Source organism: Schistocerca cancellata, chromosome 9 (genome assembly GCF_023864275.1).
Source record: "Schistocerca cancellata isolate TAMUIC-IGC-003103 chromosome 9, iqSchCanc2.1, whole genome shotgun sequence".
In the NCBI taxonomy this organism is placed as follows: Eukaryota; Metazoa; Arthropoda; class Insecta; order Orthoptera; family Acrididae; genus Schistocerca; species Schistocerca cancellata.
In genome coordinates, this window is record NC_064634.1 from 255,386,941 (window position 1) to 255,459,029 (window position 72,089).

General features: G+C 41.4%; 1 protein-coding gene across 1 annotated transcript; it reads right to left on the minus strand.

Moving 5' to 3' along the window:
* Nucleotides 1-3,616: 3,616 nt before the first annotated feature.
* LOC126100792 (odorant receptor 43a-like) lies at nucleotides 3,617-58,643 on the minus strand. The gene is made up of 5 exons (XM_049911414.1): nucleotides 57,698-58,643; nucleotides 37,920-38,019; nucleotides 23,742-23,843; nucleotides 4,724-4,879; nucleotides 3,617-3,808 (listed from the first exon to the last, which is right to left on the minus strand). The coding sequence occupies exons 1-5, from the start codon at nucleotides 58,486-58,488 to the stop codon at nucleotides 3,752-3,754; spliced, it is 1,206 nt and encodes a 401-aa protein (XP_049767371.1). The 5' UTR covers nucleotides 58,489-58,643; the 3' UTR covers nucleotides 3,617-3,751.
* Nucleotides 58,644-72,089: the final 13,446 nt, after the last annotated feature.

Here is a 72,089-nt window from a genome sequence, read left to right on the forward strand (position 1 = left end):
TATAGAGGCAGACAGCGACTCGAATACATTCAGCAAATAACTAAGGACGTAGGTTGCAAGTGCCGGGATGAAGAGGTTGGCATATGAGAGGAATTTGTTGCGGGTTGTATCATAACAGTCAGAAGACAGATGACTCAAAAAAAATTTAGAAATCGAGGTTTTCTACTATTTAGGCCGTTTCGTCGACTGGAATTGTGAGATACATGTTCTCTACATCAAATGAGATTAACACAGGAGTATGTGAAATACATGTGTTCTCTATTTCATTTATTTATTTCGTCTGTGACTTTCACTGTTCAGTTTTTCTTTCTTTTGTACTGTAATGTGAGTGTGTTTAGCATTTTTGGATGCTTATCTGTATTTTATGACTGTTCTCACTGGTATGTTTAATTTAATGAATTTGTTTTTGGTTACAGAGTTTTGGAGAACTGCGTTTCATACGTACAACCTGAGCTTTTCGCTTGTCTTGGATACGTGTTCAAAATGTTTTAGTACTGTTTCATTTCTGAATGGACCCTACTGGTTGGCTTCCACTTTATTTTTGTGATTTTCTTCTGTATAATATGTTCTTACCTTTTCTCATGTACTGCTTTTATCTGTGAGAACCATTGCATTACCCTTGTCTGCCTTGGTTATGATTAATTTTTCTCTGTCTTCATTTTTCTCTAAGTATTTTCAGAGTTCTACATTCAGTGATTATTTCTGTTGTTTTATTGTGTTCATATTTTGTATCTCTGACCGTCTTAATTTCTTTGCCTATTAGTTCCCTACCTCCTTCATGTTCGTCGCCTTTCTCTGTTATTGAGACATTATGTATTCATATCTTATGATAAAATGTTTCATGTTCATTCACCTGGGAGCTTTAAACCTTTCTGAGACAGCTATGTTTCTTCATCAGTAAATTTGCTGTCGGTGAGATTTATGAGATGTGAGTAGAACTGAATGGGGCCTTTCTGCTTGTTTCTACTTTTTGAGTGCATTTGTTGCTCTTTGGTGTTTTTTACTTTATTTCGCTGTCTGTTTTAACTCTTATATGATAGAACAGATGTTCTATTCACCTTTGTCTAGTATATGAGACAAAGACGCCGTTTTCTATGGTGTAAGCTAATCGCAGGCATTTGTCATACGAATAACGTTCCAGTTCGTATTTTTGGTGTGAAATATTATACCTGCACTTGGAGGTCAGCTTCTTGAACTAATGACTTTACTTTCTGTGCAGCATGGGTGATAAAATTGCTGCTTCAGGTGAAAATCTTCAGGAGATGCTTGGCTCAGCTCTATCTACAAATTGTATTTTAGCTGTTAGTTGTCTATTCAAGTGTCATACTTTTAGAAGCAAAATAGGACATTTGCTAATTTTACAGAGGAATACCAGACGCTGTTACAGCCACAAAAACAAAAGACAATTCCGTTTGCAGCATCAAATCACACTATACACAAACGAATCTATACAAGACGAAAACTTAAACGTGTCTATTGAAGGAAAGAGATGTGATTTGCTACTTGAACGATTATTTAAGAATTTATTCGTATTGTACTTTGATATTTTGAACTACTTACGTCTTGTTGGGTCATCTGAAGATGTTTTTCAGAAGCCTGAAACGATCACATTAGTGTGTACGTAGCATTACTGTGATGCTGTAACACACCCACAACTTTTCGAGTTGTAGAACAGCCAACTCTTTATCTACAGTATTTAATATCGCAATGAAATGAAATGAAATGATTGTGTAGCATTGATGACTGGGAGACCTCAACCTTGGACGTCCGGCAGGGGAGTTGCAAGTCTTATATAAGTTTACGCCACATTAGGTGACTTGTATGTCGGTGATGATGAGAGCATGATAAGAACAACATCCAATCCACGAGCAGAGAAAGCCTCCAACATGGGAGGGAATCGATCCCAGGCCCACTGCATGGTAGAAAACACGCTACCACTCAGCTAAGCAGGCGGACATTATTACAATGTTGCGGAAGCACGCCTATGTCATCGACCAAACGTTTGCAGTTTTTGCAACATACACTGTTTTTGTCTTATAGCGAAGGAAACCTAAATTAAAGGATAAGAATGAACATCTAGAACGGAGAATTTATTGAAATCTTCACTATAGCCATTGGACACTAGGTTAAAAACACACATTGCGGAGGTGCGGGTATTTTGCGTTTTTTCTGTGTGCAGGCTGCAAATTACATATTCACCTACCTCAGAACGGCCTCTGTTCAATATCCCTCCACTCGGCAATGTAGATACTTACAAGATGATGTAAAAGCAGCGTTGATAAGAAACGCCATCTAATATCTACAATTACTGAGGCCGGCAACTCTAGTAACGAAATAAAGGTCCGTAGAAAAAGTGTCATTGAAAAATTTATCGGGCCGTAAGATAGGGGATTGGCTTCCGAAATATAACGTCCAAAATTTCCACACCAAAATGTTTATTTGTTCTTATAGCCAAAGAAACGGTACTATTTAGTCCACATTTAAGCTATTGGTCATTTTCGTCAAGTTCACAATTCATATACTCACATCGCACTCAAAGCAGCCAGAAACCTGTCCAAATCCGATCCAAATGAAACTACGTTTTCACAGTCATTAATTTTACCTCTAATTTGTGTTAATACATTGGGTAATTCTTATGGATTCCTGAAAAAAGAACACTGCTCGCCATAAATGCTTAGTGGCTGAATGCTGAAATATGCCACGTGGATACTATAAAGGCCAAATTTTCACATCCATCAGAACAGTTCTAGAACTTCCAAATTTCACAAAACTGTCTGTAACTACATCAGCGTCAGTCAGTTTTCTATCTTTTAATACTAAAGACTGCGCTATTTACCATTATGTTAATCCAATAGTCCTATACTTGCAACATCTTAGTGTAGAAAGCTTCACCTTGCTGTTGACACCTATTTTCAGATGTCATGAAACAAAAAGTCTTTGTATGTTGTTAGCTAAACTTTTTAATTCGCTGATAAATTATCTGCACTTATTAAGAAACCAATTTACCTTATGAACAAAGCTCTTATTCTCAATTAGCAACACCAGTGTGCAAAATAATGTCCACACTCTACTACGAAACCATCTTATTTGAGGACTTCATGACTACAAGTTTCAGCAGTCAATTTCGTGTTATTTAAGACTACAGCTTCTGTTTACCTTAACAAAAATTATCACTGCACATGGGAAAGAAATAACCTTACTTAATTCATAGTATGGATTTTCAGTAACACTTCTAAAATAACTACGTTTTGTATTCTATTTCACTTTTTGCGTTATTTCAGTAAGTGCACTGTGGAGCAATAAGTTACTACATTAAAGAAATACCGAGAATTATGAATAAAATGAATTTTTGGTTGAAACGTTTTAGGTATTTTTGACCTGCCATACCTTGCACTTTCGTTTTTCTGTGACAGCTGCAGAGCATGTAGTGTTATTTGTAATTCATTAGGGACATAGAACTGCATTTCAGATTTAGTCAGATGTAATAAAGGTCACCAGTAATTTGAATTTCGAGCAACATAACTGATGATTTGGCATTTGAAGCAGCATTTACTGTTTACTAATATGATTACAAAATCATGTAAGATTTTTTAATATAATGCCACAGAAATTAATTCAAATAAGCTAGTGTCGGCTGTGAATCAGTGAATGTAGGTGATGAAGAAAAGATTAGAAGATTTTAAGGTATGGTTTAGACCAAATCACTCTTCTTCCATTACATCACAGGCGCTGGCTGTTGTGGTTGGTAGCTCTAGCGACTGTTCATTTGACTCAGCAGTGCATAGTATGAGTAAGAAGCGTTTACCAACTGAAACAGAGAGTTCGACACTGTTATTATTCATAAACAATGGGACAAATAAATGATTTATGTTATCTAATCTTATTCCAATACATACCAGCTAGAAATTTAATACACACAATTATTTGAAATGCTCTATGAATTTCAGTTTTAGATAAATGACTTGTCTAAGCTAACCGTTATTTCATGATTTCAGTGGTTCGGCTATTGCACTTCTGATTGATACCCGTAATGTCAAAGATAACATTCCAGATGTGAAAAGTAAGCATAAAGAAATAATTTTCGATGGACCACCGACATTTCCAATGAATTAGGAAACACCTTCACTCAGATTCACAACTATTAATGAATGAACGTTTACGTGTTGTTGAAACACAGGATAAATCGATGTTACCAGCAGTAATTACCATATTACGCCTTAACAGTCTTCTCACTTGTATTCATCGTTCCTAGATAGACGAAATATGTAAAATGTGGTCAAGTAAATGTCTACAGTTTCGAAAGTCTGCGGTTCGATCTCCAGCTACCTCTACTACTTTATCTACCATTTATTGCTTCTTTCACCTCTGACAATGTCTACTACCGTGCAGACTGAAGAACTCTACAGTTCGAAAAGTCCACGTTGAACTATATCCCTCTATATGTGAATAGATAAGTCAGTTCCATCGTTGGATGAAGCCAGTGGGGCACCAAGTCAGATAAGACTGTGCCTAGTAAAGCAATGCGCTGTTAAGACGAGCTCCCTGGTTGACAGCTGCTTGCTGTTTAGTTGGAAGATTCAAATAAACACGTTGGTCGTTATACAAAGATGAATTAGTTGCTTGCAGCACTCACGATGTTTACACAGTAAATTTTCGCTTGACAACTTCGACTATGTTAAGTTTTTCATTTTTATTGACTCAGGGAACAAGTATGTAGACTAACCGTGAGGAATGCTTCCCTGTTGATGGGGTAGAGGTGTCCAGCTGTGAGAACTAGCGGCTTCTGGGAACGGCTGACGATGATCCTCAGAGCACGTTTGAAGCGCTCACTCGAGTCCACCCAAGAGCTGTTGTATGCTGCTACCGAGACCGCCTCTGCCTGTAATAAACAAGACACGCTACAGTGTACATGTTATAACATTTTAATTTTTTTATGCACATCTTGACAATGAATTGAAGTACCCAGTAGACGTGGTCGGATGTCAATTGAACTTTTACAGACGTACATGCCGTCGGTGGTTATGTTAATGATTAGAGTTCCAGTGTCTGAAACAGGGAGAATGGCCACCAGAGTCCATTAGTGTCACTCAAGTTCAGTGTTGCTACCAGGCCTGGTAGGGTGTATGTGAAGGGCCGAACACTGCCAGATGTTGGATGATCACGGTGATGGACGCAGTGATGCTGTGAACTTGTGTGAGACAGTGTTACCTGCACCTCACAGACATTGAAATAGGCCTTGTTGTGAATTTGCTCCTGCCGCTGTGGCCGAGCGGTTCTAGGCGTTTCAGTCCGGAACCGCGAATCTGCTACGGTCGCATGTTCGAATCCTGCCGTGGGCATGGATGTGTGTGATGTCCTTAGTTAGTTAGGTTTAAGTAGTTCTAAGTTCTAGGGGACTGATGACTTCAGATGTTAAGTCCCATAGTGCTCAGAGCCATTTGAACCATTTTGTGGATCTGCATTTGGCTCTCTGATGGACTCATGCTATATCCAAATTTGTACGCTTTGGTATGCGACAGTAGGTTGAACTGCCTGGTAACATGATGGCAGGGTACTGGTTCGCATGGATCTGTTCGACAACATCTGACAACCACATGGAAGCATCGCAGTAGAGTTGTGGCGATTCGTGAATGAGTCGTTCATTTGAACGACTGTAAATAAAGAATCATAAGAATCGAATCATGATACTGACGAATCGTCGTTCAAAAGAATCGTAAGAACGATTGTGTGATTCCGAGTCGTGACGATTCCAAGTTCCAACGATTCATCGATTCTTAGTACGCTATGCTTCGAAGGCAACTTCCGAATCATGCCGAGTCGTGCCGAATGATTACGGCCGCCAGATGGCAGTCAAGTGGAGGACGCATGTCAACAAAGGAAGCTCGAAAGGAACAAACGAAGTTCGTGGGCCGTAATATCACGCGTGAAAACCAAGGTGACACTTGGCAGTGTTATCTTCTCATGTAAATAGTTGTGCCAGTGGCAAGTTCTCAGACAAATTAAAAGCAAAATACCTATGCTTCGTATTTAGACGAAATGAAAGTTAAGCTAAATTTGCCTTGTGGAAGGGCTGTCAGCTGCGTTATGAATTGCAAGAGTGATGTGGACTTGGAAAGACATCTTAGCACAGAAAAACATAGGATGATATGAGCCAAATCACGTCCGCCTCACTGCTAGATTTTGTTACTATAAAACAGACGTCCGTAGTTAGATACGTTCAAGCCACAAGACCAAACTGGCATACCACGTAATTTTGCACCACCTTTCGCACAAATCGACTCCTCTTTCCTGGCATACTGAAATAAAACAATAGATGCAATCAAATCAAACGTGACGTATAAATCGAGAATCACACTTGTAACGTCATTTGCAAGTTTACTCATAAATAAACTATTTATGGCATATATTATCATGACACAGTTCGATTCTATCCCCATCGACAATTTCAGACATGTCCTGCCATCTGTGAGTAAGATGTAGAACTTTTTGCATTCCGTAAGAATCGTGCCATCGCAGACTAGAATGAATCGTGAACGAATCGTAGGAATCGATTCGCAATGTGAGATTGAATCGTAGGAATCGAATCGGGAAAAGAATCGTGTTGCCCAACTCTACATCGCAGTATCGCGCACCAAGATCACTGAAACACTCTCACATCTGCATCTCCCATCAGACAAGAAGTAATGGATTCCCAGAAAATATCTGTGGAATGACACACTAGTGTTCAGGGACTACCAGCAGTCGGACTAGGGCATTACAATCCCATGTGTACGCTTCCACTAACACCACAACAGATGCTGTCGTTTTTCAAGTGGTGCTATGAGCACGAATCGTGGACTGGGGATGAAAGGCGTCATATTGTTCTCAGTGATGAACTACCTCCGATGGCCACTGTCAGCAAGTATGCCATCGATGTGGAGAGAGATCCCATTTTTCCAATGCTTCAGAGAGGAACAGCGGTGTTATTCGTGGTGTCATAGTGTGGGCAGATATCAGATATAGCTCAGATGAAGACTGGTAACAAACTTGGAAACTCTAACGGCGCAGCTGTACTTGACAGACACTGACGTCCTCCTGTGTCACCTCTCATATGAGAGTATTGTGGTGCCATTTTTGAACAGGACAGTTCCCGACTACCTGAACGGTCTAAATGATGTTGCGGTACTCTCGTGCGCACCAAGGTGTCCAAATCGCTCCCCAATAAAAAATTTGTGGGACCAGTTAGGACGTTGACTCTGTCCCAGTGACTATATCCAGGATGTAATGGACCAGTTACAACAATTGTGAACCAACTTGGCTCAGAAGAGGTGCGGGTCCAGGGCAGAAAGTGTGGGAGCGGGCTCACATCGCCGAGTTCTTTGTAACTTTGACTTTGTTTTGTAATCTCTACAATAACGTCAAATACCCTCTCAAGACATGAAATTTCATTTTTTTTTCGTGATCCCCTACTGTCTGCATCATTTTTTGACTATATTGATTGGAAAAACGCTAAGAAAATGGAAGTAGTCGGTTTTTGTGCGTAACTTTCCCTCTTCACAGCTTGGGTGACATAATAGGAATTAAACCTAAGAAAATAATCAAAGTATGGCCGAATTTCCACACATCACCTACTCCTAGTGGTAACTATGTAAACATGTAGTGTCAGTGATACACTGTCATTCAGACTGTCAAGAAGAAAAATAAGCACGAAAACGGACTAATCAATACGTAAAAATGAGATGTAAAAGTACGTTTACAACGAATGTCCAAGTAACATTTATACGAACTCCAACAAAGACAGTATATGCCAAAATCACTACTGTACTTAAATTAATAACGCCAATCGAATGTAATCACAGTCTGTAATAAAAAGACAATCTCCTATTAATGTATTTACAGAACATCAGATGGTGGAAGTATGTCGCACTCAATTCGAACACTTCGCATGATATCCTCGACGCCATGAATAGAGGAAATTAGGTTTCGTCAATGTTTCTGGGCTTTCGGGAGGCTTCTCCTTAAGTACTACATCTACGCTTTACAAATAAAATGCTATCCTATGGGATGACTAGGGAGGTTTACGGTAGTTCAAGGTATCCTGACAGGCCCTATACAGGACTCAGTTCTGGATGGAGAGTCATCTAGAGGCACTACTGTGCCCCAGGGGAGTGTAACAGGACAGCTGCCATTCATGTTCCACATTAATAACTTGTTGTTTATGGCTCCACTTCCTCAGTTTTGTTGCAAGCTCACTGAAAGTGAATCCTGCTGATTATTGCACATCTTTCTATACAGCGATTAAGGAAGTGTTATCTAGTACGTGCAGATTCGTCTAGTATTCACTGAATGAATGCGACAGTTTCGTCTGAATAAGTCAATAATGTTAAAAACAAATCCCAAGTTTGGAAAAATATGTACAAAGACGGCTGAGTTAGGGTTTTGAAATACCACAGCAATGATCTATAACTAGTTGGCGAACCAGATCAGTCTGACTCCCTCTTCTCGGCTAAAGATATTCTCGGTGCGCCCTCAAACTATTAAACCATATGGGGTAATAGAGTGAAAGTAAGCAAAGTAATTCAATTTTAGGGTTTCAATATCAAACACACCGCCGTCCCGTGTGGCCGAGCGGTTCTAGGCGCTTCAGTCTGTTACCGCGCGACCGCTACGGTCGCAGGTTCGAATCCTGCCTCGGGCATGGATGTGTGTGATGTCCTTAGGTTAGTAAGGTTTATGTAGCTCCAAGTTCTAGGGGACTGATGACCTCAGATGTTAAGTCCCTCACTGCTCACAGCCATTTGAACCCTCAAACACACCGAACATTCAGCGGTTCGTCGACTTGTCTGGGGTCGCGCTAGATTACAGCGAAACTAAATCTGAAGTCTTAAATTACGCATTTAAGAAATTACTCATGCAGGACGATCGTACAGACATATTTCCGTTTGACCGTCGCACAGATTCCCGTATGTAGGACATAGACATTCCCGGCGTTGAGAAGCAACTTCAAGAGTTGAAAATAAATAAGTCGCAAAGTCTGGACGGAATCCCAGTTTCATTAAGAGAGTATTCCATGGCCCTGGTCCCTTATTTACCTTGCATTTATCGTAATTTTCTCGTCCAGCTCCAAGTCCCAAGCAACGGTTAGAAATACTGGTGAAGCCTGTACATAAGAACGGTAAATGAATGGGCCCGCAAAGCTACAGACCAATATCCTTCACATCATTATGCTGCAGAATTCTTGAACCTATTCCCATTTCGAATGTAATAAATATCCTTTACATCGAAAACCTTTTGTTCACAAATCAGCAAGGATTAACTAAGCCTCGCTCGTGCGAAACTCATCTTGACCTTTTCTGACACGACATCCTGTGAACCATGGATAAAGGTGACAGGCAAATTCTGTGTTCCTAGATTTCCGTAATCAGTTCAAATGGTACCTCACTGCAGTCTATTAACGAACGTCCGAACATACAGAAGAGCTTCCCTAATACGTGTGTGAGTTGCTCGATGATTACAGAAGTGAATAGCACCCTCTACGTTGTTCTCGTCGGTGAGTGTTCGTCAGAGACAATGTTATCGTCATGAGCACCGCGGGGATGCGTTATAGGATCGGTATGGCCTTCTGTATACCTTAATGACCTGGCGGGCGGGATGACTGATCCTTTGCTGATGGCGGTACAGTATATGAGACGGTATTGCCGTTCAGAACCATCATCAGTTATTTTGCTCCCCAAATAGCAAAATTCATCTACTACTTAAAGCGTCTAATTTCCAAATCTAATTCCCTCAGCATCACCTGATTTAATTCGACTACACTCCATTCTCCTCGTTTTGCTTTTGTTGACGTTCATCTTACAGCCTCCTTTGAAAACACTATCCATTCCGTTCAACTGTTCTCCCAGGTTCTTTGCTGTTTCTGACAGGATTACAATCTCATCGGCAAACCTCAAAATTTTAATTTCTTCTCCACGGATTTTAATTCCTACTTCCAGTTTTTCCTTTGCTTCCTTTACTGATTGCTCAGTATACAGTTTGAATAAGATCAAGTACAGTCTACACCACTCTCTCACTCGCTTCTCAACTAGTGCCTCCCTTTCGTGACCATCGACTCATATTACTGCCATCTGGTTTCTGTAAAAATGTATACAGCCTTTCGCTCCCTGTATATTACCCTTGTCACCTTCAGAATCTGAAAGAGAGTATCTAGTCAACATTGTCCAAAGCTTTCTCTAAGTCTGCAAATCCTAGAAACGTAGGTGTGCCTCTCCTTAATCTATCTTGTAAGGTAAGTCGTAGATTCAGTATTGCCTTGCGTGTTCTGACATTTCTTTGGAGTCCAAACTGACCTTCGCCGAGGTCAGCTTCTACCAGTTTTTCCATTCATCTGTAAGGAATTCGTATTAATATTTTGCAGCCGTGAATTTTAAACAAATAGTTCCGTAATTTCCACGCGTGTCAACAAATGCGTTCTTTAGGATTGGAATTATTATATTCTTCTTGAAGTCTTACGATATTTTGCCTGGTTCATACATCTTGCTCACCGGGCGGAAGAGTTTTGTCATGGTTGGCTCTCGGAAGGCTATCAGTAGTTCCAGCGGAATGTTGTCTACTACAAGGGTCTTGTTTCGATTTAACTCTTTAACTGTTTTGTTAAGTTCATCACGCAGTATCATATCTCTCTTCTCATCTTCATCTACGTCCTTTTCCATTTCTATAATGTTGCCCTCAAGTACACCTCCCTTGTGTTGTTGTTGTTGTGGTCTTCAGTCCTGAGACTGGTTTGATGCAGCTCTCCATGCTACTCTATCCTGTGCAAGCTTCTTCATCTCCCAGTATCTACTGCAACCTACATCCTTCTGAATCTGCTTAGTGTATTCATCTCTTGGTCTCCCTCTACGATTTTTACCCTCCACACTGCCCTCCAATGCTAAATTTGTGATCCCTTGATGCCTCAAAACATGTCCTACCAACCGATCCCTTCTTCTAGTCAAGTTGTGCCACAAGCTTCTCTTCTCCCCAATCCTATTCAATACCTCCTCATTAGTTACGTGATCTACCCACCTTATCTTCAGCATTCTTCTGTAGCACCACATTTCGAAAGCTTCTATTCTCTTCTTGTCCAAACTAGTTATCGTCCATGTTTCACTTCCATACATGGCTACACTCCATACAAATATTTTCAGAAACGACTTCCTGACACTTAAATTTATACTCGATGTTAACAAATTCCTCTTCTTGAGAAACGCTTTCCTTGCCATTGCCAGTCTACATTTTATATCCTCTCTACTTCGACCATCATCGGTTATTTTACTCCCTAAATAGCAAAACTCCTTTACTACTTTAAGTGTCTCATTTCCTAATCTAATTCCCTCAGCATCACCCGACTTAATTTGACTACATTCCATTATCCTCGTTTTGCTTTTGTTGATGTTCATCTTATATCCTCCTTTCAAGACACTGTCCATTCCGTTCAACTGCTCTTCCAAGTCCTTTGCTGTCTCTGACAGAATTACAATGTCATCGGCGAACCTCAAAGTTTTTACTTCTTCTCCATGAATTTTAATACCTACTCCGAATTTTTCTTTTGTTTCCTTTACTGCTTGCTCAATATACAGATTGAATAACATCGGGGAGAGGCTACAACCCTGTCTTACTCCTTTCCCAACCACTGCTTCCCTTTCATGCCCCTCGACTCTTATAACTGCCATCTGGTTTCTGTACAAACTGTAAATAGCCTTTCGTTCCCTGTATTTTACCCCTGCCACCTTCAGAATTTGAAAGAGAGTATTCCAGTTAACATTGTCAAAAGCTTTCTCTGAGTCTACAAATGCTACAAACGTAGGTTTGCCTTTTCTTAATCTTTCTTCTAAGATAAGTCGTAAGGTCAGTATTGCCTCACGTGTGCCAACATTTCTACGGAATCCAAACTGATCTTCCCCGAGGTCGGCTTCTACCAGTTTTTCCATTCGTCTGTAAAGAATTCGCGTTAGTATTTTGCAGCTGTGACTTATTAAACTGATAGTTCGGTAATTTTCACATCTGTCAACACCTGCTTTCTTTGGGATTGGAATTATTATATTCTTCTTGAAGTCTGAGGGTATTTCGCCTGTCTCATACATCGTGCTCACCAGATGGTAGAGTTTTGTCATGACTGGCTCTCCCGAGGCCATCAGTAGTTCAAATGGAATGTTGTCTACTCCCGGGGCCTTGTTTCGACTCAGGTCTTTCAGTGCTCTGTCAAACTCTTCACGCAGTATCTTATCACCCATTTCGTCTTCATCTACATCCTCTTCCGTTTCCATAATATTGTCCTCAAGTACATCGCCCTTGTATAAACCCTCTATATACTCCTTCCACCTTTCTGCCTTCCCTTCTTTGCTTAGAACTGGGTTGCCATCTGAGCTCTTGATATTCATACAAGTGGTTCTCTTCTCTCCAAAGGTCTCTTTAATTTTCCTGTAGGCAGTATCTATCTTACCCCTAGTGAGACAAGCCTCTACATCCTTACATTCGTCCTCTAGCCATCCCTGCTTAGCCATTTTGCACTTCCTGTCGATATCATTTTTGAGACGTCTGTATTCCTTTTTGCCTGCTTCATTTACTGCATTTTTGTATTTTCTCCTTTCATCAATTAAATTCAATATTTCTTCTGTTACCCAAGGATTTCTATTAGCCCTCGTCTTTTTACCTACTTGATCCTCTGCTGCCTTCACTACTTCATCCCTCAGAGCTACCCATTCTTCTTCTACTGTATTTCTTTCCCCCATTCCTGTCAATTGTTCCCTTATGCTCTCCCTGAAACTCTGTACAACCTCTGGTTCTTTCAGTTTATCCAGGTCCCATCTCCTTAAATTCCCACCTTTTTGCAGTTTCTTCAGTTTCAATCTGCAGTTCAGAACCAATAGATTGTGGTCAGAATCCACATCTGCCCCAGGAAATGTCTTACAATTTAAAACCTGGTTCCTAAATCTCTGTCTTACCATTATATAATCTATCTGATACCTACTAGTATCTCCAGGATTCTTCCAGGTATACAACCTTCTTTTATGATTCTTGAACCAAGTGTTGGCTATGATTAAGTTATGCTCTGTGCAAAATTCTACAAGGCGGCTTCCTCTTTCATTCCTTCCCCCCAATCCATAGTCACCTACTATGTTTCCTTCTCTCCCTTTTCCTACTGACGAATTCCAGTCACCCATGACTATTAAATTTTCGTCTCCTTTCACTACCTGAATAATTTCTTTTATCTCGTCATACATTTCATCTATTTCTTCATCATCTGCAGAGGTAGTTGGCATATAAACTTGTACTACTGTAGTAGGCATGGGCTTTGTGTCTATCTTGGCCACAATAATGCGTTCACTATGCTGTTTGTAGTAGCTAACCCGCACTCCTATTTTTTTATTCATTATTAAACCTACTCCTGCATTACCCCTATTTGATTTTGTATTTATAACCCTGTAATCACCCGACCAAAAGTCTTGTTCCTCCTGCCACCGAACTTCACTAATTCCCACTATATCTAACTTTAACCTATCCATCTCCGTTTTTAAATTTTCTAACCTACCTGCCCGATTAAGGGATCTGACATTCCACGCTCCGAGCCGTAGAACGCCAGTTTTCTTTCTCCTGATAACGACGTCCTCCTGAGTAGTCCCCGCCCGGAGATCCGAATGGGGGACTATTTTACCTCCGGAATATTTTACCCAAGAGGACGCCATCATCATTTAATCATACAGTAGAGCTGCATGTCCTCGGGAAAAATTACGGCTGTAGTTTCCCCTTGCTTTCAGCCGTTCGCAGTACCAGCACAGCAAGGCCGTTTTGGTTAATGTTACAAGGCCAGATCAGTCAATCATCCAGACTGTTGCCCCTGCAACTACTGAAAAGGCTGCTGCCCCTCTTCAGGAACCACATGTTTGTCTGGCCTCTCAACAGGTACCCCTCCGTTGTGGTTGCACCTACGGTACGGCCATCTGTATCGCTGAGGCACGCAAGCCTCCCCACCAGCGGCAAGGTCCATGGTTCATGGGGGGGCTCCCTTGTGTAGACCCTCTATATAATTCATTCACCTTTCTGCTTTCCCTTCTTTGCTTAGGACTGGTATTCCATCTGAGCTCTTGATATTCAAACAGGTGGTTCTCTTTTCTCCAAAGGTCTCTTTAATTTTCCTGTAGGCAGCATCTATCTTGCCCCTAGTGATATATGGTATTATATTCTTAAATTTGTCCTCTAGCCATCGCTGCTTAGCCATTCTGCACTTCCTGTCAGTCAAATTTTTGAGACTTTTTTACTCCTTTTTCGCCTGCTTTATTTACTGTATTTTTATATTTTCTTTTTTCATCAATTAAATTCAACATTTCTTCTGTTACTGAAGTATTTCTACCAGCCGTCGTCTTTTTGTCTACTTCATTCTTTGCTGCCTTCACTATTTCATATCTCTTCTACTACTATATTTCTTTCCCCTGTTCTTGGCAGTCGTTTTCTAATGATCATTCTTTAACTCTCTACAACCTCTGGTTCTCTCAGTTTATCCATATCCCATCTCCTTAAATTCCCATTATTTTGCGGTTTCTTCAGTTTAAATCTACAGTTCATAACCAATAAATTTAGGTCAGAGTCCACATCTGCCTCTCGAAACGTCCTACAATTTAAAACTTGGTTTCTAGGTCTCATATCCGCAACTTGCTATAAACGTATAAAAGTGGAAGTTAATGCAGATAAGTATGGACGTAGTTTTCGAATACAGCATTAGTGATGGTCTGCTTGACAAAATTGTGTCGATTAAGTCTCTCAGGCGTAATGTTGCAAAACAAAATGAAATTGAATGAGGACTTAAAGACCGGTATGAAGGAAGACAACTGGTCGACCTCGGGTTACTGGGAGAATTTAAGGAAAGTGTAGCTGGTCTATAAAGGAGACTGCGTATGGAACTCTTGTTCTTGAATACCGTTCGAGTGTTTGGAATCACATCCACATGGGATTAAAGGGAAGCGATTAAAACGTGTGCTGCTAGATTTCTTATTGGCAGATAGCGCGCAACTTTCCGTGCCCCCTGCTTTCAGAGCGCTGTTCACGGAGACTCATTGTGATGGTGAACCGGAGTCCTCGTACTACGGGTAACCCGTGGAGAGGTTCAATGGTTCAAATGGCTCTGAGCACTATGGGACTTAACTGCTGTGGTCATCAGTCCCCTAGAACTTAGAACTACGTAAACCTAACTAACCTAAGGACATCACACACGTCCATGCCCACGGCAGGATTCGAACGTGCGACTGTTTCGAGGATATGATGATGTTTGATTTGTGGGGCGCTGAACTTCGCGGTTGTCAGCGCCCGTACAAATTCCTAATCTTTGCACAGTCCAATCTCGCCACTTCCACGAACGATGATGAAATGATGAGGACTACACAAACACCCAGACCCCGGGCTGAGAAAATCACTAAGCCGGCCGGGATTCGAACCCGGGACCCCGGTACCCAGAGAGCTGCTGACATTTCAAGGAGATGTGCAGCGGTCCGAAGACTTGGAAACTGCGGAGACAACTGTATGGAGCAAAATCTCTTCAAGGTTGGCACAGATTCTCTGTTATAAAACAGTGGTGTCTTGTGTCATTATTTTGGAAACTTCACCAAGATACAGCACTCTGCTCGCAACTAATGTAGAAATTCTGTGAGGCTAGTGCACTCCTTTCTATTCTCTTTCGATTATACAGGGTGGTCCATTGGTCTTAACTGCGCCAAATATCTCACGAAATAACCGTCAAACGAAAAAACTACAAAGAACGAAACTTGTCTAGCTTTAGAGGGGGAACCAGATGGCGCGATGGCTGGCCCGCTAGATGGCGCTGCCATAGGTCAAACGGATATCGACTGCCATTTTTGAAATAGGAACCCCCATTTTTATTACATATTCGTGTAGTACGTAAAGAAATATTAATGTTATAGTTGGACCACTTTTTCACTTTCTGATAGATGGTGCTGTAATAGTCACAAACGTATAAGTACGTGGTATCACGTAACATTCCGCCAGTGCGGACGGTATTTGCTTCGTGACACATTAGCCGTGTTAAAATGCACCGTTTACCAATTGCGGAAAAGGTCAATATTGTGTTGATGTATGGATATTGTGATCAAAATGCCCAACGGTCGTGTGCTATGTGTGATGCCCGGTATCCGGAACGACATCGTCGAAGTGTCCGGACCGTTCGCCGGATATATACGTTATTTAAGGAAACAGGAAGTGTTCAGCCACATGTGAAACGTTAACCACGACCTGCAACAAATGATGATGCCCAAGTAGGTGTTTTAGCTGTTGTCGCGTCTAATCCGCACATCAGTAGCAGACAAATTGAACGAGAATGGGGAATCTCAAAAACGTCGGTGTTAAGAATGCTACATCAACATCGATTGCACCCGTACCATATTTATATGCACCAGGAATTGCATGGCGACGACATTGGACGTCGTGTACAGTTCTGCCACTGGGAAGAAGAGAAATTACGGGACGATGACAGATTTTTTGCAAGCCTTCTGTTTAGTGACGAAGCGTCATTCACCAACAGCGGTAACGTAAGCCGCCATAATATGCACTATTGGACAACGGAAAATCCACGATGGCTGCGACAAGTGGAACATCAGCGACCTTGACGGGCTAATGTATGGTGCGGCATTATGGGAGGAAGGATAATTGGCCTCCATTTTATCGATGACAGTCTAATGGTGCAATGTATGCTGATATCATACGTAATGTTCTACCGATGTTACTACAAGATGTTTCACTGCATGACAGATTGGATATGTACTTCCAACACGGATGGATGTCCGACACATAGCTCGCGTGCGGATGAAGCGGTATTGAATAGCATATTTCATGACAGGTGGATTGGTCGTGGAAGCACCATACCATGACCCGCACGATCACCGATTCTGGCGTGTCCGGATTTCTTTCTGTGGGGAAAGAAGAAGGATATTTGCTATCGTGATCCACCGACTGCGCCTGACAACATGCATAAGCACATTGCCAATGCATGTGCGAACATTACGGAACCCGAACTACTCGCTGTTGAGAGGAATGTCGTTACACGTATTTGCAAATGCATTTTGGTTAACGGACATCATTTTGAGCATTTATGGCATTAATGTCATATTTACAGGTAATCACGCTGTAACAGCATGCATTTTCAGAAATGGTAAGTTCACAAAGGTACATGTATCACATTGGAACAACCGAAATAAAATGTAGAAACGTACCTATGTTCTGTATTTTAATTTAAAAAACCTACCTGTCACCATATGTTTGTGACTATTACAGTGCCATCTATCACAAAGCGAAAAAGGTGGTCCAACTAAAACATTCATATTTCTTTACGTACTACATGAATATGTAATAAAAACTGCGGGTTCCTACTTAAAAAAACGCAGTTGACATCCGTTTGACGTATGGCAGCGCCATCTAGCGGGCCAGCCATAGCGTCATCTGGCTTCCCCCTACAAGCTAGACAAGTATCGTACTTTGCAGTTTTTTCGTTTGACACTTATTTCGTGAGAAATTGGGCCCGGTCACGATCAATGGACCACCCTGTATACCCATTTGCAGTGGGCTCAGTTTCTTTCGTGAAAATATAGGAACCATTTAGGGCTATGATTTTCTTTCCATATATCTTCTTATACTTATCTCTGAACTAAAGTTCCTAATATAAATGTTTCACAACCCATAAGAGTCGCCCCTCCTATGTTACCATCCATAATGCCAATTCCCACACCTTCTACCCCTCTGCAGGTGTGCCCCAGGGCTCTGTCCTCTCCCCTCTCCTCTACCTCCTGTACACGGCGGATATGCCCCAACCCCCCCCCCCTCCAGTACACCTCTTGCAATATGCTGATGACACCGCATTACTCGCCCTCGCTCCTACCCTCCAACGGTCCCAACGCCTTCTCCAGAATCACCTTGACCTTTTTGCTGCATGGTGTAACCAGTGGCACCTGAAACTCAATCCTTCCAAGACCCAGGCAATCATCGTAGGTCGTACCACTCGCTCCTTCCGACTCCTGGATTTCTCCCTTACTGTCTGCGCACGTCCTGTCCGCCTCACCCCCACCCTCACCTACCTTGGCCTCACCATTGACCGTCACCTCACCTGGATCCCTCATCTCCGCTCCATCCCATCCAAAGCCCACAACCGCCTCCGACTCCTCAAACTCCTCTCTGGCCGGACGTGGGTGTTGCACCCCTCTACCATCCTCCACACCTACAAATCCTTAATCCGTCCCATCCTCTGTTATGCCAGTCCTGCCTGGATATCTGCCCCCCCCCCAAATTCTATATGTCCCTCCAGATCCTTGAGCGTCATGCACTCCGCCTCGCCTTCCGTATACGCCTCCCGTCCCCCACGCGGATCCTCTATGATCTCATTCCTTTCCCCCATCTGCTCCTATTTCTCGAACATATCCGCATCCTCTACACCTCCCGCCGTCTTGAATCCCCTCACCCCCAGGTTGCTCCTCTCCTCTCCCATCCCCGCCCCCTGCCACGTCTTCACCGTTGTGTCCCCCCTACCCTCCATCTCTACACCCTACATCTCCTTTCCCAAGGTGGCTTCCATCAGCTCCCCCTCCCGGATGATGCCCTCTCTCCCTCCATTTATCCTTCCTATCAACTCTGATCCTCACCTCCCCTCCTTTCCTCTGTCCTTTCCCTGGGCTCCCTCTTCCTCCCCCCTTCCATCCTGTGTTTTCTCCCCACCTATCATCTCCTTTCTCCCCCTCCCCTGGGTCCTGTTGTACTCCCCTCCTCTGCCTTCCCCAATCCCTGGCACGTCTGCTCAGCACCACCCACCCCTCTTATGGATCCTCCTCTTCCATTGGCTCCTCCCCCCCCTCCCCCTTCACTTTTCCTCTCCTTCCCCCCCCCCTCCCTTTTTCCCGTCACCTGACCAGTTTCCCCCCCCCCCCCCACCTGCTCTTGGGTGTGGTATGTCGCATTTGTGCCAACTTTTAGCGCAGTGTTTAAGTGAGTGTTCAGTGTTGTGCGTCCTTCCACAGTGTTGCGAACAGAAATCATGCTGTCGCTGGGTGTGCTTTTTATATCTCTTGCGAACAGAACCCAGACTGTCGCCGTGTTTTTTTTTAATTGTCTGTCTATTATTTTTCTGCTTCCTGTGTATTTTATTAGCTTCATCGACCCTGTGTTTTATGTTTTACGCTCCAGAAATTTCTGCCATTTTTACCTTTAAGTCACCGATTTTATCGCCAACTGTTATTATTTTTTATTATCTTCATCTTTTTAAAACAAATTCTGTAGGCTGAAGAGCGGCGTAATAAGCTGCTGCCAGCCCGCCCCCTTTAGGGGGAATCGAAACTCAAAAAAGGAAAGAAAAAAAAACATAAGAGTCTATTGCAGTTCGTGAAACGTCTATACTCTATTCCAGAAAGAGAGGTTTCGATTTAAACGAGGTCTGCACGAAAAAAAATTCTTTGTTGGGTACCAAGAGGTAAAAAGAGACCCATATGATGACCTAATGGAAGGTGGATCACTTACACCAGAAAACATGCAGCAGCGACGTGGATGCATGGAAGAAACTGCAGCAGGCCTTTATCAGCAGTGGATGTCTAAAGGCTAATGATGTCGACGACGATGACGATGATGACGTACTTCAACAATACATACATCGAATATGTGTCTCGTAAGTTCGATACCGTGTTATTTTGTCATAGATCTATTAGTTGCTTTTTCTAGTAGAGAGACAGTAAGTAAAAAATTCATTAACGTTGTAAATAACGATGACGATACGATATTTCCTTTGCTTGTAGTGGTACATTCTAGGTTAATAATAATAATAATAGTGGAGGCCCGGGAGAAGAATAGGCCTCCGGTATGTTCTGCCAGTCGTAAAAGGCGACGAAAAGAACAAACCACTAATAGGGCTAACCCCCCTTTTAGTGTGATTACTTGGTTCAGGACAGAACTAAAGAAGCCTCGGACAAGTGCCGTCATGGTCGGGGACGACGCTTGAACCCTATGCCCGCCCACAATGGTAACGACACTGCTAGCCAACTGGAAAAGGATTTAAATCCGAATAGAGGTGTTTTGCAGGATATGCTTCCTGCAACCACCCTAGAAGGAAAACAAAGACAGAGGATGAGATGGTCAGATGACGTTAATCGACACCTCATGTTCTGTTATTACCAAGCAACAAACCTAGGAACCAACACAACTGGATTGGTTTGGTTTGTGGGGCGCTCAACAGCGCGGATATCAGCGAACACAACTGGATACAGATCACAAGTATACACAACATTTATTACCAGATACCCGGAATTAAAATTTTTAACAGAACAACGACTAGCTGATCAGATCCGTGTAATAATCAAAAATAACAGGATACCCCAGTCAGAATTAGAAAACATCAAACAACAAGTACAACAAATACTGGAACAAAATAATGTGCAATCAGAAGAGGAAGAAAACACAGTAATGGACTCAAACATCCCAGAGCAAACAAACAAAGACCAACACGCATCAATTAAACAATCAGAGGAAAACGAAATCTTAAGACAGCCACCAGAACAAGCACAAATAGAACACGAAGAGAGACACGTGTTAGATATAGAAGAGAAATTTCAGCTGACATATATAGAATACAAAGACACAAATACAGACATTAGACCATTCTTGCATAGACCGCCAAATAACCCACAAGTCGAAACAACAATAAAAACTATCAACACAATCATACACAACAAAATAAATGAAAACACAACTATGGAAGAGTTACAACTACTGGTTTATATAGGAGCACTCACTACACTAAATATACACACTAGGCAGAGATCAGAACAAACCAACACACAGAAGAAACGCACAAAACCAGCATGGCAACACAGGTTACAGATCAGAATAGAAAAACTGAGAAAAGATATCGGACAGCTAACACAATTTATAAGAAATGAAATATCAGACAAAAAACGAAAAAGGTTAGGTAAAATCTCACAACAAGAAGCAATAGAGCAATTAGATGAAAAAAATCAGAAATTGCAAGCATTAGCCAAACGACTTAGAAGATACAAAAAAAGTGAAAATAGAAGGAAACAAAACCAAACATTCAACACAAACCAAAAGAGATTTTACCAAACAATGGATAACACACACGTTAAAATAGACAATCCACCAAACATAACAGACATGGAACACTTCTGGAGCAGCATATGGTCAAACCCGGTACAACATAACAGGCATGCACGGTGGATACAAGCAGAAACAGACACATATAAGATGATACCACAAATGCCTGAAGTGATAATTTTGCAACATGAAGTCACCCGAGCAATTAATTCTACACACAATTGGAAAGCCCCTGGAAATGATAAAATAGCAAATTACTGGCTAAAGAAGTTCACCTCAACACATTCACATCTAACTAAATTATTTAACAGTTACATTGCAGACCCATACACATTCCCTGATACACTTGCACATGGAATAACCTATCTGAAACCTAAAGATCAAGCAGACACAGCAAACCCAGCTAAATATCGCCCCATAACATGCCTACCAACAATATACAAAATATTAACTTCAGTCATCACACAGAAATTAATGACACATACAACACAGAACAAAATTATAAATGAAGAACAAAAAGGCTGCTGCAAAGGAACACGAGGATGTAAAGAGCAACTGATAATAGATACAGAGGTGACATATCAAGCTAAAACTAAACAAAGGTCCCTACACTACGCATACATTGATTACCAAAAAGCCTTTGATAGTGTACCCCACTCATGGTTACTGCAGATTTTGGAAATATACAAAGTAGATCCTAAATTGATACAGTTTCTAAACACAGTAATGAAAAACTGGAAAACCACACTTAATATCCAAACAAATTCAGATAACATCACATCACAGCCAATACAGATTAAGCGTGGAATATACCAAGGAGACTCATTAAGTCCTTTCTGGTTCTGTCTTGCTCTGAACCCACTATCCAACATGCTAAATAATACAAATTATGGATACAATATTACTGGAACATACCCACACAAAATCACACATTTGCTATACGTGGATGATCTAAAACTACTGGCAGCAACAAATCAACAACTCAACCAATTACTAAAGATAACAGAAGTATTCAGCAATGATATAAATATGGCTTTTGGAACAGACAAATGTAAGAAAAATAGCATAGTCAAGGGCAAACACACTAAACAAGAAGATTACATATTGGATAACCACAGCGACTGCATAGAAGCGATGGAAAAAACAGATGCCTATAAATACCTAGGATACAGACAAAAAATAGGAATAGATAATACAAATATTAAAGAAGAACTAAAAGAAAAATATAGAGAAAGACTAACAAAAATACTGAAAACAGAATTGACAGCAAGAAACAAGACAAAAGCTATAAATACTTATGCTATACCAGTATTGACCTACTCATTTGGAGTAGTGAAATGGAGTGACACAGACCTAGAAGCACTCAATACACTTACACGATCACAATGCCACAAATATAGAATACATCACATACATTCAGCAACAGAAAGATTCACATTAAGCAGAAAGGAAGGTGGAAGGGGATTTATAGATATAAAAAACCTACATTATGGACAGGTAGACAATTTAAGAAAATTCTTTCTAGAACGAGCAGAAACTAGCAAAATACACAAAGCAATCACTCATATAAATACATCAGCTACACCATTGCAATTTCATAAGCACTTCTACAACCCTTTAGATCACATAACATCAACAGATACAAAGAAAGTAAATTGGAAAAAGAAAACACTACACGGCAAGCACCCGTATCATCTAACACAGCCACACATAGATCAAGACGCATCCAACACATGGCTAAGAAACGGCAATATATACAGTGAGACGGAAGGATTCATGATCGCAATACAGGATCAAACAATACCACAACAGATAAATGCAGACTTTGCAAACAACAAATAGAAACAGTAGATCACATCACAAGCGGATGTACAATACTAGCAAATACAGAATACCCCAGAAGACATGACAATGTAGCAAAAATAATACATCAACAACTTGCCATAAAACATAAACTAATAAAACAACACGTTCCCACATACAAGTACACACCACAAAATGTACTGGAGAATGATGAATACAAATTATACTGGAACAGAACGATTATAACAGATAAAACAACACCACATAACAAACCTGACATCATACTCACCAATAAAAAGAAGAAATTAACACAACTAATCGAAATATCCATACCCAATACAACAAACATACAGAAGAAAACAGGAGAAAAAATTGAAAAATACACCCAACTGGCTGAGGAAGTGAAGGACATGTGGCATCAGGATAAAGTCGACATTATCCCAATTATACTATCAACTACAGGAGTCATACCTCACAATATCCACCAGTTCATCAATGCAATACAGCTACATCCAAACATATATATATACAACTACAAAAATCTGTAATTATTGATACATGTTCAATTACCCGAAAGTTCCTAAATGCAATATAACATATACCATACAGTTACAAGGAAGTCACGCTTGACCGAGGTCCGCGTCACGTTCCATTTTTAACCAGACTTAAGTCTGAGGAAAAAAAAGTCAATAATAATAATAATAATAATAACACCTTGGCTTGAGTGCCTTAGAGACTGAAATCTCAAATCAGCTTAATAACTGTGGAAGAGTTGCCGGCAAAAGCCTGGAATCAAGTACAAGTAATTCAGAGCAGGAAGTTCATCTCATGCTCACCTGCGCTGTCACGTTATTTGCTGCCCAACAATAAAGATAGACTTGGCCTCCCGGAATTGGAAGAAATGATGCGCACTTCAATACTGAACTGAATTCTTCACTCTGCGAAAAATCAAAACAAATATATAAATACCTGAAAAGATATATGGCCTGGATTATATTAACACAAACATAGCAACAGATTAAACAAAACTACCACGGTTTCGTTATAATATATAGTCTGCTTTTGTGTTCTTCCTATTCCCTTTCACGTACATCGATGTGGATATTTAACAGCTTCTCTAGTAAATCGCTATGTTCTTCGCAAAAGGCGGAAGCCCTGCATGCGAAACAGTAATACACCTCCTTTTACGCAGCATTCGACAGGTTTCCTAACGAATATTGTTCTTCTATAGCTCTCATACACTAATATGTCACTGATTGTTTCGAGAATATACCCAGACGTAGAATAATTCTGTACACATACACAGTCTCAAAACAACGTTTTAAAACAGTTTCATTTTATTTAATATTGTCGGAGATTCAAAGTGTGTGGTCGGCATTCCTGAGGGCTAAAATGACAACTCTAACGACATTCCGAAGGAGAACTCTAAGTTTTTGTTCAACCTTTTCACCAGGCATGATGCCACTTGCCACCTAAAAAAAAAAAAAAGTGTTTCAATGAATATTCCACAGGTTCAAGTGTATAGGTGAGGCACTATAGGATATTTTGCGCCTACTGTTGGACTTGTAACGAAGTAGTGGGCAGGGCGTATACCAGATGGCTTTGACCGGAACTTCACAAACAGAGTGATAGGAGTGGAAAATTACAAGAAAACATTCGTATAGTCGCAAATTTTTGTGCAATGGCAAAATGAAGTGCAATGATAATAATATTAAAATTCCTGATCCATAGGGTGTCAGCCTAGCTGAGGGGAGTCAGTTACTTATGTTTTTCTGAGATAATTCGAAAACGCTATGGTTTCTAGCGAAAATGTATCCCTGTGCAAAATTACGCTACATTAAATTATCTACAGGAAAAGGTTTTCTGCATTTTTTCTTTAAAAGCACACGATATCAAGTCGCGGGGATAGTAAAATCTTGTATTTTTAAAAATACTGTTTCTTAGTATGAAATTCGTGTTTATTGATTAATAAAGTGGGTCAAGAACAAATTCTAAAGGTGGGCAACACACGTAAGTGCAGTTGAGTGGTTTCAAGAGATAAATTGGGGTGTGACAAACTGGTCGGGCAGGGGAGGTGGGAGGGTATATATGTGAGCGAAGGTAGGTCACCGGATTGTGGTCACGTCCTTATTTCCTTTATAGGACTGCAATCTGAAGAGTAATCGGGCGATTCCCATTTCTACATACCTCACTATATCAGAAGAAGTGACTGCTTGATGTGTCACGAAGTTATACTGACCCTACTGCAGCACACTTACGAACGACTGGCAACGCAGTGTTACTCTCGAGGGGAGTTAATTTTGCACAGAGTGTATTAACACTACAGGGAATACAGATATCAGTTATCAATAGTACTAAAGCAACTAATGTATGTGGACAGAAGGTACATAAATCTTTCCACACTGCTCTATACCGCTAGAGGCGAGGTTGATTCCTGGTTATCCCATACGGCAGCTGTAGTGTTCTTCAAGCAATGGAAACCCCCTCCACCACGACTCCTGCTCGCTTTTCCGTTTGCAGACAGACTACACATTCGCCGCATTTGTTGTCCAGTTCTCTGATGTGAGTAGACAACTTAACTTCATTGGGCTCCTGTTTTATAATTCAATTACTTTTAGTCTACTAAGTGAATACTTATTTTGAGCTCTTAAGTGAGCTTTTACGGATCAAAGCTGGAGCTGTAAAGTGTCTGCCACACTACAGAGCCTGTCGCGTGTATAACATGCTGTCAATATGTACGCGGACATCTTGAAAAGAAATGCCACCAAACGTTTTATATGAATATTCTTAGAGATTTTTAAAGAATCTCTTCAGAGACCTGCCAGTGAACAAAAAACGGTGAATCGTTAGGTGCTAAGTCTGTGGTCATCTGAGCAAGGTCGCGCAACCCTGTCCAATCTCCCGCATACGGCTGAGACTCATGCAGTGTTGAAACGTGCGGAACTCTCTTTCGAGGTAATCGGCGGACCATCTGTGCTCGTCACAAGGCTGATTGTGACAATTGTTTGTCAAACATCGTCATAGGTTATGAAACAAGGGCCACCTTTCTAAACGGAAACAAAATGGCCATGTACGGAATGGCGGCACACTACCTTTTTCGTTATATAAAAAAAAAAAGTTCAAAGCAGCACCCTCAGCCGGTAAAATCATGGCGACGAGCATCTGGGACATTGAAGGGGTTATTCCGTTTGATGTCATCCCTCATGGTGCAACCATCAACTCTCAAGTGTATCATGCTAACCTCAGGAATCTGAAGAATGGACGTCAGCGTTTTCGTCGTCACAAAAATGCAAACGGACTTTTCCTTCTCCACTTCAACGCAAGGGCTCCCGCAAGTCTGCGCACCTCAGAGGAGCTCACAAAACTTCACTCATCCTCTTCCACCCTACAGCCCAGGTCTCGCACATTCCGACTTCCATCTTTTTGATCCAGTGAAGGATCTACTCCGCGAGAAGCAGCAGGAGGATGATGGGGAGGTTACTGAGACAGCAAGACGTTGGTTCCGACGTCGACCAGTAGAGTGGTACCTTTCGCGAATACAGGTCCTTCCAGTATGACGGCGTAAGGCTGTCGCATTGAACGGAGGTTAGGTTGAAAAATAGGTCTTTGTAACCAAAAGAGTAGGGAGTAGTATGGTGCATTGGAGTCCTGAATAAAACCAACCATACTTAATGAACGCACACCCAGAACATAGTTAATGCCTTAACACGGTTCTAATGCACTTAGATATGGGGCACCCTTTCATAATTGTTCTCAACCTATTTCATCTAACAATAAAAATAATTGGATGGTATTTGTGGTGTGCATACTGTAAGACCTTCAGTACACACACCATCAGATTAATTGACTTGTCGCTCTAACGAAGTAGTGTCAGCAATATGTCTCGTGGTCTTATCGCAGCGTGTTTATCTTCTGCCGTTAGGTCAGACGATAGAAATGCCACTTACACGCTTAGAGTAGCAGATTGACGGTGACCAACTTTAAACAGAACTTGATTAATTTTCACACATATTTATTAAAATAATAACAAGCATAAAAATTACTTAACTTGATTCTGGATGCTATTTACAATTGACAGTCTGAAGTTCCTTTGGTATTGCTACGTTACTCTTATTGTTACATATATCTCTGATACTTGACAAAAGTGTTTATAAATTTATCTTTATGGCTATGTACAGGAATATGGTAATCTTATTAGGCGCAGACTGAAACTTGACTATAGACTGGTACAGACAAATGTAGAACTCGTACAGACTGGTACAGACTAATGCAGGCTGGTACAAACTGGTGCAGACAAATGCAGACTGAGTAATCGGAGGTCTGTACACTCGTTATAATACCTCGCGCATTCATGTATCACTGCGTGAGTGTGATCCGCGAGGATAAAAGGTTCTACATTAGCAGCAATCTCATTGGCTGTGTTACATATTAATACGTGGATCGGCATAAGCAGAACTTGGTCCGTCTCTATGGCAGCACCATCTCGTAGTGTGGAGACGGACGAGCGCTGCGACAGCGCTGTTGTGCTTAGCGGGGCGCGCTCTAGTGGGAAAGTTCCGTAAGTGCTGACTATGCGGAACTATGTTCACAATAGTATTATAACTCTGTTTTTGAAAATACGCGAATCTTCCATCTCCTGCGACATGAAAACTGTACGTCCTAGGATATCTAATGCACTTTGATTTTCACTAGAAGTCGCTGTTTTCGAATTATTCAAGTAAAATATGAAAAATTACATTTAATTGCCCCTCTCGCAACCACCACCACTATGCTCACACCCAACTAGTCAGGAGGTTTAGTATTTTTTTTTTCATGGCGCTCCCTCTTACCATGTAAAAAAAAAAAAGAAAAAAGCCGTGTGCGACTTCACGAGTACATTCACCCAGTGAGACCCTTTACCGTTTTCGGCGACTGGGCTATGATTACAACGATAATGATGATGGCTCCGATGTGAACGACAGTCAAGAGGTAATGGAGGGGCAGTACGACAGCTGAAACCAGGAATCTCTCATAGACTGCAGGCTACAGCTGGCATATTACAGGGTTTTTCAGTACGACGAAATAGTTTGAGAAAATAGACGCTGAAAGTCAATAGTCTCTCACTAGAGTACGAAAAAGAAATGGTTGCATAACTGCCTGTAAGAACGATGTTGTATCTCAAACCACCAGCATCGTTGTTGCAGGCAGTCTGCAAAAACCAGTTCATGGGTGTTGACCACTAATGTAATCGTGTTACAGTTTGCGTCAACTCTCTCAAAGACAGTTAAGGCCTGAAGATGGTGTACTGAATCACCACAACTGGTAGCCATATAATAAATAACATCGAATGGACGGTAGTAGGTGTTCCATTTTACTACATAGTGATTAAAATATCCATTATTGTTTATAAAATGGGAGAAATTCGTCTTTACTAATATTATCATTGAATTTTCAAATGATTATTTTCAACTTTAACGTTTACTTACTTTTCTTTTTCAACTTTAAAATTTTTAGATGTGTAACATAATTTTCTGTGAGACATGTACACAGAAGTCTAACTGAATAGAAATAAAGTGAATATAAATGAATAAATAATAAAGTCATTTCACGATAGCACCTATATTAGCCATTTGTCTCCACACTAGAAATATATAATAATTACACTGATGTCCTTACTTATCGATATACATTGTTTGACAAGAAAAGTGTAACACACAGATGTAGAGGAATAAATGAAATGAACTTTGTAAGTTGAGGGGTATGTGATTACAAACCAGAGTGAAATTAACAAAGACCTTGGCAGTAAGACTCCACTTAACAGTATGGCGTTGTACCGCCTGTTTCCTGGACGCATACAGTTATTCAGTTGGCAAGAGTCTCATAAAGCAGTCGTTTCCATTTCTAAGGTAAGCTGGCCGACAACTGTTGTATCTGGACCTTGATTTTCCGGACACAAGCACTGGACGCTGTTGACGTCCGAGATGGTCCCACACATGATCTATCGCGGGTGCTTCTAGAGATCTTTCTGGCCGCGATATTGCCTCGGCTTCACATACACGGTCCATCTATGCGGGTACGAGCATTTTACCATTCAAAAAATGATACCACGAAAACTGCCAGTAACACACGAGGAATAAGCGTGTCCGTGATATACAGTTTGCCATCAGGGTTCCCTAGTCACTACCATCTGGGAACTGAAGTCATACCCTATGGCTCTCCACGCCACAGCATGACGCGTAACACCGCTTTACCTCTCCAAAACACTGGAAGACTGGGGCGAGTTCTCAGGTAGCCGCCATACTTGCTGACGACGGTCATTCATCACGGAAAACAAAGCGACGTCATTCGTCAACAGTCCATGCTTTCTGAACACCGCACCACTCGAGACGTAGTCATTATTGTTGTTGCGGCAGTGGTAGCCCACGCATAGGACGGTAATTGACTAGCCCTGTTACTGCTGGATTCCGACAGGCGGTGCGGCTGACCCGTGGCGAGCTGGCGCCAGTGTTATTTTGTCCATGTATCGTTGAGAGCGATTGTGGTTGAGGTAAGCTATCTTTGACTTTCGGGGGTCTTATCTTCCGGGTTGGCGGGCGAAGCGAGTTGGTTGGTAGCCTACGACGGGTAACCCTTAAGATCTCGCGACATTCGCTGGGAGACGAGTGTCAACGGCTGCCGTACGAGCGTGATGACCGTTCCATGTTGTGGTGTGAAATTGGTTGGGCGTTTTGGCGACTTGGGCAGCTTGGAGATACGAGTTCTGTGACTTCGCTGAGAACAAAATCTGAAGTGAAGCGGTGAAGCTGTGGCACCCGCTTCCTCGCACTGTGTACGTGATATGAAGTAAGTGGTCGTAATTGTGTTTTGTTGACCGACGCACTCAGAGCCATTTAAACTTCGTTATTCTGGGGAGACTTTCATAGTCGACCTTTAAGATGGTGTGAAAGAGTTAAGTTGGCCTAGTTAAATGGTGGCAGTTATTTGAAAGTAGTCGCAGAAATTTTCTTAGTGCTTTGTGTCTCTTGTAATCAAATGATTTTATGTTGGTGTTTTCAAAGCTTGCACTCTATTAATACAGTTGCCCATGTGTAAAATACTTAAGGTCGAAGTTGCGATTTTGTCAATATTGTAAAGTGTTCCTTTACACGCTTACCCATACATCGTGTCAAAGGTTCTGCGGAGTGTTTCTATGTTTCAGTGATATTGGAAAGTCTTTGTGATTCGGGCAGAAACTTTTGACTGTGCCAGAACCTTGGCGGGGAGTGAAATGTCGGCCGAGGTCTAGGCGTGGCAGTGCTTAAGAACCTGGTCACTATAGGGAGTTGTTCACATATCGCCTTCCAGAGTTTAGTATTTATCTTCCTTCCGCCAAGGCAGGTTAAGCTGGTAGGTATATAAATATATATTGCATGAAACCTGTTAGTATATGAACCTGTTTCCTTAAATATTACTGATCGGCAACTGGCTAAACCTTAAGTTGCATAGCATCCGCTGAGTTCCTTGGACAGCTCTTTCTAGTAAATTTTGTGTTAACAAGTTTGAGCATGTGAACAATTACTTTTAAAGATCAGTGTTTCTGCTGTAGTTTAGATCAGTGTTTCTGCTGTAGTTTTTTTTTATTTAAGTGGTTTTATCACATTATGTGATTGGCTCTTAGCTTGACACTAGTGCTCCAGTGTCATTGTCATCCTTTACTAGTAATTCCTTTTATTATATGTATTTTGAGGGAAATCCTATATGGCAGTTAGAAATTCTAAAGTTTGTCAGTAATTCTCTTTTCTTAATAAGGGACTGTTTATTTGAGTACTGAGTATGTTGGGTTTGTAACTGTATTTGAAAAGCTTTATGTAGTGGCTCGTCCATAATTTGTAATCGTCAAATTACTTAAAAGGCGTAATGTCAATAAATTGTCGTAATTATGAACTGTGACTGCCAACCATGAATCCATCTCGCTTCCTCTTTTAAGGGATTTAAGATATGGTGTTTAAGTGTGGTAGATTAAGGAATTCACGTACCAGTGGGATGACAAAAAACGCTGCATGGAGTCCATGAGTTGTTCTTTAATATCAGGGGCAGACGTGGAGGGATTACGATGTGCCTGGTGCCCTGCTGAGCGATACGTCCTTGTTATCATCAGATATGGTCGACCGGAACATTGATGACAAGTACTCGCGCCCTCATAGTTCCCTGTAGTCGCACACTGGGCCCTTGTCACTTCCAAATACCCACAAATTGGAATACTGCACGATTCGACCAGCCAGCGAAACTGATGCCAGAATGAGGTCCCATTGGCACGATAGAAGATGCTGCTAGTGCTGCCTCACGTGAGTACGTTGCATTTCTACCTCCTCACGATCTCGTAATATCTGATAATATTCACACCAGTTATACAGCCTACCAGTCCGGGTAACAACACTAAACACGAAAGACAATAATGCACTCAGGTGGCTGTTCTACTTGTCACAGAGAAATGGACCTGTAATTGTTTACATAACCAGCAATGGTATGAACAGGTACGAAGTTACAGTGACATCAGATAATATAATAGATTTATTGGAAAGAATTGTATCTTTATTGTAATATGTATTAATATGAAATTAACTTTATATTAAGTTAACTTAAATACCTAAAACTTAAATAATCTATATTGAACAAATATTAAATTATAATACTATAATTAAAATCTACTAAACACCAATAAACGGTGCTAACCTCCTCAACATGCAGACTGTTGCAGGATAGTGGCTGCTTCACTCTATTTTCAGCCACTGTATATGAAGTCCTAAAGAACGGCAATAAATGGATATCTATGTGAAAAACCTGCTTGCCAATAAGATGATGGTTAGATTTCATACGTGATAGAAATATAAGAAGGAAGCAGGGGTAATGATATGTACCGATATTGACTAGTTTCGTAACACTCGAAAGACCCTGAGAGAGTATCTGCTAATTGTGTAATCGAGTGAATCAGAAACTGAACTTTCTTTGAGGATTATCATTTTAGATACCTTCTGTTCGACTAACTCGGTTCATCCGTAATGCCCACCAAAGGAATAATTCAATAGCCCACGAAATCGAGGATGCCTTCAACGAGCTACAGGTGACTGGTCATATCGGAAAAATTTTTAGTACCGAGCGAGACAAGAAAAAAGTGATAAAATTGTATACTTCTCTGGGTTACAACTCGCATCACCTTCAGAATTGGAGACTCAAGTGATAAGAGCAAGTGATATGGGCAGGACTCATCTGATTTTGTTCTAAATAGCTTAGCAAGAAACTACACTAAGTAATTATTCAGGGAGCCGACTAGAGGGGATAAAATCTTAGATATCCTGGTTACAAAAGATCGAACGTTTTGCCTTTGTCACCGTGGACAGGGAATCTGTAACGTACACAATTTTTCTTACTATGGGTGCCAATATGAATGTATAGAAAGGTGAGAAGGAATTTGTATTTAGTTAGTGTGATATGAAATAAGTGTCTGATTACCTGAGAAGTCAGTATCAAACATTCATCTCTGGACATGACAGATTTGAGTGTAAATGGACGAACAATTTAGAGCGGTATGGGCCGAGAAAAGTTGTGAAGACGGAAACACCCGCACTGGTTCAACAGCTGGCTTAGACAGCTATCCTGTAAGCAAAAAGTGCTTCACCCCACATTTAAACGTCGCCAATACCTTGTACGTAAGCGAAATGTGAACTAGATCAGGATGAGCACAAAGACAACCTTCATACGTTCAATAACTGTAAGGTAAAATACTGCGCAATGATCTAATAAAATATCCGAAGGATTTTAAGCCATACATTACATCAATAAGCGGAGATACCTGTCCACTGACGCAGTAGTCTTATTGGCAACGAAATGGAAAATGACAGAAAGAAATTCGGGATACTAAATTCCTTTTTCCGAAACTGTTTCACTGATCGAGAATGTACTCCTGTTTCTCCTTTCGAAAACCAAAATGACAGATGTCGAAATAAATGTGTAAGGTGGCAATATTCTACCACCATGCATTTAATATTCGGTAAATTATTTTCGATTTGCATTTGTGTTAGATCACTGTGTACGGTCCACATTCAGATTATTAATCACTTCTTTGGCCGTTTCTGGTCTGTCTTTGGATGTACGACATTCTTATTACTAGAACAGCGAAACAGGAGAGTGCAACTAGTTTTATATCTGTAGTACGGCATGTGTAGCAGTTAATTAGAGTTGAGCACTGATAGAATAAGCGACATCGGTTACGGATCCTCAGAAACAGGTATCGGCTGAAAAAGAGCTTTGAAGAGAGTTCTCGTGTTTATACATTTACTGCCCTAAGGGCGCGGAAACGTCGTTTTACAACGTTGGAGGCCACAAAACGCCCGAACCACGGACAGTATGGGCAGGAGGTTGCACTTAGGTGGGACGAAAAACAACTCAGAATTGCGCATCTGGTAAAAGAGCTTTAGTGGTGGAATAACGCTAAAAGACATCATTTTGGTATGAAGGAATGTGTGGGGTCACAAACGAAGATCGCGGTATGGCCAGCGCATTTTTCCCATTGAACAGCAGAGAGGCATATTTGATTGCCAGATTGCTAAGGACGTTGAAGGAAAAATGGAATTCTCCAGGAAATCTTGTGGAAAGAGTATAAGCGGCAGGTAATTGGTTGGAAGATGGAATGACCCATTTAGTTGGAGATAATATTTCGTAAGAGCCGCTGGTATTCGTAGCCTGAGGGCAAACGTGGGCGTAGTTGATGTACGGCATAAAGAGGCACTTGCCTATGGGGATCGATTTAAGGCACTTCCCTATGGGGGATCGATCTAAAGACTACGTTGGCGAGAGCCACAGCGGTGAATCTCGCGCTAAGACTTTGAGAAGTGTTGCTTGCGACACAACGGGGACGTGAAGTCGTTTCTCTGTGAACAGAGTTGTTATTCTGATTATTCAAGTAACGATTCTTTACCTCTCTATGGAGTCTGACTCACATTGAAGTGCTTCTTTATGGTAGAATATCCGAACCGAGTTTCTGTTCCTGGCTTCTGAGAAAACAGAGATCGTATGTTTTGTGTCTTATTGACGTACATTCAGTCCTACAGGTTTGTGGGTGGCATATTACTTCGACTGTGTGGGGAGAGAAATACGGGTACGCCACGTACATCATCTGATAGGCTAGTCAGGGTGTAGGCTATTCAGTATGAGCCAACTTTTTGTCGTTCCAATAAAGGGGCAAAGTGAAACATATGTTCTGCAAGTCTCGGAATTACATTTAGAGTAGTATCCGACATTTCGTACTTCATATTTATATAATTTTTTTGCACTCTTCGTGTTCTTAGCGAATAAATCATTTATGGTATCCAATTTGTGATCCAGTCTAGTAACATTCTGACAGGAAAGACTCGTTTGATATGCTAAACTGAAGAGAGGCCAAAGCTTGATTCTTCGTGTTATGGAAATCCCTTAATGTAGTTTGTCAATGGTCGCTTTAATCGTTTGTAGGCACACGTACTCCATTGCAGAGACAATATTAGACAACTACAGATACACAAGCTACATGTTATATACACCACTGGTGTTTAGAAGTAACCACAAGATAGAAAATTATTTGCGATTGGAACAGCAAATGAAGGAAATGACATTGGTACAATAAGTACCCTCAGCCATATACCACACGGCGTTTGCAGGGTTTGAACGTAGATGTGGGTTCTGTCATGTTTCAAGTTATTACGTTTCTTTCTAATGGCACTATACATACTAATTCGTTAATTCAGTGTTTGCTAAGAGAGAGGACCGAGCGAGGTGGCGCAGTGGTTAGACACTGGACTCGCATTCGGGAGGACGACGGTTCAGTCCCGCGTCCGGCCATCCTGATTTAGGTTTTCCGTGATTTCCCTAAATCGCTCCAGGAAAATGCCGGGATGGTTCCTTTCAAAGGGCACGGCCGACTTCCTTCCCCGTCCTTCCCTAATCCGATGAGACCGATGACCTCGCTGTCTGGTCTCCTTCCCCGAAACAACCAACCTAAGAGAGAAGAATATATTTACATTCTGGTACTTAGAAATATACTTTCGCGTTTCATTTCGACTAGAGTGCTTCAGAGTCGACACATTTTTCCGGTGTTTTAGCGATGTGTGATCATGGTCTATGTATTTAAGCCAAGTGAAGTGAGAGTGAAGCAGGGTGAGCAATCGGTCATTACTGGTGCGGCAGCCCATCAGCAAAATCTCAAAGACACTGAGATCTGGATCCACGATGGTAAGAAAGAATACCGCCACCGTCGCTCCTATATTTCACGTGCACAACGTATATTCAGAATAGCCGTCTGCTTAGCCGCAGATCCACTTTACTATCTCGCTGAATTCGGTGAAATGTGTTTAATGTGCTCATTTACGTTATCCCGACTTACCGACAACGAAGGGTCATGTTAAACTGGTACGCTGCTGGAAGTAATGAAGCTCTCTTTCAACTATTCAGTTGCAATAGTTAAGCACCCAGCGTTTCCGAGCTCAGTTCATGGTGTATTATGCGTTCTCATCACAGCACTTTGAATCTGTTTCGTCCCACACTGAGCACATGTTCTAATAACACTTTTTGGAGTGTATTTATTAAGAATTTCCGGTAAGGCAAGTAGCCGAGAGCCTCTTGCATGTTAAGCTAAAAGATCCAAAATTTCTCTTAGTAACACTTGTTAGAGGCTGTGAAGGATGGTTACTAGATAAAAGTTTACATAGCAACAGGTCGCTGGAAGTACAAAACCATACCAGATATTTCACTTTCGCTTTAAGAAGGTTGAATTTTCACGCAGTTAACTGCAGTAAGATGCGACATCACGACCGCTATTTTACTCAATGGCTTTTTCCTACAGTACAAGAACATTGTAACATAGAATTCTCATGTAACACTGCAGGAACAAGTCTAACGGAGTAAACTCTGTGAGCTATGCACGTCGGCCACTTCTACCTATCCGCCTCTCGCCGAATGTTGCATCGAGATGGCAGCGGCCAGTTAACTGCAAATTCTGCTTAGGTGGCAAGAGATCATACCAGGTGACTGAATAATGTATGCACTCAATTCTAGTAACCTACCTACCTACATTAAAGAAGAAGTACGTGAGGAACAGTAATATTTGTGTGACAGAATTTATTTCCTTGTAAGTAAAAATCCCGAAACATACTTCCCAGTAGCAAAAATGGCATCTACAAATTAGATTTACGTAGTTAATGACAGTCACATTCTTGTGACAAACTGGAGGTACACAGCTAGTTCCGACTCGATGGATAAAAACATTTGGTGCACGATTAATCATCTATCGCTGACCCATAAGCCATATAACAAAGTTTGTAATCCGATCTCGTAAACAAGAGTAACTGCGAAAGTGTGGTTACAGATCTTGTATTTAGTATAAATGTTTTTGAAAACTAATATTTTCAGTTAAATACCCAAGTAACTGGGTTCAAATTTCGCCACTGAGATTGTATTAAACGATGGTGACGGATGTGACGTAACAAGGGAGAAAATAAACGATTATGTCTTTGACCTTACCTTCATGCTCGAAGATCTCCACAATGCTGATTATCTAGTTTTAAAATAAAAAAGGAACAGTTTTACCGAAATTTTCCCCAAAACTCTTGTAAGCTTACAAGTAGCCCTGGTTTTGTCACTATCTGTGGCGAGTAGTGCAAGGAGCTTTCCAAAATTCAAGTTGAGAAAGCTATCCTTAGGTCAATACTTTGCCAAGAAGGACTGGTTGCACTTTCGACTAACCACTGCAAGGGATAGCTCGAACAGATCCGGACTCTATTTTGAAAAGCACTGCTAAACGACGGTACACAATCTGAACAACTGTAGGAATTATATACGACTTTATTAAGAGAATATTTCTCTATTGTATTACACACATCTTGTATTTTCCCTTACAGTTCCATAGATAAAATTATTGCAGTTTTTTTATCGGTTATGAGGATCTTTCATGGTAAATTTATTAGCATGTAACTATTTACTGATGATTTTTCTTCAGATCTACAATCTACGCAGTGCAATGGTGTCTAATGTGTAGCACTCAATAATGAAATTAGATGTTATTTTTTGTATTTATGTCGCACATTTTCCTTTGAGAAGTGAAGTAATTTGTAAATTAGGGAATTAAAATGCTCGATTAGAAATCTAGAGAAAGAAGAGGAAATTTGTATTTTCATCTTTCTGTTTAGTTTAATAGACAGGAAATTTTTATTGATGCTTGAAGAATACACTATCTCAAGTTCTATTTGCTTTCCCTACAAGCTTTTAAGGAACTCACGAATTACGCTGAACAGATTGAATTGATTGCTCTTTTAATATTTCGCACTGGAGTAAGATTTGGATATTTATTTATGTTACAGAAGACTATATATGTGATACATATTTTAAGAGATGAAACAACCCTCATCCACGTTATTCCGTGGTATGACTTTTTTTCTTACCAGAAGTGCGTAATAACAAACTGCAACTAGCTGCACCTGGCAGCCTGCTTGAATTTGCGCGCGCGGCGACCTGAAGGGATGACTTCATTGTTACTTAAATAGGAAACGGTGCAGCATATCACATTTTTTCTTAACTATTATTTCTCTGCACAACCTACCTTGCAATACCATTGCAAGATTTCACACCATTTCTGGTTACTCACTAGTGGACTGGCTTATGGCTGAGACTTAATCTAAGCTCAGCATCATTCGAACCTAGAGTACGGATCACTGCGTGTATGAGTGTATATATATTTAGTGTACGGGAACATCTAGATACAAGAGGATATTACTTTTGTTATATTCATGTGTTCTCGTTCTATTTTAGCAACGTTATGATGGTGAGGTGAAATACTATTTATCGCAAACAGTCGAGATAATTTCTATCCGTTTTCTGTGTCGTCCTTTGATTTTTCTTTGGCATGAAGTTCGAGAGAATGTCTATTACCTCTGCACGCATGGTTGTCTCTTATGATAGTGGTTTTTCTCAACTGAAAACTATGGTCACTCTTATTATACGAATGGGACATAGTGAAGAAGAAGTCTTACAAAAGTTGCTTGAAATAACGCCATACAAGCGATGACAACGCTGAGGGCGAACTGCGTCATTGCGATGGGGCTCATGGTGTCCTGGAGGTACGCGACGAACCTGGAAGGGGAGAACGTTTTAAATAACACCATCAAATGAAATGTACTTTAACAAGTTTGATGTAGTCGGTATATATACAGGGTGTTTCAAAAATGACCGGTATATTTGAAACGGCAATAAAAACTAAACGAGCAGCGATAGAAATACACCGTTTGTTGCAATATGCTTGGGACAACAGTACATTTTCAGGCGGACAAACTTTCGAAATTACAGTAGTTACAGTTTTCAACAACAGATGGCGCTGCAAGTGATGTGAAAGATATAGAAGACAACGCAGTCTGTGGGTGCGCCATTCTGTACGTCGTCTTTCTGCTGTAAGCGTGTGCTGTTCACAACGTGCAAGTGTGCTGTAGACAACATGGTTTATTCCTTAGAACAGAGGATTCTTCTGGTGTTGGAATTCCACCGCCTAGAACACAGTGTTGTTGCAACAAGACGAAGTTTTCAACGGAGGTTTAATGTAACCAAAGGACCGAAAAGCGATACAATAAAGGATGTGTTTGAAAAATTTCAACGGACTGGGAACATGACGGATGAACGTGCTGGAAAGGTAGGGCGACCGCGTACGGCAACCACAGAGGGCAACGCGCAGCTAGTGCAGCAGGTGATCCAACAGCGGCCTCGGGTTTCCGTTCGCCGTGTTGCAGCTGCGGTCCAAATAACGCCAACGTCCACGTATCGTCTCATGCGCCAGAGTTTACACCTCTATCCATACAAAATTCAAACGCAGCAACCCCTCAGCGCCGCTACCATTGCTACACGAGAGACATTCGCTAACGATATAGTGCACAGGATTGATGACGGCGATATGCATGTGGGAAGCATTTGGTTTACTGACGAAGCTTATTTTTACCTGGACGGCTTCGTCAATAAACAGAACTGGCGCATATGGGGAACCGAAAAGCCCCATGTTGCAGTCCCATCGTCCCTGCATCCTCAAAAGTACTGGTCTGGGCCGCCATTTCTTCCAAAGGAATCATTGGCCTATTTTTAAGATCCGAAACGATTTCTGCATCACGCTATCTGGACATTCTTCGTGAATTTGTGGCGGTACAAACTGCCTTAGACGACACTGCGAACACCTCGTGGTTTATGCAAGATGGTGCCCGGCCACATCGCACGGCCGACGTCTTTAATTTCCTGAATGAATATTTCGATTATCGTGTGATTGCTTTGGGCTATCCGAAACATACAGGAGGCGGCGTGGATTGGCCTCCCTATTCGCCAGACATGAACCCCTGTAACTTCTTTCTGTGGGGACACCTGGTCAGGTGTACCGCCAGAATCCAGAAACAATTGAACAGCTGAAGCAGTACATCTCATCTGCATGTGAAGCCATTCCGCCAGACAGGTTGTCAAAGGTTTCGGGTAATTTCATTCAGAGACTACGCCATATTATTGCTACGCATGGTGGATATGTGGAAAATATCGTACTATAGAGTTTCCCAGACCGCAGCGCCATCTGTTGTTGAAAATTGTAACTACTGTAATTTCGAAAGTTTGTCTGCCTGAAAATGTACTGTTGTCCCAAGCATATTGCAACAAACGGTGTATTTCTATCGCTGCTCGTTTAGTTTTTATTGCCGTTTCAAATATACCGGTCATTTTTGAAATACCCTGTACATGCGACAATACATTAATAGTATGAGAAACTGGCATGGCAATTCCATTTCCTGAGATTATGCAGTGCTGAATGTATGAAAAAGAGCTAACCGTATGTCACCCTTGTGAGTTATATTTCTGTGAGAAATAAATTTTTATGATTGTTTAATTTGATTATTTTAAGGTTAAGCTTAACTCTGAACAACATAATGCTCAATGTATTTATATTCAGGACAACAGAGTGCACAGTTTTTAATTTTAGAAAAATGCCGTTTTTCATGTCTTGCTGGATTATAATTTTGTCTCATGTTTCTGAAGTCAACTGCCTCAAAACGTTTAAAATTTAATTATCGTTTATGTTAAAGGTGGAAGTATGTATTTGTGTACGTATATATGCTCCACACCTCCTCCTAAACCACCAAATCGTTTTCAACCAAATTTGGTGCATGTATCACTTACTGTTTGGAAAGAACCACTCTACCAGTAAGAAGGGGTGATTATTGCACTGAAAGAGCAGCGTAACTCACCATGCGCAAATAGTGAGACTACATTCATCTGCTGTTTGAGAATGAGACTGGGATCAACATAACATGCTTTGAAATCTTTACATTTTCTCGCTATAACTGCCAACAAACTAAGGAAATGTAAAGGATTTATCGCTTACTACAATTTCGCTTTTAATACAGTAAAACAGCAACATCAGATACGATCTTTTAATTTATTACTTCTTTACTACCATGTCTTTGCAGCCTCAATTGCATACAGTATTTACATATACCACTGAATGTATTTCTGGAGATATGGCAACATAAACACCGAAATCCATTTTCGCTGTTCACAGAGTAAAACTGCCGAATAATGCATAACGTCTCAGTTTATTACTTCTTTACTACTTACTCCATTCGCAATGCACTCGACAGACATTATACACATATATATAACTAGATGTACCTCCAAATGTATGTCATTGCATGACGTATCTTTCAGGAGATATGACGCCATAAACATTAAGCTACCTGAAAATGAAACTGCATGACGAAATTCACTGAAGGTACCGGTGGAATATACAAACAAATATGTGCCAGATAAGTTACATGCATATCAAATATATATGACACGTGTGTGATATGGAGTCAAAACATAACACACCTTAGATTGAATTCCTGAAACAATTGTGGTTAACTCGATAAGTGACACGACATAAGTTAGACGAAAATGTACGAATTTTATTGATAGGCAAACCGAAGCGAATAAACAAACCGACATTTCATGAATATACACCACTGACACAAACGTTAGTAACTGAACGCAAGTAATTTCTCTGACTCGAGCTACGAGATGCAGTTCTGAGAGAAAACAGAATTTTACGACAGCACGCCGTCCTGCGAAGCTGAAACCCTCACCACTGGACACCTAGAGAGCGTGTACACAGAGAGAGTGGCCATAGGTGAAGTTGCCCGTGATTGGTTGATTAGCTTTGGCGCCATTTTTCTGCCAAACGTCTCTCGCGCTTCCTATGTTCGCCGTGCTTTTGAGTTGAATTGAAGTTCAGAGGACATTTGGAAACGGTTAATAGGTATTAGAATTATTGAGACTTGTTATGCGTTGTGCAAGATTGTTCGATTTAGTTGTAGATCGTTTTTAGTACGTAATTAGCGTTTGCGATCTTAAATACGTGTTGAAATAATGAAACGTTTAGAGATGAAGTCGGTAGGCCTACATGTTTGAAGTAAACACGTTAGTAAATGTACAGTATTGTTTTGACATCTGTAAATCTTTCTGCAGACGTTAGTAAACGATGCCAGGTTGTGCTGCATTTGGTTGTTCCAGTAGAGGCGAAGGTGGATTTCGCATGTTAGCATTTCCACGCAATTAAGAAAGTCACGCAAAACAGGTAGGCCTATTACAATCTACTGCATTTTTAAGCTCTTATTTCTTTAACAGTTCGTGCATACTGGTAGCATCAGAAGCTTTTCTGAAGCCAATATATGACAGTCCTTACTGGAAACGGAAAGTTCCTGTAATTGTTATGCCATGCCCATTCGACTTTATAGCGTCGAACTTTATTTCGTTCCGAATCAGAACACTAGGCATTATTTTGGTTACAGTATTATTGCCTGACTGTTGACGCAGACAAGTTGTAAGCACGTTTTCCGCAGTTGTCGGAGTTGCTGAAACATTGTTCGTAGTAAATAATTGTAGGTACTCTTGAAGACAGTTTTTAATAGGCCTACTTACTGTGGGGTAGAAGGGATACGGTAGTTTTCCTGTGATATTTTGTCATTATTACAGTAGACTACGTTTACCATTACCTGATTTTTGTATTTTTTTTTGGTTAGTTATCTACGAGAGGTATTCAGTATATATATGAAAGAATGTCGTAAGCAGTTGTTTACTTGTGACATGCAAAAAGTTTGAAGACGTGGCAAGAAGAACTAATACGTCTCACACTTTTTGCATGTCACAAGTAAACAACTGCTTAAGTCTTCCATTCATCTGACGTAATACAGGTACGTTAAATCTTTAGCGTTATGCACTCCTGATACAAAACAAATACTATTCACTATATTTTTTTTTATTTACGTTACTTTCATTGCAATATGTCCAGTAAACGAACTTTAAAGGAGATAAATTCAAGTAACGAATAATTTTTACAGCCACTGTATCAAATTTTCCTGTGCTATACGTAACAGGCTACTATGAGTATATTATAGCTGTAAAGAAAGGCATTTAACGAATGATTTCACCATATTGTCTTGTGCTTTTGATTCGGCGAGTGTGTACTCCACTACTCCAGTGCTGGCCATTCAAAAGTCCCGCCCGTAGTTTGGCAGAAAAATGGCCGCCGTATCGTCCGGTTGGCCACTCACTCCCTACACAGGCTCTCTAGGGACACCTAGTGGACACAAAGAGACGCCGCACCCAGTGTGTAGGCTGCTGGGAAAAGCAGCCCTTCTCCCTACTTTTAACGACGACCTTCGGAAAGCCTTTCTACATGAACACTGCCAGAGATCGCAGATAAACATCTGGAGAAACTCAAATCAGAACACTGGTGACTCACTGTACCCACTTGTGTTAAACCTGACATGAAAGAAAAAAGTAATTGGCTTCTTCTTTTGCAGAAAATCGTCAGGATTTTGAGCAAGGTGACTCGCACAGTGCTGAGACGATTTCTAGAGTCATTGTGAGAACACTTGTTCACAGATTCGTCTTAACTCGTAAGGAGTTAAGTTGAAAGTCTTGTAGTACAGAAAATCGCACCAAACACTAACAGTGATTGCTTTTGAGCGATTCGAGGGCAACGACGTACTCGCTATTCCTGCCAAATACCGCTTACCATGCCAATTAACTTAGTTAGGAGAAACAGGAGTCTCGGCTTCACCAAAGACGTAGAAAATGTATCAGACTTGAGTTCAACAGTCGAGAGAGATTTGGAATAGGTTCTCAGATTCATAGCTCGCAGCGACAGCCGCCACTACTGCCGCCAATTCATCTACATCTACATTTATACTCCGCAAACCACCAAACAGTGTGTGGCGGAGGGCACTTTACGTGCCACTGTCATTATCTCCCTTTCCTGTTCCAGTCGCGTATGGTTCGCGGGAAGAACGACTGTCTGAAAGCCTCTGTGCGCGCTCTAATCTCTCTAATTTTACATTCGTGATCTCCTCGGGAGGTATAAGTAGGGGGAAGCAATATATTCGATACCTCATCCAGAAACGCACCCTCTCGAAACCTGGCGAGCAAGCTACACCGCGATGCAGAGCGCCTCTCTTGCAGAGTCTGCCACTTGAGTTTGTTAAACATCTCCGTAACGCTATCACGGTTACCAAATAACCCTGTGACGAAACGCGCCGCTCTCCTTTGGATCTTCTCTATCTCCTCCGTCAACCCGATCTGGTACGGATCCCACACTGATGAGCAATACTCAAGTATAGGTCGAACGAGTGTTTTGTAAGCCACCTCCTTTGTTGATGGACTACATTTTCTAAGGACTCTCCCAATGAATCTCAACCTGGTACCCGCCTTACCAACAATTAATTTTATATGATCATTCCACTTCAAATCGTTCCGCACGCATACTCCCAGATATTTTACAGAAGTAACTGCTACCAGTGTTTGTTCTGCTATCATATAATCATACAATAAAGGATCCTTCTTTCTATGTATTCGCAATACATTACATTTGTCTATGTTAAGGGTCAGTTGCCACTCCCTGCACCAAGTGCCTATCCGCTGCAGATCTTCCTGCATTTCGCTACAATTTTCTAATGCTGCAACTTCTCTGTATACTACAGCATCATCCGCGAAAAGCCGCATGGAACTTCCGACACTATCTACTAGGTCATTTATATATATTGTGAAAAGCAATGGTCCCATAACACTCCCCTGTGGCACGCTAGAGGTTACTTTAATGTCTGTAGACGTCTCTCCGTTGATAACAACATGCTGTGTTCTGTTTGCTAAAAACTCTTCAATCCATCCACACAGCTGGTCTGATATTCCGTAGGCTCTTACTTTGTTTATCAGGCGACAGTGCGGAACTGTATCGAACGCCTTCCGGAAGTCAAGAGAAATAGCATCTACCTGGGAGCCTGTATCTAATATTTTCTGGGTCTCATGAGCAAATAAAGCGAGTTGGGTTTCACACGATCGCTGTTTCCGGAATTCATGTTGATTCCTACATAGTAGATTCTGAGTTTCCAAAAACGACATGATACTCGAGCAAAACACATGTTCTAAAATTCTACAACAGATCGACGTCAGAGATATAGGTCTATAGTTTTGCGCATCTGCTCGATTCAAGATAATCACACGCGCTCTCGCCACGCCTGCAAGCGATATTCAATTGACACAACGAATTGCCGTCGTATCCTAATTTTCATACATTCAACCAAGACCTGTAGTTAAACATATTAACAATCGTCTTGTTTAATAAAAGCAAAAACGCGAGATGTCCTACCTAACGGAAATGATTGATCAGCCACTGTAGAGATATGAATCCTTTGCATTTTGTACTTATTTTTCATTGCTCTTTATCGACCTCATTCAATTTTGGGTATTTTCATTGTGCATTTTAGCGTAATAGATATCTCTTGCTCTAGTTGTATTTAGTTTATTCGTATTGTTATCGACCCCAGACATGGTCATCAACAATCTTACCACTAAAGAACCTTATAACAGTTAGGAATTTAGTTTCACAGTTTTGAATACCCAGTATCAATATTTTGGCATCCTGTACATAATTTTACTAATATTCCTATGTCATGAAACCTTAATAACCGAAATCTAAGACTTTCACATTCGATAACATTTGGATATGTGTGAACCCGTACACTAATACCCGTTAGCGATAACGTTTCCTTTGCAGGGAGTGTAGTGGAACCGACATTGAGATCATTGTCTGACTGCATCACTGCCATACTCTGCACTCTTCTGAACTCTGCGTGTGTGAGATGCTATCATCGTACCTGGCAGGCCGTAGGTTCAACACCAAATTCCTAAAATACTCACAGGGCGTCCTTGGACAACTGTTGTAGGAAGGCACAACAGAACCAGTCTCGCAGACGTGTTAGATAATGGGGACCCTGCCAGTATGGAAAATAACATGCTAAGATTGTCAACCATATGTATTTGCTAAGACAGAGAAAAACATACTCTTAAAAACATTGTATTAAATTCTTGCGTCGTATCAACCAATGGTAAATATTAGTGGCTACTGACAAGTCAATGGGGAGACAGAGACGTGCAATGCACTGAGAGGCGTACGCAGTATCCCCATAGTACATTTGTAATGCAATTGTTAACTCTAAGTTTTTCTTGCAAATGTACACATGGCTGACACAGCGTTCATAAGTTGATTCTATCCCAACTAGTAAATCACGGTCGCACAGTCTTGTTATTGTGTCAATTGAATTAGGGAGACTAGATAAAGGGTGAAGGTAGTAAGTTTAAGAAGCGAGCATGGTCGTATGATCGCATGATTAAGCGAAGTATGGCCCGTCAGTTAAAATTGTAAAGACGGGAATCAGAGAGATTAGCAATGGCAGATCGAGACCTTGACTGAATTGAGATTGACACCCAGCAAGATGACGTGCAGGAATCTCAGGACAGAATAACAGACCACACAATACCGCGAGAAATAGATTAGGGTGTGCAGCATGACGTAAATACGGAGCAACAAGGCGTCTAATGCTGAAGTTCAGGAAGGTGGGGAACGTCTCGATATTAAGATCCCCTAGTACATATAGTAAGACCTCCCTCACAACCAAGTACAGGCAATACAAGTCGAAATGTGTGATCACATGGTTCACTGCAGTTAGTTTCGGACAGACACGAGAATATAAACGCAAAGCGAAGAGTGTTGGAAGAAGAGGTAGTAGGACCCGTTAATCTGTCGGAAATTATTTAGCAATTAACGTGCACCGTAAATATACAAAGCAGAGAGATGAAACAACAGACGAAACAACTGCAACCACAGATACGTGAGCAGAAACCAGAAACAACGAAACAACTGCCTGAGGTCAGACAACAGTTATGTCACATAGAGGAAGAGGCAAAAAAATCCAGAAATGTGATCGAAACTTCAATAATATTTCACACACAATTAAGAACATACATTTATAAGGTCCAAGTGGGCGTGCAAGCTTTTCGTGACAATACACAGACTGGAATCAAAACATTGCGTGGTGACAACAAAACATTACGTGATAACACTCATGGTGAAATTACGAAGATAACCGAAAAGGTTAATGAAATGAGACGCCAAGAAACAGGCACAGCACGACAAACAGTTGAAGATAGTGTGTTGAAAAATCGCATCGCGAAAGCGGTTGTCAAGAGGTACTATACTCGCATCGTGAGAATAGAAGCGAAAACGAAGAATCAGTTCGAAAACGTCAGAGGAGAACTGTTGCAAACTATACAAGAGCTCAGTATCAAGATCATACAAGGTCTGAATCCGTAACAACTTCCGAGTCAATAACACCACCAGGAAGGCAAGAAGTTTCGCAAGAAATAAAAACAAAAAATTTCAAGCAAAAACAACTCAGGTCACAGATGAAAAAGAAATTACGTGATATCCGAACACCTGCGATGCCACAGGCACGTTTCGAAACTTACGAATAGCAGACGTACCACAAAGACATTGGGTACCATATGCATACTTCTCGGAACAATACGGACCACATGATGAAGCGGCAGGAAGTGCAAGGGAGCGAAAGTTATAGCGCAAAGCATACCGACACTCGCGGAGAGCCGATGAAAGAAAATCATTGCGTTCCATTTCAACGACTTCATGCAATACTAGGCAAAAGTTACGGTGGACAACATCCAATGGATTTACCACAACGTGAAACACTAACACGTGAAATGATCTGGAACAGAAGTGGCGAGGACTCTCGACTTTCGTACGGTACCACGGTGAGGTACGATAATGGTCATTTCCTCACCGTAAGGAAGTTTCAGCATTTTCGTGAAGGAAACTCACTGCATCCACGAACGTTCATTGATCAGTTCAGAGTTACTCTACCACAACATTCGACATTAGCACAAAAACTAGACTTCATAAGTGCCCATTCGTCTCGAACAGTACCAGAAACGGTGCAAAATGTAGCAGCTACATGTCGATCATACGAATATTTCAGAGATTAGTTTCTCTCACGCTACGGTGAAGTATGAACTACTTCAAAATCCATACTTCGAGAATTCCGGAGAGAAGACCCGTGTAAATTTTTTTGAAGCAGTCAGAAAGAAAAACCAATGTTTGGATGTGCTGTACAGCTAGGGAGAATTGATTAAATTGTGTACCATGAAGGTACCACTAAAATAAAGAATATTCAGGTGTGTGTGAATTCTTAAGGGACCAAACTGCTGAGGTCTTTTTTTTTGTGGTTTTAGGGCGCACAACTACAATGGTCATTAGTGCCCAGACTAAGGTAAGAATGCACTGCGAGGCACAAGGTTAAAACAGCAACTAAAAGGGACAACACTATAAAAGACATATTAACAGGCATAGGATTAAAAAAAACAGCATAATCAAATGTCCTGAGACAGGTTCGTCAAGTGGATAAAACGAAGAACGCTAGCAGCTGCTCCTGGGTCATCCGCTAAAATGGCATCCAGATTACATGGCAGGCCAAGATCAACGCGCAGTGTATTAAAATTCGGACAGGACGTTAAAATGTGGCGTACCGTCAGCAATTGCCCACATGGGCAGAACGGCGCCGGCGCAGCCGTCAGCAGATGGCGATGGCTGAACCGGCAGTGTCCAATTCGTAACCGGGCCATCGGTCCCTAGACATACACTCGATTTAAAATAGTTTAATCTGACTTATGCTACGAACAACACACATACCCATGCCCGAGGGAGGACTTGAACCTCCGGCGGGAGGGGCCACGGTAAAGTATCAACAGTCATTTGCAGGACGTGGAGGCAATGACGTGGAAGATTTCAAAGGAATTTTAAAAGAAGTAGAATTCATATTCTCTGAACATGAGGCAAGAAGAAAGCGAAACCCGGATGAAAACGTGAATGAAAAACAGCGAAATGCGCCAAAGACCGCACGAGGGGATGTCAGGTGTCACAAAACCGCCTGATAACTTGGTGCAGAGAAATGACAATAAATTCCAACAGAGAAACGGGTCAATAACTATTATAGGGGGAATAACGGTAATCGCAATGGGTATTGGAGGAGAAACAGGCTGACAAATTACCAGCAACGAAACCCGTGTCACCAGGTCGAACATAGACAGGAAGGACCGAAAGAAAAAGTGGAGATAAGGCCACCAAACCCCAATAAATCTTCGAATTGAAGAGAGAGCAGCAACAACAAGGAATACGGCGCACCTACTCCTGCAAGAAGCAGCAACGTAATAAGACAAATATGCACCTAATCACGGGAGGTGAACAGAACCGCATGCGCCAAAAGAAGTTGAAACACCGCAAACAACAGGTTGGACACAAAGTAGTCGGGAGGATTTGGCAAAAATGGAACTACAAGAACAAAATGAAGCAAGCATAACGGAAGTCGAAATAACAGGTACAGTAATTAGCATCGCAGAGTTATTTAAAACTGAAACTAGGGAGAGCCGATTCCAAGAGGACAACGTACCATCGACAGAAATAAACATTTAGTAACGACAGGTAGTAAATGAGGAAATAGGATGGCAAGGATCAAACAAAGGCAGGATAATAATAACATCATGCTGGGGAGAAATTAATTGGGTGGTTACTGGCAGAGTTATATGAGGCTGAGACCAGGGAAAACGAACTCAAGGACGATAATCCGCAGTCGACGGAATCTGAAAATAAATAACTATTGGGCATAGGTTCCAATGTATGCAATGATGAAAGTTACAGAGATATAAGAAGGGCATTTAGATGCGACTATTTGGGAGTTTCCACGAAGAAAGAAAAGGCAGATGTAGTTGAATTTAGGTAAGACTAAGTTAAATGTGAAGAAGAACTGCCAGCAGAGAGAGAGAGATAGTGGTCGAGGCATACCTGACAGAGAGTTCGATTTCACAGATAAAAATCCTAAAACGACTCATATATGATTCATAGAGGATGCTTTACTGCAGGGAGATGAGGAAGGAAAGTGCAAACCGGTCGAGTTTCAACCAGTTGTGAAGACCCTGGTAGCAAAAATTAAAATTAAGGTAGTCAACAGGCAGCAGAAGCGAGCTAACCGCGATTTCGGAATAGTTATTAAACCAATGCAATGCTAACGAAGAAATACCGATCTTGAAAACTAAGGAGATTAAAGTGAAGGGTCTCAACAAAAATCATGCTGCGGGTGTCAATAAACAAACGAGGTAATGCTTTTCAGCCAAGGTCAAAAGATCGAAGCCAATTTCTTTATCATACCGAAATTACGTGTAGAATCACACTGTTGCCATCAGACTGCGATGTTATTTTAAACTACAGAGCTGAAGGAAAATAAATAAATCAATTCTGAAGTACATATCCTGATCAACGGCTGAAACATTATCGAACATAAAATTTCAAAGCAACTAGTAGTCAATAATTTCCTATATCCTCCCCAGAGAAGAGACAAGGTTCAAGTCTGAAGAAAGGAAGATACTTGGAAGAGCAGAGGATGAAGAGCCCAAGACTGATGTTGAAGAGAGAGGATGGGCGAAAATATTTCAAGATACTCTTTTCCAAATACCCATCCTACTGTAAACTAGTAGTATACGAAGCGCTACAAAAATGATATATCTTCAACAATGTCTTGTGATGAAAAAATCATATCTTTAAAGCCAATACTCCATGAGACTCAGCACTAAAAGGTCCACATTATTATGAGGGTCACACCAAACTATGGCAACAACTTGTTGCAAAATTCGATGAAGAATGTCGCTGATCTCTCAAAGGTTTGCTGACAAACATCTGGTATAAGTTCTTCAGCTACGTGAAAAGACAATTGTTGCCAAACTCACGCAAGGACATTCGTAGACATCGTGTGAAAATAGTATCGAACTTAGGTAAAGATCAGTGTCAGAGAGGGAAAAACCTGGAAAGAGCACAGCAATTAACATAGGACTTCGGTGTTTTCATATCGATTTCATACAAATTGCAACTCTCCATACAATATGTGAAAATGCCTGAATGAGGAGTGTATCAAAGTCTTTTCATAACCTCTGTTTCATGAGCAATGCAGGAGAAGCATTTTTGTAAAGAAATGTTTTATTTATTTATAATGTTCATTAGAATAATATGTTAAAAAGAAAACCCTTTCATCTATATTGTGTCTTGAAGAGAACATTTTTGTGAAATTCGTTTACTGTCTATGAGTGTAATATTTTAAACTTTTATTCATGCATAATTATCAATACAACATTTCTTAAAAACCTTGTTGTCTCTTGGACTAATATTTTTTAGAATAATATGTGTATGAGCTTTGTTTGTGGCTACAATATTTTTGAATTTGCATAAACCAGGAACAGAAACTTTTAAAATTTTTACATGATTAGGATTTGCCAAAGGATTATTTTGATGCTTACATTAGTTGTTAGAATCATAATTTTTGTAAAAGAAATAGCAAAATGTAAACACAGCAATGTTGGATTATGTATAAAGTATTCAATCTTTTAAGCTGATTTAAATAGTAAGTGGTTGAAAAAATGTATTAAAAGATCAATGTGAGAGGCTCCTTGTCTTCAATATAAAATCTAAAATACACACAACACATTTAAATAAAAAAAGAAAAAGGAATTAATATCAGTATCAAAATTTATAGATTTCACTTAAGGGAGACAATTAAACGAATAACAAAGTTAACCTTATAACAAAGTACACAAACCAATAGAGTTAAATAGAATAAGGACTAGTCCAAGTGGTTGAACAATAATCAATGCTTGAGAAAAAGTATAAATTTGACTGTCTTAGACAATGCCTCAACCATTGTCTAACTTCAGTACAAAAATTATCGTGGAAGGGTGGAGATATGTAAGGTGTCAAACAAACACCTTACATTGAATTCCTGGAACAACTGCAATTAACTCAGTATGTCACCCAAACAGGTCATGTAAAAATACATGATTTTTATTAATAGACAAAGTGAAGCGAATGAAGAAACCGACATTTCGTGAATATAAACCACTAACACTCACACTAGTAACTGAACGCAGTAATTTCCCTGACCTGAGCTAGGAGACGCTGTTCTGAGAGAAAGAAAAATTTTACGACGGCACGCGGTCTTGTGCAGCTGAAACCCTCATCACGGGATACCTAGTAAACACAATGAGACGCTGCACCCACTGTGTAGGCTGCTGGGAAAAGCAGCCCTTGTCCCTGGTTTTAACGACGACCCTATGAAACAGTTTCTACAGGATCACGGCCGGAAACCGCAGATATACGTCCGAGGAATCCAACTCAAAACATTGGTGACTCACTGTAGCCACCTACTTTAAAGTTCGCTTGAAATAAAATGCTGTTTATCTTAGTATTACGCAGTAGAAGTTAAACTCTGCTCTACGAAAGAAACAAGTACGTATGCCCTCATTAACCAGAAAGAAAACATGTGGCCACCAACTCCGATATAGGCTAAATTCAGACCGAGTAATTGGCTTCTTCTCTTGCAGATAAACGTCACGGTTTTGAGCAAAGTGACTCGCGCCATGCTGGGACGATTGCGAGAGTCATTATGAGAACACTTGTTCACAGACTCCTCTTAAGTCGTAAGAAGTTAAATTGCAATGTCTCCTAGCACAGAGAATCGCACCCAGCTCTAACAGTTAATGCTTGTGAGCGATTTGAGGGCAACGACATACTCGGTATTCCTGCCAACTAGCGTGTACCATGACAGTTAATTTAGCTACGGGAAAATAGGAGTCTCAGCTTCACCAAAGACGTGTTTAACAATCGAGAGAGGTTTAGAATAGGTTCTCGGATTCATAGGTCGCACGAACAGCTGCCACTGCCGTAGCCAACGCAAGGTAATCACAAGTGCTTGTCCCACGCTAGCAAGTGATATTCGATGGACACTCGGAACTGCTGTAGTCTGCATCTCACCTAATTTTCGTACATTCAACCATGACCTGTAGTTAAACATGTTCACAATTGTCGGGCTTAATTAAAGTTGAAACGTGAGATGTCCCATCTAACGAAAGGGGTTGATCAGCCACTATAGAGTTATGAATTCTTTTAACTGTGTAATTATTTTTTATTGTTCTTTACTGATCCCATTTAATTTTGATTATTTTCATTGTGCATTTTAGTGCAGTTGATATCTCTTGCCCGAACTGTATTTACTTTGTTTATTTATAGACCCCCAGACATGGTCATCACCATCTTACCATTAAAAAACCTTATAAGAGTTAGGATTTCGTTTCGCAGTTGTGAAGACCCAGTAATAATATTTTTCCACCCTGTACATAAATTTGTTAAAATAAACCTTAAATACGAAAATCTAAGACTTTCACTTTCGCTAATATATAGTTACATCTCAATCTGTACAGTAATTTCTGTTAGTGATAATATTTCCTTTGCAGGGAGTGTAGTGGAACCGACATTGAGATAATTGTCTGATTACATCCCTGTCCGTACTGCTGCTCTCTTCTGAAGTCTGCATATGTGAGACTGTATAGTCCTACCTTGCAGGCCATAGGTTCAACACCAAATTCCTAAAACACTCACAGAGCATCCTTGGGGAAGATAGATCAGAACCAGTCTCACACATGTTAGAGTTTATGAAGGCAATGTCACAGGTGAAAAGCTTCAGCTTAGCCACTGTTTCGATTTCGTCCATATTTGGTGAACATGTTATTTTCTATCTGGAAAGAAATATTGTGGTGGTTAAGGATCTGCAATATACAATAGGGTTGAGAGCAATAATGTGGAGACAGAACGGAGGAGCAGGACATGGACATACACAGAGGGGAAAGGAGGACAGATACATACATAAGGGAGAGGAGCAAATGGACAGAGACAGAGGGGGAGGGGGATGGAATAAAGGGAAGAGAAATACAATGAGACTCATAGAGGAGATGAGGAGATGGACATCAAAAGGAAATGGGAGAAGATGGACAGAGAATGGAGGCAGAAGGAGGTGGACAGAGAGAAGTTGCAGGAGGAGATGGACAGAGAGAGAAATAGTGGAGGAGCAGATGAAGAGAGGGGCAGGAAGTGATGTACAGAGTTATGGGAGGGAGGGGGAGTGAGGAAAGAGATTAATAGAATATTCAAATAAACATAGCAGTGAATGGCAGATACACAGCCACTAAATAAATAACTACAGTCTTTCCTCTAAGAGGGAGTTCTTTGTTTATAACAAATTAAAGTGAGGAGCAAGAAGTGAAATGAAACTGTGAGCTCACATTCTCCTCTAATCCACACTCAATCACACTGCTACATGCTTATGTTCACTCATCACGGTTTCCCCCTCCCCTACACACAAAAAAAATCCCTCCATTGATATTCCATCTCTACTCTTACACAGTACATAAATACACAGAAAGATAATTAAATAGAATTAGCCACATACAATAATCCATCTGAAAAAAAATGTTGTAGGTCAAACACAAAGTAGTGGGAAGGTTATGTTGGCAACACTAAAAACACAAACCACAACAAATACTTGAAGTACAAAAACGAAAGTTGTGTGCTTGAACAGGTGTTGTGAAAAACATAAGAAATGCATAGTGCTGTAGAGCACATAAAAATGAGACCAAAACAATGTGTCTAACACAGAAAAACAACGATGTGCTTGCAGACAGCATTTTCCAATGTAAGCAAGAAATCAACCGAAAATCACCGTGAGTAAAAATCAATTTATTCTTAACGAAGCGTTTATCGATCTAAATGCAAATCAAAATGTGAATAACCTAATTACAGGCCACTGTTGATGCTTTACCTCAATAAAGCGAAACGCGGCTGGTTAAAAAATCACGCATTTTTGTAGTTGCTGCGAGCAGTGACCGCGAGGTTTGAGGCACCAAGTCATGGATTGCGCGGCCCCTCCCACTGGAGGTTCGTGTCCTCCATCGGGCTTGGGTGTGTGTCTTGTTCGCAGCATAAGTTAGTATAAGTTAAGTTGGTTTAAGTAGTGTGTTGGTCTAGGGACCAATACATTCCGCAGATCGGTCCCTTAGGAATTCACACACATTTGAACACTTTTGTAGTTGCAACGGCACAACAAAAATACCCTCAAGAATGCTTAAACTTTGCCTATAACTCCTCTACATCCTTCTTACTGATGGTAAATGATGCCAATTCACCCTATAAGTAAGACGTTAATAAGTGCTTATCTGCTCCATCTAGCAGAAACTCTCTCCTAGCCATCTTGACTGTTTTATTAACTCTGGGAATGCTTGTGAATGTGGAAAACGCTTTGCGCAGATGATTCGGAGCCTACCTTAAATTGTGGATCGCACAATAACAGAGTTGGAACCACATCTCCAGTAGAACTATGCATAGTGGACTTGAAACCTTCTTCATTCCAACTATTGCCTCTACGTTTTGTGTATATTCGGTAGGTGGTAACGTACATATCACCCCTAGGTGAAGGGAAGGTGTCACATAAAAGAGTAATCGAAACGACAGTTCTTGGCTTTGACGCCATATATACTAGTGTCACTTATAATGGTCCGAATGACATTTAAATCCAGGTGTACCAGACATACCGAATGTTTTGGAAACGTTTAGAACAATAAGGCATGGTTTATCGGAGATTAAAGTTATTTGAAAAATTTTTTCAAGACCTATTTTCATTTTTTTTTTTTTAAGAATTCGAGGTAATTGTGCAACGTCGGTTAACCATCTAATACTTGGAGGACGTACACTTGGATTGCATACTGAGCCCTGAGAGAAATTTCATTAATCTTAGCTTAGTTAGTATTTCTACATTTTACGCCAAATGCTAATATGCTAATGCATATAAGACAGAGAAATGGTTTGACTACATCCGATTTACACCTCAGTGGCAGACAACTGGAGTTGTCGTATGGCTTAAATACTTGGGCTCATGCTATGAAGCACTTCGAACACGTAGACTTAGTGTCAAGGAAAGTCAATGGAGAACTTATTCGGCTTTCTTAGTGCCCTATCCAGCTGAAGGCACTCATAGAAGATTACTGTAGAGCAACAAAAGTGTGGGTATTTTAATCACTGTATTTCACATGCTGATACAAACAGTCCCAGACATCTTCTATGACATTCAGAACGCTTGATTCAGCTAGCCAGTCAAAGTGCAATAGGGTGTCTCAGCTGGTATGTAAACACTGCTGCTGCAATCTTGATAGACAGGAGTGTCAGAAGCAGATTCCTCCTGAAGTTTTAAGTAGCAAGCAGACAGAGAGAGTGCTGCAGCGAGAGAGAGACAGAGAGAGAGAGAGAGTGTTGACTCGTCGGTGAGTGAGTAGCTTTGACGGCAGACGTGCTGGAGTGCTGGATAAGAAATGAATCTAATCTGGATACTCACTGGAGTAGACAATAATTCTCAGATCCTTTCATAGAGAGACGACACATTTGTAAAAACATGAATATATTTTTTCTCTGCTGTAAGCACAAGCCGAGTAATTGTTGCAGTGTAAAGATTACGCTTTGTTCGAAAATATCTACGTTTTTGTAGCCAGGGCAAATTATCGATCATGTGGTCAGAATCTTAATGACTATTAACCATCCATCACTTTTAGTTAGAAGTGTTTTGTAGAGAGAGTAAAGAGTTAATTTGGAACTTAAATAATGTTTATTCGTATCAGTTTACATTGTGTATTACAATACAAAAGGAAGATTATAGTTTCGTGTTAGTGTAACCTCTGACGGAAATCGTAATATTTCTACACCCTTACCCCTTACGCAATTGCGTAAACAGTTAGCTGCATTTTCCAAAGTAGCTTAAAGTGAATGATAGCTGCTCAATGATTTATTCTATTTCTGCTCTCCGTATTGTTACAGTGGAACAAGACAAGACAGTGCTGAATGGTCCGTTGCAGGTCAGAAACAACTGGAGGGTTTAAAAGAACTTTCTGAGTTGGAATTAGGAACTGTATTCACTTGTAATATTTTCACATAATTCAGTTGATGCACTTCTCTAACAAAGCATGGTTTTCAGTATGGGACTATTAGCCAGGGTGTTGTGACTGAATGATGATGAAGCCATTCCGGGTACTATTGACAGCCATTCTTTATATTCAGTTACAGTTACAGATATATACAGTGTAGAATCATTGGTGCTGTATACACTGAAAGTAATTTGCATAGCCAATATTCGTGTTCAGATGTAGGATAGCAAATTCTGTTCTAGATCAAAGTACTTGGGTGACAATACATTCTAAATAAGGAACACGTGCTTTCACTTTGTTAGTAGTACTTTGAGACACTGAATTCTTGTAGAAACAGTAAAAATAAAAATGTATGCTGCTGTTAAACTGCAGAAGCTATAGAGTAATGGTACTAAGGAATATTCCTGAGTAACAAGCTTTGTCGCACGTAGTTATCAAGTTTCAGCACATAATTTTCAAAGCGATGAGTAAAGAGCAGCACTTGACATAACAAGGAAAACATACGCGTTTTAAGCCTACAACTAATTGGTAAAACGATGTTCTGCTGCTAGTTAATATATTTGTGTAAACGTACATAAATTAGCCAGATCGCGTACTATGAAACTAAGAAACGTTTCTCGGCAAATAAATGTTCTACATGCATATATAAACTACCTGGTAAATGGGCCAGAAAACGATAGATATTTGAGCAATTTAAACATGACGCTATGATGCCTTATAACATACTGCACGAAAGTTGAAATAAGTGTAATCCAAATCTGCAACATACCATGGTAAGAGATCTGTCGATTCACTTGATCACGAACGTTAATGGTATAGCAAAAACATAAATATTTTAGCTTAGCAATTTTCTTCTGAGCCACGGTCAATATTTTACGACGTCTGCATTACAGTGAAGGGTACTTGTGCAAAACACACATTATCGAACCTTTATAGAATCGTAAATGAAAATATATTACAGCTTATGTGAAAGTTGCTGGAATTCATCACATCTGTAACTTAGTAAAATTTTGTTATGAAACAGTATCTGTCAAGATTTAAGGCTTTGGAACATTAGATATGTTGATATGGAAGTATATTTTGATGTAAGCTTTACAACTGAAGATCTGGTATGTACCACAACTGGTCATTAGCCAGTTTCAGTCTGTTTGTTGTATAAATCATAAAACAAATGAATGTTTTGCTAGAATCTCTTAGATTTATTAGAGGAAAAGCTGTTTGATCGAAGCGTAACGCATATAGTATAGAGATCAACAGATTTTTGTTTAGTTCCGCAGATGGACGACATACCAAAGAGGAAACCAATCTTAATGATAAGAACAGTAACAAAGTAATTAAGGAACTACTGAAAACATGAAAATGACGATAAGTCAAAATATTGCTATCAAAGTGCGAAAATAATGACACAGGTGATGAAAGCGCTACATGACATCGAAATCTGACAAATTATTGCTACAACATTTATTCTTCAAAATGAATAGCGGTTACAGAAATACTTAGGAAATTGTTTTGCAAGGAACAAAGACTGTAACATCAAATTTGCAATCAGATATCGCGCCAAGTAACCTACCTGAGGATTTCTTGGTGAGTTTCAATACAAAGGCACAAATCGTCGTACATGGTTTCACCAGTTTTGCTGTCAAGTTCCTTCTTCTCAGAAACGGCTTTCTCCTCGCCGACGATGTCCACGTCGTTTTTCAGGTTCACAAGACGCTGTCCGAGGATCTCCAGTTGGGCCGCGACCAGAATCATGACGACCGCGAACAGGCAGTCGACGCTGAAGCTTATCTGGCTCACCCAGATAGCCGACAGGCCCTGCACGGTGTAGGAGAACTCGTACAGGCTGTTGTTGTCCCATTGGTGCTGAACATAGGGCAGACGCCGCTCCTCTGGGTAGACTAAGAGGGGCACAAAGTTCCACAAGAAGCTCTGCGACAGCATGAAGAGCAGCAGGCCCAGCGTGAGGCGGGCAGCTTTCCGGCGGGACCATTCAGAAATGGCTGCCAGGTTAGGGTCCTCTGAGCAGGACTCGCCTTGGAGCGACAGCAGCTTGTCGAGCTGATGTGCCAGGGAGTTGTACTGCCGTCTGTCGTACAGAAAGACGGCCATCTTAGCGACACCGCTGCCGCAGGTGAAGGTGATCAGGAGAACGAGGGTGGTTTGCTCCAGATCTCCCCAGATGAAGTAAACAGCTAGGGCACACTCCACGGTGCTCCATAAGCTTAATCCGAATGCGATAGTAGATTGGAATTTGAACAGGCGGGATTCACCTAGTTCCCAAACTCCCAACAGCCACAGGTGTCGGATGTTAAGCTTGAGAACGGAGTTGCCACTGGCTGCCCAGGACAAATTATCCTTCATTTTAGGGCGCTTTGTATCTCTTATCCGGCCCGCCTTACAGCGAGTACTTAAGATATTTTTGACGTTACTACAGTTCGTGTCTGGAAACCGTGTGCTAACAACTTTCTGCCCCTGCCAGATGTGGATCGTGAGATACGGAGACGAAGAAAGTCGACTGAACGCCTCTGCATTCCTCTAATTCTCGTCTGTCACTGACGGTGAGGCTGTCTTTTATATATGAATACATCTATACGGCTGCAACTATTACAAATTGCAGTGGCGGAAGTAAGTTGTGAATTACCAAGGCAGACTGCAGCATTTTGTGGATGAGTTATTTAGATTCGTTTGCAGACAGTGATGACTGAGTTACATAATACGAAACAAACGTAATTCGTCGATGGACGTAAATTATGAAAACTTCTCATTCTTCTAAACTCTCAAACAGTTCGATGGCAGCTTTTAATTTCAAAATTTATGTTTCACATTTTAAACATTTATATGAAGGTGTGACAACGCAAGACCATTATTAAGCCGAATAAAATATTGACAGCTATATGAAATTAAACACCGTGTGTGAATTATTAAAATATTTACGTCACAGAATCCGCCGTCAAAGTACAGGACATGTACCTCATAAAGAAGCGCGATAATACGGAAAGAAGTGCGGAGAATATTTTTGTTTTAAAACTGTGCGTGTTAATCATTGTAGCGTATCTAATGTAAGATGAGACATGGTTCGAATTACACAAATTAGTGATATAGTTTGTGATTCCGTTTCGTAAGGGCTGTGTCCAGTACAGGTACATGGTTTCGCTTCACCGTATGCGTGACATCAACTGTGCACATGGCCCCGAAGTCAGTTGCTTTGCAACGCAATGTGCACGTTTGCGCAATCCAGGTCGACAGATTGCGCATGTTACCCTGAGCCCGTTTAAAGCATCAAGCGATACAATCGACTACTGGGTGAAGGAGGGAGGAAGGGGGGGAGAGGGGGGGGGACAAGTTGAGAGGATCGGCAGGATCACCCATAGTGCGATATTTGCACAAAGGACGCATCACAACTAATGGCAAAAATAAAGCATTTACACGCCCAACGTATGTAAATGTGTCTGTAAAGGTCTTACGAAGAACCCAAATAACGGCAACTTTATGTGAGAGGGAAGTAAGGGGAAAAATGAGTTAAATTTTATGTTCTATAGAGAAAAGGGAGGCAATCATATATCGCTTTTGTGGAATAACACCTCCTTGATCCGGCCCTGATATTGTCACACTAGAATCAAATTTTCAGCGTTTCGCAAAAGCGGTACAGTATTGCAGCTCCATTAAACCAGATACCAATGTTAGTTAATCCAGTAATCAAATGACACGACGCTTGTACCACTTCGTAAAAAGCACAACTTCCCTTTTCTCTACAACAATCCGATATTTCTTCGAGATATAATTGCGCATATTGGCATTTTTACCGTACAGAACTTACTCATTGATAATTGCATCATTTTCGAAGAGCCTTAGATTTATAATTAGCTTCGTCTGCAAAGTCACTGACGTGTGTCTTGAAAACCAAAGACCCTACTACACTGCCTGGGGCTCACGACATGCAGTTTCGGTATCTGCATCCTGTCTGTCAGACAATTTTTGGCCTATCTTAAACGTGGTTTTATATATAACACGAGGACACATTTAGAATGTCTCGACATAGTAAGGAACGAAAAGTTATCCTCCATCAAAATGTTATCACTAGCACTGAGGATATCAGGTGTTAAAAAGGGCGGCTTGAGTCTCTTGAGATGAATGTTTTTATAATGCATGCCTATTTTCATGGAAAAGATTATTTTGTTCAGGAAGAAGGCAGAGATTATAAATGTTAGCTGATACCGAATTGAAGGATTAAAAAACGAAGCATGGACAACAAGAAATATTAACATCTTTGGTGTAAGTAAGTAACATTAAGTCTTACTTAGTTAATCTAAAGTAAATCTGAACGTAGTACGTTTACACAGTTTACTTCCTGACGCAGTGAAGCTCTAATTTTAAAGCGGATACAGAAATCGCCACCAAACAGTACTGCCTGACGTACGTATATTGATCTAGAGTTTAATCCCTCCATTAGACACCGCGCCTCAGCGTAGAATGAATGGTGAATTGAAAAATAATAATGGAGCCGGAGGTAGTTGGTATTGGCCGAGAATGTGTAATATGTGAGCAGAGTGAAACTGCGTTCATCGCCACTTCGAATACCACGAAAGTTGCTCAAATTTTTTTGGCGTTATATCTATAACATAGTAATCGGAGAACTAATAGCATCTCTGATCATTCAGAAAACTTCCCAGAATCGTCCATAATTTCCAAAAGCATCAAAGTTGGAACAATAGTAGCAATGAATTCGAATCTGCACCTCGCAAGAGCAGTTTGAGAATATTTCTGATTTAGGTCGGCAACCGTGATTGACAGTAGCTAAGAAAATCTCTAAAGAGTTGATTACTGATTACATAAGCAATACACAGAAGAGAAATATCGAAGAAGTTATCAGACTGTGCCTCATTAAGCGCAGCAGAATCAGAATGCTGAAAATTATTGTGGAGTGCAAGTCTGTTAAATAGAAGAAGGAGGTCTAAAAGAGGCAGATACGCTGATTAGTGAGTAGTAAGTAGGTATAAAGGAGTGTAGGGGGGCTTCATTGGACTGTAGAACGTAATTATCTGAGAAGGGTCGCAATAAAAATGATTTACAGATTATACTTAGTTCAGGAAATGCTTTGGTGTTATATACATATAAAAATACTGAAACGAATGGCTGGAAAACTGTATAATTATGTAAAATTATCAGAAAAGAAGCTAGAAGACAAATTAAGCTGTAATCAAGTAACACAGCTTAAAAGGAATTGAAATAATTTTTGAAAAAGGAACCAATTCCAACCTTACCCTAACGAGTCAATAAGTTGCACAATTATTCTTTGACGCAAGTAAAGAAACAACGTGATGTGTGTGAGGTAAAATAATGTGGAGATGGAGCACGAAAAATTGCTGTGTAAACTGACAGATGTTCACACGCACAGTGAAGTGACAAAAATAACTGAATGCCACCTAGTATCGTGTCGGACCCCCTTTTGCCTCGCATAGTGCAGCAACTCGACGTGGAACAGACTCCACAAGTCGTTGGAAGGCCCCTGGCGATATATTGAGCCATTTTGCTTCCGTAGCCTTCCATAAATGGTAAAGTGTTGAGAGTGCAGGTTTTGTACACGCTCTGACCCCTCGATTATGTTCGGTAAATGTACTATGGGACTCATTTCGGGTGACCTGGGTGGCCAAATCATTCGGGAGAATTGTCCAGACTGTTCTGCAAACCAGTCGCGAACAGTTTTGGCCCGGTGATAGGGCGCATTGTCATTCATAAAAATTCCATCGTTGCTTGGTGTCCACGAAGCCGAACATAACCATTTCCACTCAATGATAGTTTCAGATGATCCAGAGGACCCAATCGATTCCACGTAAAAACAGCACAAACCCTTATGGAGCCACTACCAGCTCACACAGTGCCTTGCTGACAGTTGGCTCCATGGTTTCTTGGTGTCTGCGCCACACTCGAACTCCACCATCAGGTCTTACCAACCTAAATGGTGACTCGTCTGATCTGATCACAGATACCATTTGTGTAGGGTCGAACCGATGTGGTGTCGAGCCCAGGAGAGGCGCTGCAGGCAAGGTACTCCCGTCGGTCGGCTGCTGCCATAGCCCATTAACACCAAATTTCACTCCACTGTCGTAAAGGATACGTTCATCGTACATCCCAGATTGGTTTAATCACGATTTATTTCACGCAGTGTAACTTGTCTGTTAGCACTGACAACTCTACACAAACGCCGCTGCTCTCGGTCGTTAACTGAAGGCTGTCAGCCAATCCGTTGTCCGAGTTGAGAAGTAATGCTGAAAAGCTGATGTTCTCAGCTCACACTTGAGACTGTAGATCTCGGAGTACTGAACTCCCCAATGATTTCCGAAATGGACTGACTCTTGCGACTACGTCTGTTAATTTACATCGGGAACCCTTTCACACGAATGGGGCGGCTGTGCGACACATGAGATGGCCGATTGTTGCCCGTTTTTCATTGTTCTCAGTTACGAAGTATTAAAACGTGTTTTTATAAGAAAGCACCTCTGAGTGGTTGACGATGAACTTTTAAAACAAAACTAACGGAACTACCTACACAGCAGTCCTCACATAGTCCATTTTAGCCGTGATTTATAGAAATCTGTTACTTTCCAGTCCCCTGAATTTCCCCAGAAACTAAAATCAGTCCGGATTTGCATTGGACGTTGTACAATTTCTCCTCCCCGGGACTCTCACGGCCGCCGTCAAAAACAGGACAGAACTGGGAAACCCAGAAGTATGGCAGCCCTAAATCTTTCAAGTTTTTCATTTTAAAGTCGTTTGTTTGTGAGAAGATCGCGTTATCCTTGCAGTAAGGCGAAGAACGTTCTACCTCCAGATGTCACAGTACACTCAGGGTCGTGATCTCGAGTTTGCCGGTCATTGTGCAGCGACATTGTTGCTCACTGTGGTCGGGCCCTAACGACTGCTTTCCGAGTGAGGAATCGCTCAGCATTTTGCAGCATGAGAACGGCCCCTGCGAGGCTATCGCCCGAGAGAACAGGGTTTTTGTTCGCTTGGGAGTGCATGATCGTCTTGCCAAGTCACGTTCCCTGAGTCAGGAAAACGGTTTCCTTGCAGCACGACAAATGTCCGCAATGTGAGTGGGCTGACGGATTGTCAGCACAGCAGTGTACATCGTTGCGTCTCCCTTTAGTGCTGCAGCAGAGAGAGCCATGCCGACAATAGTGCGACCGACAAAAGCACTTGAGCGGTGCTGTCACCACGTAGTCTTTTCGGACGATGGACGTATGCTCCCAGGAGAATTGTGTATCGCATTAAATTCAATTTTTGTAACCTTTATGAGGGCTTAACACATGGCGTCATTTCATGGTGCGTAAATGGGTATTCGCTAAAAGAAGTAAGATTTCTCATTTGCTGTTCTCTCTAGATCTTGCAATATTATTGAGCAGTGGTATACCTGTGGTACAGTAGCTACTCAAACTAACACAGCAGTCGACACACAACTAAAATTTAGTACAGAAACGTGTAACCTGCATTTACGAGAAGTAACGCTAAGATAATATGCGCTTTACAGAAACTTAAATTTCATTACATGAAATTTCATTATCTTTCGTGGCGGATATGCTGCGCTGAAAGTTTGTGGTATGATACTAGTGGAAGTGTTAATTGTTCAGTGCCTTACAACGTAACTCGCGGCTTGTAATACTGTAGATATTTACTTTTTTTGTTTGAAATACAAGTCGTATGGAGGCAACAGGTTGTTAATATTCAGTACTGCCCTAGTTAATAATGAAAAGGGAGTGGGTACTTAATAGATGCCCGCTGTTCAATATATCTTGTTACTGAAGTAACCTAAAGTGGCCAACTTTTTCAAATCCCAACGCGGGACGTTTCGAGGATTTTGATGGGGATTATGAACACGTGATTCAACGATTCGGTTATTCTGAAACTAGGCGACAAAAGAACTCATTTACTTTTCTAATAATATATCCAATATAAGTGACGTTCTATTTTGAATTTTAGATCTTTATTTTAGTTTCATAATTACTTTCGCATGCGCCTTGTCAGCCGAAAACCGCCTAACGCAATAAAAGTAATATTGTAGAAGAAAAGCAATCTGGTGTTTTTAATTTATTAATTTTTGAATGGTTTTTGCTTAAGATGGCCAAGGTCAATGTAGGACGTTTTGTCGCATGTATATGGAAATTGACGGTAAGTGACCATGTATCCTGACGGTGCTAAAATTAGAAATATAACATAATTTATTAATTTTTCACTTATTTCTAAAATCATATTTCTGAGATGAGTGACTTTTTTTACCAAGTCTTTCTTTTGATTTAGAAATTCATAAAAATATTTCACAAGTTCCCATATTGGATTTTACAATCAGCATTTCACGAAGTGTTTCAACTTTGAGTGAAGTTTTTTCCGATGTCCACATGGTATTCATCAACGAAAATACTCGTTCTGAAGGTAACTTCGTCCCCGATAAGCCGATTACAAATTTGACGATGGCCAGGCAGTTTGTATGTTGAATGTGGTGTTCATCAAGTTTATTGAACACCTCTAACCACCGTTCCTCCGTGCCACTCTTCATATCTTCCCATTTGTTCAGAACATCGTGACTGACGTAATCTAAAATGTAGTTTACCCCGTCAAACAATCTATTTTCTGCTGTTGCCATCATCGGCATTTGCACAACTACTTGTTGGTATGTCTGATTGACATCAGCCCATTTCAGACTATTGTTAACGCAATCTAGTCATATGCTTTGAATTCGTTGTACTGGTGCATATACGTCTGTAGGTACTTGTTGCAGCTATAATAGAAGTTATGCATAGGTCCCACAAAATAGTTTTTGTCGATTTGCCAACCCTCCACAATCGCGGAGACATGGCTTAGCCACAGCCTGGGGAGTGTTTCCAGAATGAGATTTTCAGTCTGCAGCGGAGTGTGCGCTGATATGAAACTTCCTGGCAGATTTAAACTGTGTGCCGGACCGACACTCGAACTCGGGACCTTTGCCTTTCGCGGGCAAGTGCTCTACCACTGAGCTACCCAAGCACGACTCACGCCCCGTCCTCACAGCTTTACTTCTGCCAATACCTCGCCTCCTACTTTCCAAACTTTACAGAAGCTCTCCTGCGAACCTTCCAGAACTAGCACTCCTAGCAATATCATTTCTTTCAGGAGTGCTAGTTCTGCAAGGTTCGCAGGAGAGCTTCTGTAAAGTTTGGAAAGTAGGAGACGAGGAACTGACAGAAGTAAAGCTGTGAAGAGGTGGCCTGAGTCGTGGTTGGGTAGCTCAGTGGTAGAGCACTTGCCCGCGAAAGGCAAAGGTCCCGAGTTCGAGTCTCGGTCCGGCACACAGTTTTAATCTGCCAGGAAGTTTCAAACATTATGTTGTCCTTCACGTTGAACTTCAGCAAAATTTGTATTGGCATTATCTACACTAATTCCCATGACTTTCTCCTTAAGCCCATGATTTCCAGAAGGACCATTAAAGAATCATATATAATAACTGCAGGTTCAGCAAGTAAATTCAGACTATCTAATATTTTTACAATAATTCCAGTCTTTCGATTAAAGTACCGCACTAGTATTGGAAATATTTTTGAGTTCTTTGTGGTTTGGAACGTCTGTAAATGGAACGTCTTTAAAGTCATGTCTGTAGGTTATCTAAAGAAAAAGGATCAATCACATTCTTTATTATTACTACGCACTTTGTTTTCCCGAAGCTAAACTTCTTTTGACACACTTTATGATTCAATTTAGAAATCCATTCCATCGATCTAATACTCTGATTGTGACTTACCGTGTGGAAAGCCCACAAACCGTCGTAGTCACCGAAGTTTCCCTGGCGGAAATAAGTTGAGAGTGAAAATTAACCTGCCCTTTTATGTTTGTCAGATGTTAAATGATGTTGTATATCGTGTGTACCACCGTGAGCAACGGAGAGCACCCCAATGCACTTTTTGCACGGCACTTCTGAAGGTGCTGTACACTTCTGTAAAACAAGGAACTCCTCTTGCAAGTCCTCCGTGAATTGACAACTTCGCTTTTCAACAGTCGGGGGCATTGCTAAGTAAAACAAGCAAATTAGTTCACGGACCTCGGCGAAGCACACAAACACAAATCAACAATGTCGAGTCTCCGCGCGGACTAGTTTACGAACTAAACAATCGCCCGTAGAACTTCGGCATCACCGGAAATGCTTCGTCTGGAACCAATGGTTTTTCATATGGCTGCCAACCTCAGAGAACTGAGAGTGGTCGCCCTGGGCTGACAGCACCACCCTGTCGTACTATATATTTATTTCTTTTTTTTGTGTACACTAGAGAACGAAAGGTACTGCACATAATCACACTCATAAATCCTAAGTTCATATCCTGATTCGTAGTGCTTACGATACTTGGTAATAATCTGCAGTTGGCAGAATGTGAAAATGCGGGACAAATTAGGCATTTTGCGGGACACTTTTATTAAGTCTTCCAATGCGGGTCGGTGCGGCAGAATCCGGGACGTTTGGCCGCCTTAAAGTAACCATTCCTCAGCTGGTGGATGTTATTTAACTCTGGCGAGAAGTGCACTACGGAGACCACTACTCTCAATTACTATCAGGAGACGAGCTTGACAGAGCAGCTCGTTTTGTATTATCGCGAAATCGGGGAGATGGTGCCACAGACATAATACGTGAAATGCAGTGGCAATCATTAAAACAAAGGCTTTTTTCGTTGCGACGGGATCTTCTCATAAAATTTCAATCACCAGGTTTCTCCTACGATTTCGAAAATATTCAGTTGACACCTATCTACAGGGCTATTACAAATGATTGAAGCGATTTCATAAATTCAATGTAGCTCCATTCATGGACACACGGTCACGACACACTACAGATACGTACAAAAACTCATAAAGTTTTGTTCGGCTGAAGCCATACATCAGGTTTCTGCCGCCAGAGCGCTCGAGTGCGCAGTGAGACAAAATGGCGACAGGAGCCGAGAAAGCGTATGTCGTTCTTGAAATGCACTCACGTCAGTCAGTCATAACAGTGCAACGACACTTCAGGACGAAGTTCAACAAAGATCCACCAAGTGCTAATTCCATTCGGCGATGGTATGCGCAGTTTAAAGCTTCTGGATGCCCCTGAAGTGGAAATCAACGGGTCGGCCTGCAGGGAGCGAAGAAACGGTTGAACGCGTGCGGGCAAGTTTCACGCGTAGCCCGCGGAAGTCGACGAATAAAGCAAGCAGGGAGCTAAACTTACCACAGCCGACGGTTTAGAAAATCTTACGGAAAAGGCTAAAGCAGAAGCATTACCGTTTACAATTGCTACAAGCCCTGACACCCGATGACAAAGTCAAAAGCTTTGAATTTTCGGCGCGGTTGCAACAGCTCATGGAAGACGATGCGTTCAGTGCGAAACTTGTTTTCAGTGATGAAGCAACATTTTTTCTTAATGGTGAAATGAACAGACACAATGTGCGAATCTGGGCAGTAGAGAATCCTCACGCATTCGTGCAGCAAATTCGTAATTCACCAAAAGTTAACGTGTTTTGTGCAATCTCACGGTTTAAAGTTTACGGCCCCTTTTTCTTCTGCGGAAAAAACGTTACAGGACACGTGTAACTGGACATGCTGGAAAATTGGCTCATGCCACAACTGGAGACCGACAGCGCCGACTTCATCTTTCAACAGGATGGTGCTCCACCGCACTTCCATCATGATGTTCGGCATTTCTTAAACAGGAGATTGGAAAACCGAGGGATCGGTCGTGGTGGAGATCATGATCAGCAATTCATGTCATGGCCTCCACGCTCTCCCAACTTAACCCCATGCGATTTCTTTCTGTGGGGTTATGTGAAAGATTCAGTGTTTAAACCTCCTCTACCAAGAAACGTGCCAGAACTGCGAGCTCGCATCAACGATGCTTTCTAACTCATTGATGGGGACATGCTGCGCCGAGTGTGGGAGGAACTTGATTATCGGCTTGATGTCTGCCGAATCACTAAAGGGGCACATATCGAACATTTCTGAATGCCTAAAAAAACTTATTGAGTTTTTGTATGTGTGTGCAAAGCATTGTGAAAATATCTCAAATAGTAAAGTTATTGTAGAGCTGTGAAAACGCTTCAATCATTTGTAATAACCCTGTACATAGGGAGAAATCAGCATAATGATAAAATAAGAGAAATCAGGGGGCCCACAGAAATACTTAAGTGCTCTTTTCTCCCGCGCGCCGTTGAGAGTGTAATGGTAGAGAGACAATTGAAGATGGTTCATTGAACCCTCTGCCAGGCATTTGATTGTGAACTGCAGAGTAATCACGTAGATGCAGATGTAGACTCTTGAGGGAAGAGTTCCTGTTTCCTTCCACATGATTAGACAGTTCGATTGTTTGTTCCTTCTGTAATTACCTCACCATCATCAAGATGTTAAACCTCACTCTTCCTTACTTCTTTCCTTCCTGTTAAGAAAAGTCCAAGTTGCGAAATTTAAATCGTCAGTCATTCATTTTGACGCTATATATATTCTCATAAACATTATATCGTGTAACACGTATGTGTGCAGACACTTTGTACGTGGTACTTGAATATACAGGGTGTTACAAAAAGGTACGGCCAAACTTTCAGGAAACATTCCTCACACACAAAGAAAGAAAATATGTTATGTGGACATGTGTCCGGAAACCCTTATTTTCCATGTTAGAGCTCATTTTATTACTTCTCTTCAAATCACATTAATCATGGAATGGAAACACACAGCAACAGAACGTACCAGCGTGACTTCAAACACTTTGTTACAGGAAATCATCAAATTGTCCTCCGTTAGCGAGGATACATGCACCTACCCTCCGTCGCATGAAATCCCTGATGCGCTGATGCAGCCCTGGAGAATGGCGTATTGTATCACAGCCGTCCACAATACGAGCACGAAGAGTCTCTACATTTGGTATCGGGGTTGCGTAGACAAGAGATTTCAAATGCCCCCATAAATGAAAGTCAAGAGGGTTGAGGTAAGGATAGCGTGGAGGCCATGGAATTGGTCCGCCTCTACCAATCCATCGGTCACCGAATCTGTTGTTGAGAAGCGTACGAACACTTCGACGGAAATGTGCAGGAGCTCCATCGTGCATGAACCACACGTTGTGTCGTACTTGTAAAGGCACATGTTCTAGCAGCTCAGGTAGAGTATCCCGTATGAAATCATGATAACGTGCTCCATTGAGCGTAGGTGGAAGAACAAACTAAAATGAGCTCTAACATGGAAATTAAGCGTTTCTGGCCACATGTCCACACAACATCTTTTCTTTATTTGTGTGTGAGGAACGTTTCCTGAGAGTTTGGCCGTACCTTTTTGTAACACCCTGTGCACACACATCATTGTGTTGGTTGTTGTTTCTTTCTCTGTTTCGAATAGTTTTCCCACAAACGCATCACATTATTTACTACGTGACTTTTTTGCACTATAGTAACTGCACCACGAAGTGGAATACGCCTGTCAGTGTAACCTAACTACACTCCTGGAAATTGAAATAAGAACACCGTGAATTCATTGTCCCACGAAGGGGAAACTTTATTGACACATTCCTGGGGTCAGATACATCACATGATCACACTGTCAGAACCACAGGCACATAGACACAGGCAACAGTGCATGCACAATGTCGGCACTAGTACAGTGTATATCCACCTTTCGCAGCAATGCAGGCTGCTATTCTCCCATGGAGACGATCGTAGAGATGCTGGATGTAGTCCTGTGGAACGGCTTGCCATGCCATTTCCACCTGGCGCCTCAGTTGGACCAGCGTTCGTGCTGGACGTGCAGACCGCGTGAGACGACGCTTCATCCAGTCCCAAACATGCTCAATGGGGGACAGATCCGGAGATCTTGCTGGCCAGGGTAGTTGACTTACACCTTCTAGAGCACGTTGGGTGGCACGGGATACATGCGGACGTGCATTGTCCTGTTGGAACAGCAAGTTCCCTTGCCGGTCTAGGAATGGTAGAACGATGGGTTCGATGACGGTTTGGATGTACCGTACACAATTCAGTGTCCCCTCGACGATCACCAGTGGTGTACTGCCAGTGTAGGAGATCGCTCCCCACACCATGATGCCGGGTTTTGGCCCTGTGTGCCTCGGTCGTATGCAGTCCTGATTGTGGCGCTCACCTGCACGGCGCCAAACACGCATACGACCATCATTGGCACCAAGGCAGAAGCGACTCTCATCGCTGAAGACGACACGTCTCCATTCGTCCCTCCATTCACGCCTGTCGCGACACCACTGGAGGCGGGCTGCACGATGTTGGGGCGTGAGCGGAAGACGGCCTAACGGTGTGCGGGACCGTAGCCCAGCTTCATGGAGACGGTTGCGAATGGTCCTCGCCGATACCCCAGGAGCAACAGTGTCCCTAATTTGCTGGGAAGTGGCGGTGCGGTCCCCTACGGCACTGCGTAGGATCCTACGGTCTTGGCGTGCATCCGTGCGTCGCTGCGGTCCGGTCCCAGGTCGACGGGCACGTGCACCTTCCGCCGACCACTGGCGACAACATCGATGTACTGTGGAGACCTCACGCCCCACGTGTTGAGCAATTCGGCGGTACGTCCACCCGGCCTCCCGCATGCCCACTATACGCCCTCGCTCAAAGTCCGTCAACTGCACATACGGTTCACGTCCACGATGTCGCGGCATGCTACCAGTGTTAAAGACTGCGATGGAGCTCCGTATGCCACGGCAAACTGGCTGACACTGACGGCGGCGGTGCACAAATGCTGCGCAGCTAGCGCCATTCGACGGCCAACACCGCGGTTCCTGGTGTGTCCGCTGTGCCGTGCGTGTGATCATTGCTTGTACAGCCCTCTCGCAGTGTCCGGAGCAAGTATGGTGGGTCTGACACACCGGTGTCAATGTGTTCTTTTTTCCATTTCCAGGAGTGCATTATCCGTCCATGTGTCTACAATTCAACATCTGACCTGCTACCCAGAGAAAAATAAGCTTTAATGGCTTCCTCTTTCCACATGTAGCTGGAGATACTAACCCACACAAAAACGTACTACTGTTAGTATCTATAATCATTAGTCTTGAAAACGAAGTAAATGCTGGTGTGATGTGGATCAGTACACTTTTCTCAGTTACCAATAAAAATATTTGCATATATACCCATTACACCCTGTATAATGGGAAGCAAAGTGGAGAGCAATGTCGAACAAAACTGAGGATCAAAGCAATTGTGAATGGACGTCAAGTGATCAATTGAGTTCAACGTTTACACTGTCCACTTCAGTCGCTCGACTGAGCACGGAATCTCAAACCAACGGTTTTGTAAAACCTCTTTTACAAAGGAAGTTTTTTAAAATATTTGAAATGTGCACTTTTATCGTAATGTTTATAAAAGTTGAAAGTGGTCCTAGCTTTAATCAAAGCATTGTCAGAGATATTTGACAGTTTAACGGTGCCTAACAACGTTTCAGTAGAATGTAGAAGTTGTCCGCGACATCAGTCATTGCCGTCGTCAGTCAACACAACATTCGTTCAGACAAGGTTCAAAAATGAAAAGCGTGTGCTTTCTGACTGACTCACAGACACACGTTATAATTATATCCAAATGGTATTTCTGCATCCAGATTCAGTAACGCAATTCTAAACTGTCTGTCATCCATTATGCACCTCGTTTCGATTGTCATGAATTCGTTAATTTCTTTAGCTATTGTTTGAAATTACTCTCCATTATTCATTAAAAATACCTGCCATTCATTGTAATGATTACTGTTTTCTTTTTTTGTGATATGTTACAATACAGCATCACCGGTCTTTCGCGGTCTAACTGTGTTGGTGGGGCAGTAAATTTATCCACAGGGCAATGACACTGCGGAACTGCAATACACTTTGGAGGTGTGAGGTGTGGCGGTGGTACTTCGAGTCCCGTACCACCCTCCGACGGTGACAGTGCTACATCGGTCAGGCTGAAAAATTTAGACCAACATGGGCAGGTGGGGTGGGAAAG

Bases quoted from the DNA above. Each gene is read 5' to 3' on its own strand.
- LOC126100792 (XM_049911414.1), bottom strand. From the start codon at position 58,488: ATGAAGGATAATTTGTCCTGGGCAGCCAGTGGCAACTCCGTTCTCAAG. The intron at 23,844-37,919 runs GTAAGACTTCTT...GATTTTTCGCAG, and splicing joins CGTTATTTCAAGCAACTTTT to AGTGAAGAATTCAGTTCAGT. The intron at 3,809-4,723 runs GTTAGTCTACAT...TCTCTGTTTCAG, and splicing joins ACAGGGAAGCATTCCTCACG to TTGGTAAACGCTTCTTACTC.